We start from the raw sequence: 60948 nt of genomic DNA on the forward strand, positions 1-60948 counted from the left end.
ACTGCCCCTACTTTTTATACAGGTCAGCATACGGGAAATGTCCTAAGTGCCACAAAAAGCTGGAGTGCTTTAAAGGGAGCTGGGAAGGCTATAGTGCCAGCTGTATGGTAGGCACCGAGCCAGATGCTTTACATATTTATCTTACTTAGTCTTTATAGGAACCCTCCAAGAGGTATTTTTATTCACATTTTACGGATGAAGAAAAGGAAACCCAGATACGTTAAATGCCTGTATCACACAGTCATAGAGCCAGCATTACTGAGACTGTATTACTACTGACTTAAAGAATAGCTCTTTCTACCCTGTCAGGAATGGGGTAAGGTGAGGGTGAGAACTCACTGGGAGACTTGATGAAGACAGTGTCACAGGAACCAGCCATGGGCCAGGCTAGTTGTGCAGTGTGCTGCTAGAGTCTGGACTGCAGGGCACACTTCCTGTACGGCGTGATTGAGGGGAGTGGGAATCAGAGACAGTCAGACTTGGCACCTCTACCTTTTTGTTATACCATAAAATCCACATGTATTTTAAATTCTAAAATCAAGAGGAAAGATTATAGGGGCTTCTCTGGTGGCGCAGTGGTTGAGAGTCCGCCTGCCGATGCAGGGGACGCGGGTTCGTGCCCCGGTCCGGGAGGATCCCACATGCCGCGGAGCGGCTGGGCCCGTGAGCCATGGCCGCTGAGCCTGCGCGTCCGGAGCCTGTGCTGCGCGACGGGAGAGGCCACAACAGTGAGAGGCCCGCGTACCGCAAAAAAAAAAAAAAAAAAAAAGAGGAAAGATTATAAAGACTGATACTATGCTGTGTTGCAGAGGGTTTGGAGAAATGCATTCTTGTCTGCTATGGGGGTGGGTGTAAATTGGTACCACTTTTAAGAGATTGTTTTGTTATTATTTTTTAAAAATTAATTATTTTTGGCTGGGTTGGGTCTTCGTTGCTGTGCGCGGGCTTTCTCTAGTTGTGGCAAGGGGGGGCTACTCTTGGTTGCGTTGTGTGGGCTTCTCATTGCGGTGGCTTCTCTTGTTGTGGAGCACAGGCTCTAGGCACGCGGGCTTCAGTAGTTGTGGCACACGGGCTCAGCAGTTGTGGCTCGCGGGCTCTAGAGCGCAGGCTCAGTAGTTGTGGCACACAGGTTTAGTCCCTCTGTGGCATGTGGGATCTTCCTGGACTAGGGCTCGAACCCGTGTCCCCTGCATTGCTAGGTGGATTTTTAACCACTGCACCACCAGGGAAGTCCCTAAAAGATTGTTTTGAATATTTCTGTTACAATTTAAATATTTATAATCTTTGACTCAGCAATGCTAGTAAACATTTCTACAGGTTTGCAAACATATATAAAAGAATGTTTATCGTTGTATTAATTCATTCAGTAAATACTTAATGAGATTCCCCTGTGGGCTTGGCACCCTTCTGGGCACTAGGAACACAGCAGTGAAACAAACCAAAGTCCTTACTTTCATAAAACTTTGAGGCCTCTGGTGGAGACAGACAATATATAATTAAACAAAGGTACAAAAAATATCAAGTAGTGATAAGTGCTATAAAAGAAAAAGGGAGGTGTCAGGGATTAAGAAGTGGTAGAGGGTTGGAGGGAGGTGCTATTTTAAATAGGATGATCTAGGAAGGCCTTTCTGAGGAGGTGGCATTTGAGCAGGAATCTGAATGAAGTGAGGGAATCAGCCAAATGGAGATTTGGAGGAATTGTGTTGTAGGCATTGTTTAAAATACCAAAAATTGGAAGCCACCCGAATGTCCATTAAATAATAAGTAACCACAGTTTGCATAATAATGAGATAGAGCTATATGTACAAAATGAAAAGATATCTAAGATACGAAAAAAAGGTTGCAAAACTGTATAATGATTCAATTTTTTAAAATTAACCTAGAGTAAATATATTTACCACAGGGAAGACATTTGGAGAAATATACAAAATTATCAAAAAATCTCACTTCCAAAATGCCTAGGTACCAACTAAAGAGAGAGCCAAGAGAAAGGCCAAATCATTGCTCTAAAACAGGATGGGGAAGGTGGAATATGGCACAAGTCCTAGAGACCCATACCCTGCCTTTTCTGACACACTAGAGCTCTCCTCTCTTTCTGGTCACTGCTGCCCTATCCCTCCTTCCCTTTCCTCGCTTCCCCACCTCCCTATCTCCCTCCCCTGGCTTTGCTCTTGGGAAAGGAGCCTGTGCTTCTGTTTTCTTCGCCTGGTTACTTCATCTGGACTGGTCTTCCTGCAGGTCTGTTCTCTGGCTGCAGTCTGTGGTGAGGTGCTGATAAGGAAGGGGCTTCCAGGAGCCCTCTGATTTATTACAGTCTCACTTTTAAACACAGAATAAGAGGCTTTGTCCCTGGTTACCAGCTTCAGAATCTTAACTGAGCCAGGAGCTCAGTTTGGGACGTAGGATTGCTCACACACGCTCCTGACAATTCTGACTGGATAACCTGCCTTGCCTTCAAGGCTCTTGAAGCAGCCCAGCCTCCTGTTTGATGCCTACCCCAACTCCCACCCACCACTACCAAGCTCTGCTGATTTCCAGGGCCGTGTGTGTCTGTGTGCTTGTAAACCAGTGGTTAGAAACAACAAGAGCACAGAAAAATGGCGAGGATGAAATAAAGACACAAAACATGTTCTGCGCTCCTGGATTACTTCTAACAATTTTTCAGTTGATTATTTTGGATTTCTACGTAGGCAATCATATAATTGATAATTCTGTCCTTCTTCCTGGTATTTATGACTCTTACTTTGTTCTGTTGTCTAATTGCATTAGCTAGCACTTCCAGAACAACATTAAATAAGAGGAGAGGTGTTCAATGGCTGGTTAGCTCAGTTGGTTAGAACATGGTGCTAATTATAGGAGAGGTAGAGAGCATTCCTGTCTTGCTCCTGACTTCAATGGGGATATTAAGAATAATATTGCAGGGCTTCCCTGGTGGCGCAGTGGTTGAGAATCTGCCTGCCAGTGCAGCAGACACGGGTTCGAGCCCTGATCTGGGAAGATCCCACATGCCGCGGAGCAACTGGGCCTGTGAGCCACAACTACTGAGCCTGCGCATCTGGAGCCTGTGCTCCGCAGCAGGAGAGGCCGCGACAGTGAGAGGCCCGCGCACCGCGATGAAGAGTGGCTCCCGCTCGCCGCAACTAGAGAAAGCCCTCGCACAGAAACGAAGACCCAACGCAGCCAAATAAATAAATAAATGAAATTTATTAAAAAAACATAATAATAATATTGGAAAAAATAATATTGGTTAATAAGATGCGATTATGTGTATGTGTGCATGTGGACATGATTTATATCTGTTATATTAGGGAAGTATTTTTTTCCTTTTGTCAGAATATTTATGAGGAATGAATATTCAATTCTATCACATTTTAGCATTTCTCTTCATTATTCTGCTTTTTCCTCTTTTTAATTATTTATGTGGTGAATTAGATGATAGATTTTCCTTCTATTATGCCACTCTATTCTTCCTGAAATAAACTGTAGTTGTTTTCAGAACATACTGCAAAATTATGTTCATGTATTTCATTTAGTCATTTTGCATCTATATTTATAAATGGAACTGGTCCATAGTTTTTCTGTTGTACAATCTTTATAGGACTTTGGTTTCATGAAACACTGGAATGTTTGCTTCTTTCTCTGTGCTTTAGAGCAGCTTTAATAGTATGAGAATGATTGATTATGTGAAAGTCTGAAAGATGTTGCTCTTAATGTGTCTAGGTTCAGATTTTTTTTTTTTGAGGTATTGCTTTTGATAGCTTTTGTCCATGGTTATTTATCTGTTTAGATTTTCTACTGTCTTTGAGTCCCTGTTGGTAATTTATATTTCCTTGAGTATTACCCATTTCATTCAGATTTTAAATTGTAATAGCATAGGACTGAGCAAAGTTTTCACTTGTATTTCTCATCATTTCCTCTGTACCCATGGTTATAAGCCCTTTCTCATTGTGTATTTGTTTTGTCTTTTTTTTTTATCATGTTAGCTAGTGGTTTATCAGTTTTACTGTTTGCTTTCCTCCCACCCCAAAGAACTAGATCTTAGATTTATTAATCAGTTGTTTTTCTGATATTGAAATAATTCATTTTGCTTTTATCTCTATTAATTCCTTCCTTTTGCTTTCTTTAAATTTTGCTTTGCTGTGACTTTTTTTTCTGCTTCTAATTTCCTGCATTGTCTGCTTTGTTAATGAACTTTTATTTTTTCTTATTCAGCAGTAAAAGTGTTTAAGGTCATGAATTTTCTTGTGAATACAACTTTGGCTGCATTCCATAAGTAATGTTTCATTGACTTTTTTTTTTTTTTGCGTTACGCGGGCCTCTCACTGTTGTGGCCTCTCCTGCTGCGGAGCACAGGCTCCGGACGCTCAGGCTCAGAGGCCATGGCTCATGGGCCCAGCCGCTCCGTGGCACGTGGGATCCTCCCGGACTGGGGCACGAACCCGTGTCCCCTGCATTGGCAGGCGGACTCCCAACCACTGCGCCACCGGGGAAGCCCAATTGACTTATTTTTAAAATAATCTATAATTCAACTTTTTTAAACTTCATGTTGAGGTATATACATACAGAAGAGCAAACATATCAAAATATGTACACTTTGGTGAATATTCACAAATTCAACACTCAGACTAAGATATAGAACATTACAGCTATAGTTTACAGGGTCCAATGAGAAATGAAAATGCAATGTTCCAGTTTTATTAAGAACTTTAAGATGGTGACAGCAAAGCATTAAACCACCAGTGGGGCCTTTCTAAGTGCAGGGCCCTATGGACATGCCCATGATGCTAGTGCTTCAACTTCCCCCTGGGCTTTCTTCTCACCCCCAGCTCCCCTCCCTACCAATAGTATCCACTGTCCTGACTTCAGATAATGAGAGTAGTTTGGCCCGCACTCTTAGGTCCAGCTTCCTTTGCTGAACATTATATTTATGAGGATCATTCATACTTTTACATGCAGTTGAAGATCATACATTCTCATTGCTGTGTACTTAAAACTAGTCTATAATTTAGTTTTGGTCTGTCACCGATTGAAGAGTTGTTTAGGAAAACTTCAAATTTTTCCTAGTGATTGAGTGCATTAGACTAAGTTCTAACTTCCTAGTCTCAGAGGTGGAGCTAGAAACGGGCTCTTCTTCCTCCGAATGAGCAAGTCCTTAGTCAGAAAACATATAGTATGAATAAGGAACAGTCAGCTTCGGAATAAAAAGCTCCTCCTCGGGCTTCCCTGGTGGTGCAGTGGTTGAGAGTCCGCCTGCCGATGCAGGGGACACGGGTTCGTGCCCTGGTCTGGGAGGATCCCACATGCTGCGGAGCGGCTGGGCCCGTGAGCCATGGCCGCTGAGCCTGCGAGGCCACAACAGTGAGAGGCCCGCGTACCGCAAAAAAAAAAAAAAAGAATGGAGACTGAGACGGTGGGTGACTGAGACCTTTTCTAATGTTATCTATCTATGAAGAGCTTTGAAGGGAAAGCAGCCAATCCCCCCGCCCAACCCTGAAGGGTTTCCCATTTCAAATGACTAAATCATGACCCTTTTTAGCAAGACTTCAAAGAACCTGATCAAAGATAACATTTATATTAAATAAAACGGCACATTTTTTCCTTTTTACTGTAAGGCTTGAAATGAAAAACAGCCACGTTTCAGCTCCCTGGCAAACAAAGCATGGTGAACAACAGCAAAGAAGTGATTGTTGCAGGACAACCCTCACACACCCTCCCCCCCTTTTTTTGGACCTTGGTAGACCCCACACTGATTTTCCAACATTAGAGATGGTTTTTCAGGTGCTCAGGTCATTGGGCAATCGAGATCACCAAAGCTCATCTTGAAAATCTCTGCCACAGGTTATCATCTGAGAAGGCAGTTGTGGTGTGGTGAAAAAACACCCTGGACTTGGGAGTCAGAAAGTCTGGATTCTTAAGTCTTTGCCCTGCCTCACCACAGCTGTAAGGCCTGGGTAGACACTTAACCTCTTTGGACCTTCAGCTTCCTTATGTACAAACAGGAGTAGTAAATCCCACATATCTCACAAAATTGTTATGAGTAGATAAAAATGTATGGAAAAGTACTTATTTTGTGCTTGATACACAATATACTCTCAATATATGTGTTGTATTTTATTATGTTCGTGGTATTTTCTACAACACTTCCCCCCACCTCCATACCAATTTAATGAAACAAATATAAAGGTAACATTTAAAAAATTGCTGTATTCAAAATTAATAATAAACTTTAGGGTAAATAAGCTTTAAAACAAAAGTACATAAGCAAAAATAAATAATTTACACCAACCCACTAACCTAATTTTCAGAGTAAAGCCATTTCCAATTACAGCACTATTATCCCGGGCTCCAGCCTGTGGTCAAACTTTGATAGTTTATTATTTTTAAAAAACAGTAACAAGAAACTGAACGCTAAGGAAAATCTTTAACAAAACCAAAGTACTGGATTTAACTTTTTAATTTTAAATAACCAAACTTTGTAATTTTATATATAATCCAATGTAATGCTAATACAATTAGCACTTCAGCTTGAAGAGCTGTTAGTTAACAGGGATGGAAAACTATAATGAATAGTCTTCAAACCGTAAGATACAAATAAAAATGGACAAGTATACAGTAGAACAAAAACTGCAGACACTCTACTAGCTGAGGGAAATATGTGAAGGCTTTACATCCTTTATTATCCATGATGGCTTTTGGAATTATGATTGTTTGATGTATAGAACCTTTGACATTTTAGATACAGCCTTTAATTTTTCACAGTAAGTTAAAAATCCATCATAAGTCTCCATAAGACTTCACTGGTCTTGCATGTAGACTCTAGGATTTTGCAATCTGATAAAAGAGTAACATAAAAATTTACTGTATTACCCTAACTTCATACTTCCTTGTACACAATGAATCAGTTTGGGAAATCTTTTCCAAGGGTTATATACACAAAAGTGTCAAGAATAAATTGTTCTCCACTCTTGCATAAAAATGTGTACAGTGTTTCAGGAATGAAAAATTTCTAATTTTCCTGGGCCCGGGCTTCATGGATCTCTGCTGCCTGAAGATGAAAGGCTCCTCTTCCTTTATTGCTCCATTGTTCTGAGGATTAATCATCCAACCCTGGCGTTTCTCCTTGTTGGATCCTGGACGCTATTCTGATGGCTTCTTCCAGAGATGGCTGTTCTCCAAGCTAAAACAGGAACATACACAAAACCACAGTCAAGATGCCGAAGAAATATAACATACCAGAAGTAAAATTTCTCTCTGTAACTCTGACACCTGGGCTTGTTAAGGTACTACTGCTGATCCACAAAACATAAAAACAAATTCCTGCTGGGGATGCAGTTTCTTTATTTAGGATTTTGATAAACCTTCACGCATGCAAGGAACAAAAGATGCTCATCTTTTCCAGTGGAGATAGAGAGCTTCCTGAGTCTTTAGCTTTTATGCCCATAAACTAAATTAAAACCAATAGCTGACATTTTCCTGAGTATGTTCTAACCCTTTTCCAAGTAAATACATTTAAAAAAAAATCTTCCCAAGGAAAGGTAATCTACACCTCGCATTCCAGATTCTCTGCCTGAATGCAGTGACTTCCCAGAGAATGTGTTCTTCACAGTCTTCTGACATTTCCCACCATAAAATACAGCTGTGCAGTGATTCTCAGAGGACTAACTTGGGGTCTATGTTTACAGGAGGTTCATTTCCAAGGAATAACTCTTTAGTGCTTTATAGAATCCTGCCTAATTAGACTTTTATTCTGAGAGTAAAGATAGCTGGCCAGGTACACACAGGTATATATATATACCAGGAGCTTTATTTTTCTTGTTATAAATTCCCCTAGAATATACAAGGATGGTAGAAAACAAAGTTTTAGTCTGAGTCTACTTCAAACGCAGCAATTTCCTTAATGTGGCTAAGTAATACAGATGATTCTGTGCCCTGCCTCTGTGAAGGTTACGCATAAAGCAGAGAGTACAAGGCTGAGAGCTGAGCAGCACTGCTGTCAATGGAGGACAGTTGCCATTGTACCCACCTGAACTGCAATCTGGGTGCCGTTGGATGTTGCCACTAAGGTCAAAGGTCTGGTTTCTGTGGTTACTAAGTGATGGCTATGCTGTTGGTGCCCCATTTCTGATGATGCAGTATGGAATGCTGCCAAGTCCTGAGCCACAATTGCAACCTTAAAAAATACACAGAAAAATTAAAACTATGATTTAAATAGGTTAAAATCCATTTAACACAAGGGACTGTCTTCAAATTCAAAAGGAAAACCTCCCTTCTGACGATACACTTGTAGAAGCCTAAAGCTGGAAAAGACCTTACATATTGTCTATTCTGGACTCTTTTTTTTTTTTGGCTGTGCCATGCAGCTTGTGGGATTTTAGTTCCCTGACCGGGGATTGAACTCGGGCCCTTGGCAGTGAGAAGCAGCAGTCCTAACCACTGGACCACAAGGGAATTCCCATGGACTCCTCTTTTTTATTTGAACAAGTTGAGGCTCAGATAGACGGGACGTATCTAAGGTTATAAAGTGAGCCAATGGCAAAACAGGGTAGAGGACACTGAAAAAGTGGATTCGCTATGTCAGGCTCCATTAACCAGGAGAGACATGACTGTGCATAGATTCTATTATCCCTAAGAGGCTGCCTGGGAAGTTACACACGTGGACTAATTCACACCTCATATGTCTATTTATTCCCGAGTTTGGATCATTGATAGATATACTATTTTCTCCTGTTTATCTGTTGCATTTAAAATTAGATTTCCATAAAAAAATTAAAAATTAAAAAAATAAAAAGCAATTAAAAATTTTAAAAATAAAAAATAAGACAAAAGAATTAAAAATAAAGTTAGATTTCCATTGGGAATTCCCTGGCGGTCCAGTGGTTAGGACTCGGTGCTTTCACTGCCAAGGGCCCAGTTTCGATCCCTGGTCAGGGAACTAAGATCCCGGCAAGCTGCATGGTGCTGCCAAAAAAAACAACAAAAAAAAGATTTCCATTAACTAGGAAAACAAAGTACCAGTACCATTACTGACAAAATAGCAACTATCTTTTTTTTGGGGGGGGGGCTCACCATGGCCTGAGGGATCTTAGTTCTGACCAGGGATCGAACCCATGACCCCTGCAGTGGAAGCACAGAGTCCTAACCACTGGACCGCCAGGGAATTTGAAGCAACACATCTTGTTATACTCACTTCCTCTTTTAGATTCCATGGAATCTTTCCATCTTGTTCCTGAAGCATCTAGTCAAAGTGGTTAAAAGTGCTTTTGTGGCTCTTAAACCACAAATATAGCTTTTGCTATGTGGATAACAAAGAAAATGGCATCAATTACTTCTGTTATATATTTAAGAATTTTGTCCAGCCAAACTCAGAGAAAGAATAAGTTAAAAACTGAAACTACTATTTTACTTGGCCATTAATCCATTAAAAATGCTAGATTTTAGAGCTAATAGATATTCAGCGTGGATCAATTCCAGTAATGTTCCATAGTCCAGCAACAGATTTCAGTATGGCAGTGGGGGAATAGCTTATATTGGACTAACCCTTCCTGCAGATAACAATCATAAAGTGTGGAAAAAAATATAAAAAAGCAACCATTTGAAGGCAGTGGTGAATGATGAAAAGCAGGCAGGAAACGGAGGGGATTCTTAAAAGAAGAGAACCACACTAGGTCACATCTATGTTTAAATAGCTTTTCCACTGAGGGCACTCACCAGTCTGAGCAACACAGGGCAATTTAAGCTATCAGAGATAATGGAGTCTATGGCTGCCAGAATGGCTATGTATTGAGAGGGATATCCTAGAAAGGAGAAAACCAGAGGGAGAGGGGCTCCCAAACCTGTGTATAAACTCCCCTCAATTCTTTAAGACCTCAGAACTGCAAACATGTTGGGGGGGTTCCAATAAATCTGGTAGAAAGCAGCAGCTAGAAGGCTGAAAAGCTGAGAAGAGATTTCAGCGATACCACGGGACAGACAGGATTTAGAACTTCAATCCCACCAAGTTAGAAGGGTTTGGAAAATACCTCAGGCTTTCCATTGAAACCCTAAGAGCCACACTTTAGGAGTAAAGATTGTATCCCAGGACTGAAGATTCACCCTGAGACTAAATGGCAAAACTAAAACAGAACTACTTTAATAAAGTATAAAACCCAGCCTCTACAAGTAACTTAACTACCTGACAAAGCAAAATGAACATTCTTCAGAGAAAGATAACAAAATTAAGAATCTCTATAATGTATCATCCATAATGTCCAGAATACAATAAAAAAATTACAACACATAAGAAGAGGAAAATGTAACCCAGAGTCAAGAGAAAATGAAGGCAGTAGAAACAGACCATGAGATGACCAAAACGTTAGAATTAGTAAACAGGGACTTTAACACAGTTATTATAAATATGTTAAAAGGCTTATGGAATGCATACAAGAGGAAATCTCAGTAAATAAATGAAAACTATAAAAAAAAGTAAATTCTACAATCAAAAATGAGAATATCTAAAATTATCTGAATGGGCCTAATAGAAGATGATGATGTCAAAAGAAAAGGTCAGTGAACTCTAAGATCAATAGGAATTATCCATCTGAAGAACCAAGAAAAAAAGATTAAAAAAAAAAAAGAATGGCTCCCCAGCAACTTGTGGGACAATACCAAGTTAATATACATATAATTAGAGACCGAGAAGGAAAAGAGAAACAGAATGAGGCAGAATAAAAACTTTTGATGAAATTATGGCCAGACTTTTCCTAAATCTGGTAAAAAACAAAAACTCTACAAAATATTATATAATGTTTTATAATATTATATATATTGTCTTATAATTATATAAAAGAAACCTAGCAGATAAATACAAAGAAAATCACACCATAATCCCATTGCTAAAAAAATCTAGAAAATAGCCAGAGAAAAACTGATATATTATATACAGGGGAACAATGATATGAAGATGGCAGATTTCTCATCAGAAACAATGAAGGACAGAGACAATTTAAAGTGCTGAAAGAAAAAAATTAACTGCCAACCAAAAATTCCATATCTAGCAAAAATATCCTTCAAAACAAAAATGTTTCAAAAAGAAGGGCGAAATAATATATTTTCAAATAAACAAAAACAGAATTTGTCACTGTAGATCTGCACTACAAATAATGCTGAAGCATATCCTTCAGGCCAAAGGGATGATTCCATATGGAAACTCAAATCTACAGAAAGGAATAAAAGGCACTGGAAATGATAAATTAGTGGGTAAGTATAAAATATTATGTTTCCTGTTGTCCTATAACTTACTTAAAAGATTAACTGTTTAATGCTAAAATATAATGTTGCATTGCCGGGGTTATAACATGTAAATGTAAAATATATTACAGCAGCACAAAGAGTAGGGGCATGAATGAAAATATACTGTTGCAAGGTTCTTAGATTTTATGTAAAGTAGTACAATGTTAAGTCTAAGTAGACTTCAATACCTTAAGGATGCACATTTTAATCCCTGGAGCAACCACAAAAAAGTAACACAGAAGGGTATAATTAGGAAGTTATTTGAGGAATTAAAATGAAATATGTATGCACCTAATAACAGAGATTTAAAATACTGGAAGTAAAAAAACCCCTAACAACTAAAAGGGAAATACAAATCCACAATCATAGTTGGAGGTATTAATTCCTTTTTCTTAGTAACTAGAACAAATACAGAAATGATTAATAAGGTTATAGAATATTTGAACAACACTATCAACCACCTTAACCTAATGTGTAGTACGCTACACCCAACAAGTGCAGAACACACATTCTTTTCAAATACGTATGGAATATAATGGGAAATCAATGAAAGACACAGGGAAAACAAGTCTCAAATTTCAAAATAATGAAATCTTACAGAATATGTTCTCTGACCGTAACAGATTTAAATTAAAAATCAAGAACAACAGGTATCTTGGACTTCTCTGGTGGCACAGTGGTTAGGAATCCACCTGCCAAAGCAAGGGACATGGGTTTGAGCCCTGATCTGGGAAGATCCCACGTGCCGCAGTGCAACTAAGCCCGCTAGCCACAATTACTAAGCCTGCGTGCCACAACTACTGAAGCCTGCGTGCCTAGAGCCTGTGCTCCGCAACAAGAAAAGCCACCACAATGAGAAGCCTGCGCTCTCCACAACTAAAGAGCCCGTGTACAGCAATGAAGACCCAATGCAGCCAAAAATAAAATAAATTTATTTAAAAAAAAAAAAAACACATTTCCTTATTTAAAAAAAAAAAGAACAGGTATCTAGAGAAGTACCAGATATTAAGAAATTAAGCAACCTACATGCAAATTAAGACCACAATGATATATCATTTCACATCCACTAGAATGGCTAAAATTTTTTAAAGTAACAACACAAAATGTTGATGCTGTGAAACAAACAGAAGTCTTATACATTGCTAGTGGGAGTGTATGATGGTCAAACCACTTTGGAGGACTGTTTGGCACTTTCACGTAAAGTTAAATATACCTCTACCCCATGGCCCAGCAATTCCACTAACAGGTATTTAGCTAAGAGAATGAGACCATATGTGTACAAATATACTTGTACTAGAATTTTCACCGCCACCTTATTCACAATAATCAAAGATTGGAAGCATCCCAAATGTTCATCAAGGGGAGAATCTATCAACAAATTGTGATATTCCTACCACAGAATACTGCTCAGCAATAAAAAACAATGAACTGATGTTATAAACAAGAACATGGATAAATCTCCAAAATATTATGTTAAAAGAAAAAACCCCAAAACAGAAGAGTTCATACTCTGGCTCCACTATGCCAAGTTTAAGAACAAACAAAATAATACAATCAGAATAACTAGGTGGAGACTGACTGGAAGGGGTCTCAAGAGAACTTTCTGGGGTGATAGAAATGTTCTACATCCTGTTTGGGATGGGATGGGTGTGTATGTTTAATAACTCACTGAACTGTAAATTTAAGATCTGTGCAGGGAATTCCCTGGCAGTCCAGTGGTTAGGACTCTGTGCTTCCACTGTCAGGCGCCCGGATTTAATCCTTGGTTGGGGAACTAAGATCGCACAAACAGCATGCTGTGGCCAAAAAAACCCAACAAACAAACAAACAAACAAAAAACCTGTGCATTTCACTGTATGTAAATTTTACCTCAATGAAGAAAAAACAGATTTCAGGCTAATATGAAAAACATGTTCAACCTCACCAAACAAATGAAAGTAAAAATATAATTTATCCTTGGCTTGTGAATTATGCAAATATATAAAAAAAATCCTAATGCTAGTGAGAATACAGTGAATACAAGAACACTTTTAGATCCATGGCATGATTGCTAAAACTTTCCAGAAAATAATTTGGCAATATGTAGCAAGAAGCTTAAAATAGTTCATACCATTAATCTAATAATTCCATGTCTAGAATTTGTTTCCTATGAAAATAATCAAGGGGCTTGCAGAACAATTTATCAATGTGGAATGAGTTAATGTTATGTATATCCATTTTATGGATTATTTTGTAAATATTAAAAATCCTTTTAAAAGAATGTTTAGGGACTTCCCTGATGTCACAGTGGTTAAGACTCCAAGCTCCCAATGCAGGGGGCTCAGTAGTTGTGGCATACGGGCTCAGTAGTTGCGGCTCGTGGGCTCTAGAGCACAGGCTCAGTAGTTGTGGTGCATGGGCTTAGTTGCTCCGCGGCATGTGGGATCTTCCTGGCCCAGGGCTCGAACCTGTGTTCCCTGCATTGGCAGGCGGATTCTTAACCACTGTGCCACCAGGTAAGTCCCCTTCACTCATTTTTAAATTCGTTTGCTTGCTTTTTTCTTGTTGAGTTATAGAAATTCTTTATATAGTCTAGATATTTTCCCCCTCATAATATTATTATTTTATTTTATTATTTTAAAATATATTCTAGGGACTTCCATGGCAGTCCAGTGGTTAAGACTTCGCCTTCCAATGCAGAGGGTGAGGGTTCGATCCCTGGTCGGGGAGCTAAGAGCCCACGGTCCTCTCAGCCAAAAAACCAAAACAGAAAACAGAAGCAATATTGTAACAAGTTCAATAAAGACTTTAAAAATGGTCTACATCAAAAAAAAAAAAAAAAGGTCTACATCAAAAAAATCCTAAAAAAAAAAAAAAATATATATATATATATATATATATATATATATACTCTAGATATTAATCCCTTATTAGATGTATGATTTGCAAATATTTTCCCTCATTCTGTAGATTGTCTTTTCACTTTCTTGGTAGTGGCTTTTGATGCACAAGTGTTTTTAATTTTTTTTTTTTAGCCGTTCCCCGTGGCTTGTGGGATTTCAGTTCCCCGACCATGGATTGAACCAGGGCAACGGCAGTGAAAGCCTGGAATCCTAACCACTAGGCCACCAGGGAACTTCCAAGTGTTTTTAATTTTGAAGAAGTTCAATTAATTTTTTTCTTTCATCACTTATCATTTTGGTGTCATATGTAAGAAATAATCTCCTAATCCAATTTATCTATTTTTTCTTTCATTGCCTGTGCATTTGGTATCATACATAAGAAATAAGATCATGAAGATTTTCACCTATGTTTTATTCTAAGAGTTTCATAGTTTTAGCTCTTAAGTTTAGGTCTTTAATCCATCTTGAGCTAATTTTTATATATGGTATAAGATAAGGGTCCAACTTTATTTTTTCTCATGTGGATATACAGGTTTCCCAGCACCATTTGTTGAAAAGACAAATGAAAAGCCCTTTCCCACTGAAAGATCAAATTCTGACTGTCAAAATTTAGTTGACTATATATGTGAGGGTTTATTTCCAGATTCTCTATTTTATTCCATTGGGAATATGTATTACTTTTGTAATCTGAAATTAACTAACTAAAATAGATGGAAAGCACTGACTCTTTAGTCTATACCTGCTAACTAGGCTTCCAAAGGCACCTGGAAAAATGAGTCTCAGAAATGCAATTACCTTAACGACCAAAAAAAAAAAAAGACTTAGGGAAGGACTGACTACTTTCTTCCCATGCATGTAAAGAAATGGTTACAACCAATTTAAGTGTTACAGATAATTCATAGGTGGGGTCCAAACACCCCAGTGGATAGCCAACTTTTGCCTGATGGCCTACATGTAGTTAACAGCAGAAGGAACAGTAGCAGCAGCAGGTCCTCAAGTGAAACCCCATCCCTGTTGTGATATCCCTAGTTGCTGGAAGCTGCCTGGCTTCATTCTAGCCCTCAAAGCCTTCTCTCTTGAGAACTTTTCTAGCTCACAGGCTACAGATAAGCTACATAAGAATGTGTGCTTTAGGGTCACTATCTTTCCAGACCTGCAACTGTACAAGGTGTATTTACCCAAGCTGGGCTATAAACCCATCCAGGAATCCCAGAGCCACGGAAATGACTGCAAACTGATTAGGTGGGACCATTCCATAAGACAGCCTGAAAGCTAGTGGCTGCGTTTTTTGTTTGTTTTGGCATAAGGTAAAATTAGAAACAATAAAAATGCATGGATCTTAGGTGTTCTGTTGAGTTCTGACAGTTAGATACAACTGTGAAACCACCACTTAAAACAAGATGTAGAATAGTTCCTTCATATTTCATTCCATCAATTTCCTCCCCAGCCAAGCAGCACTTTCTGATTTCTGTCACCATGGATCGTCTAGTCTGTTCTTGGATTTCGTGTAAGTGGAATCATATGGTATATATTCTAGAAGGAATTGCTGAGTCATAGGGTAGAGGTATGTTCGACTTCATAAGAAACTGCCAAACAGTTCTTCAAAATGGTTGTAACATTCTATACTCTCACTAGTGTGTTGAATGTCCTAGTTGCTTCATTTCTTTGCCAACATTTGGTTTTGTTTGTCTTTTTTATTTTAGCCATTTCCCTGTGTCTGAAATGGTGTCTCTTTGTGATTTTAACTTGCATTTCTTTGATGATTAAAGATGTTGAGCACTTTTTCGTGTTATTGCCTTTCATGTACCTTTTTTTGTGAGGGGTCTGTTCAAATAAGCAATCAGATGATTTGATCTTTTTTTTTTTTTTTTTTTTTTGCGGTGTGCGGGCCTCTCACTGTTGTGGCCTCTCCTGTTGCGGAGCACAGGCTCCGGACGCGCAGGCTCAGCGGCCATGGCTCACGGGCCCAGCCGCTCCGCAGCATGTGGGATCTTCCCAGACTGGGGCACGAACCCATGTCCCCTGCATTGGCAGGTGGACTCTCAACCACTGCGCCACCAGGGAAGCCCCTGATCTGCTCATTTTTAACGGGTTGTTCACCTTTTTATTATTGATTTATAGAAGTTTGTCATATATTTTCAATACAAGTCCACTGTCAGATATAGTGTGAATATTTTTTTCCCAGTTTGGGGCTTATCTAATCTTTTACTACACATTGTCTTTGGTGAGCAGAACTAATTTTGAAGAAGTCCAATTTATCAGAAAAGAAAAAAATTTATTATTAGTGCATTTTGTATCCTGTCTAAGAAATTTTTACCTTAAGGTTGCAAAAACATTCACTTTTCTTCTAGAAGCTTTATGATTCTGAGTTTTCTATTTCAAGGTGTAGAAAACCTTCAATTTTGTTCCTTTTTTCAGGACTGTTTTGGCTATTTTAGGTCCTTTGTATTTTCATGTAAATTTTAGAATCGGATTATCTGTATCTTCAAAAATTCCTGCTGGAATTTTTATTGTGATGGTATTGAATCTATAACCGAATTTAGGAAGAATGACAGCTACTAACTGACAGACTTTTTCACTGAACAGGGTAAGGCAGCTGCAGTGAAACCCCGCACTGCCTTCAGCATAGCACAAGAAGGGTTTTTAAATGTTATTAACCAATATCATTTATTTTAAAAGAAATGAAAAATTAAACTACAAAGAGATACATTAGATTGGCAAAAATCCAAAGGTTTTACCACTATATTGACTGTCAGAAGGGGAGGAGGCACTCTCAAAGGCTGCAGCTAGGAATGTAGATGGGTATAACCCTAGAAAGGAAGTCTGGGAATATCTATCACAATTACCAATGCATATGTTTTTTCACCCAGCAATTCCACTCTAGGGATTTATCTAGTAGCAGATGTACTCACACACATGCAAAATCACATGTGCACAAGGTTATGTGTTGTTTGAAACAGCAAAAGACTTTAAATATATTATGGCATGTCCAATACAGTGGAATATGATATAGCTTAAAAAAAGAATGAGGAGGGAATTCCCTGGTAGTCCAGTGGTTAGGACTCGGTGCTTTCTCTGCCGGGGCCCGGGTTCAATCCCTGGTTGGAGAACTACGATAACTAAGATCCCTCAAGCCATGCTGCATGGCAGGAAAAAAAAAAAAAAAGAGGAAACTCTCTATAAAATGAAATAGAAAGATTTCCTAGATGTATTATTAAGGTTAAAAAAAAAAAAAAGGTGAAGACGAGTATAGAATTTACTATCATAAAAAGGGGGGCTTCCCTGGTGGCGCAGTGGTTGAGAGTCCGCCTGCCGATGCGGGGGACACGGGTTCGTGCCCCGGTCTGGGAAGATCCCACATGCCACGGAGCGGCTGGGCCTGTGAGCCATGGCCGCTGAGCCTGCGCGTCCGGAGCCTGTGCTCCGCAACGGGAGAGGCCACAACAGTGAGAGGCCTGTGTACCGCAAAAAAAAAAAAAAAAAAAAAAAAAAAAAGAGCAACTGCTTTAAAAAAAAAAAATTAAAAAAAATAAATAAATAAAAAATAAATAAAAAAATAAAAAAAAAAAATTTGAAAAAAAGGGAAGGAGGGGAAGATGACTTTATTTGTATTTGTTTGTATATGATTAATGAGTTGTTGGGAAAATTACGCAAGAAACTGATAAAAGTGGATTATCTCTATGGGGGCAGGGGTGGAAAGAAGACTTTTCACTGCCTATCTGTATACACTTTTTGACTTTTGAATTATGTGAATATATTACATATTCAAAAAATTAAATTTTGCAAATGAATTTTTTTTCTAAGTATCTGATGATGATAATGATGATAGGAAGAGCAACCATTAATGAACACTTAATATATACTTGGGCTGACTACTTTATATGCATTATCTTGCTTAATCCTTCTATTAACCTCATGGGGTAGATGCAATAATCACTCCTATTTTACAGATGAGGAAAAACTGAGACTCAGAGGGTTATGTAGCTAAGAAGTTGTAAAACTGGGATTCAATCTGAGGTTTGTGTGCTTAACCACTATATCACACTGTACATCTATGTAACGGTTTTGATATTGACATATGTATTGACTGATATAAAAGAAAAAAGCAATTACCTGCTGCCCTTCTGTACCCTCAGCGGTAACCATAGCAACAGAGTGTGTTCCTGCTGAGGAGATGACTGCATCATGAGCAGGTACTGTGATGGGCGTTCCGTCCTGTGTTACCATTGTGATGGTATTGCCAATGGCCTGCATGTCAGCTTGAGATATGTTCACCTGCAATACAATGCATTTTACAATCAGGCAATGTTTCTTGTTTTATCTGGCAGTCTTTATTAAGGGCTAGGCCTAATCCTTGTATAAGTCTACTCTGGGAGCAGATAAGCATTTTACAATGGAAAGAGGTCATCAGAAAAACTGCATATTGCTTTTTTTTTTTAATATCTTTATTGGAAAAACTGAATATTCCTTAAATGCATTTACTCCTCTCCATCTCTACTGCCAATTTAGACCCCTATTTTTCTCTCATCTAATTTTCTACAATACAATGTCTTTCCAAATATCTAGTCTAACCCGTCCCTAATCATCCTCTACCTTGTCACCTTTCTAAAAAACAAACAAATTTCATTATGCTCCCTGCTCAAATCCCCAGTGACTCCCCATCACTACAGTTCAGACTTCTTACATGGCACTCATGACCTTTCATCATCTGGCCTTAAACAGCTTCTCCAGACTCATCTTTCACTACTTCCAAACCAGCACACAAATCTGGCACTCCAGCCACAACAGATCATTTGCATCCCCGGGACTGTCATATTCTGTTATATTTTTGTGACTTTGCCCTTTCCTTCACTCTCTGCCTGGCTAACTCATAAAAATTCTTCAAGATCTAGCTGAATGGCCATTCTCTACAAGGGCCTCCAAGATTCCTTCAGGAAGCATCATTTACCCCTTCCTCCAGGTTGCCACAACACTTTACATACCTGTCGATTATATACCCATCATTATGAGAAATTATTTTTCATTTTAGGAACGTCCCTCTCCTACTAGACTACGATACCCCCCCTTCCAGTACCCCCCACACTAACTTTACCAAAATATCTGTCATTGGGTTCAATAAATGTTTGTTTTTTAATTGACCGAAGGAATGGAATAGAAATCCCTAAAGGAAATGGGAAGGTTATATCTAGAGAAAATACAACATTGGGATGGGGAAAATAGCTGCTTTAAAACATATGAAGAGGGATTAGACACATTCTATATGGTCAGAGAAAAGCCATGAGTGGATGACACAGTGGTAAGTTTCAGTCTGATAAACCCTCAAATTATCCAGCAATGGAACAGACCGTCTCTTCAGAGAGAAACTGCCTCATCTATATGGGGGCTGCTGTAGAGGGAATTTCTCCAGCATAGGAAGGGAAGGAAGTTAGATCAAATGACCTCCACAGAGCCTATCTGTGATGACCTAATTTTTAAAAAAGGCTTAGGGTTGATGCTGAATTAAAATTGTGTTAGTAAATATGTTAAATCTTATATGCCAATCAGTGGACAAAGAGTGTTGTGTAGAATTAGTGATGTCAAAAGTAAGGGGAAGAGGAATGAATGGGATGGTACAAGTGCTTTTTATTTTCCTATCCTGAATACGTTCTGCCTTCTAGCTAACATCAGCACATTAACAGTTATCAACACAGAGGGCAAATTAATCATGGGAGGTAAAGGTCCGAGAGAGACAGGTAAGAAGAGAGTTCTCCATGGAAGAGGTAGATATAGAAGGATAAAGAACCCCATATGTCTATTTCCACCAGTTATTAAGACAACCTTAGCTAGAGCTTAAAAATGAAATCAAGTCTGAATTATTTTAGGCTAGTGGCATCTAGAAAACAATGACAAGTTTGACTATTGAACAACAGCCATTATATTGCTTTTCCTGGGGAAATCAAGATACCTCTTCTATTAATTCTGTGAAGCTAGTTAAGTGAACTCCCATGATTCCAGGTAGGGAGAGAGTCACACTCTGGAAATTTTACAGATGTGCCCATCACTGACTTGCCAGGATCTTTTAATGATGTCCTCGTCTCCTCAGCCAAACCTCTGCTGACTTCTCAATCCTATCCCTTCTCTGAATTGGGTTTCATATGGATCTATTACTTTTCAAGCCCTCAATTTCACTGTGGTTCTGACCTTCACCACCTCACATTTGAACAATACCCATAACACCATTTGAATTCTACAGAGTCACAAACCTTCTCTCTTTACTAATCTCCCTGCAGGTAGTCGCTTTCAACAGGCTACTAGAAAGCCTCCAGGAGATCCAGCACTGCCTACAAGCTAAACTCCAAACTCTGTGCCCCAATTCAAGGCTTTCCTCAATTGGGACCCAACCTGCCTTTCAAGCCCAGGCTCAGAGAAATATTATTTAACTTGTTTGACTTTTGGTGGGTACTTACATGCTGAGTCCCGTCCTGGGATATGAGTGTAACCTGTTGACTCAACCCAGACTGGGTTACTGTGGCTACTTGTGTAGACACAACATCGTCCCCTTCTACACCTGTAACATACGTGATCTGGGACCCTTTAAGAACATCTTCACTTTGACCTGTTTAAAACAAATGAATTATTCATTTGATCAAACAACCAAGCTGTTTAGAAAACAGAGGAGATTTTAAATATTACAGAGAAAACTGTCAAAAGTTAAATGGCATGTGTATTAAATTCTAAATCATGTTTTTTTTTCTTTGGCCATGTGGCATGTGGGATCTTAGTTTCCTGACTAGGGATTGAACCCGAGGCCCTTGCATTGGAAGTGCAGTCTAAACCATTGGACCACCAGGGAAGTCCCTAAATTCTAAACCATGAAAATGGCTTCCAGCACCTCCTGCCAATCTCTCCACCTCCTCTTTTGCAAAGCCAAACCAAATCAAAGCAGACCAAACCAAACTTTTCCACATAAAGTGTAACTGTTCTAATTTTGAGAGACCTTGCTTATTCTCTTATTTGGAGTAATTATGTGATACCATGCATGTGTGCTGGGGCAGGGAGTGGGGGAACTGTACAGGGAGACTAACTGGCAAATAACCCTTCCAACATGGCAAGTATGCACTAAGTCCTTGCAGTCACTTAAGAAGCTGCTAAAAATGATAAGACAACCTTCATAAACATTAACCACAAAACCAGAATGGTATGTAAACACAATGTACTAACACTAAGTTACTTACTCTTTTAACACAAGTGACTGATTATAAGTCATGAGTACACAGTGACATCATTGTGTAAAGACAACGTAATGGCATATTATCTGGGTTAAGGTTAACCATTTAGTAAGTAACAGAACAGGAGCCCCCCTCCACTTCTTTATTTCACAAAGAACCAGCAAGTAAACAGCAATTTCAATAGTCAATTATTGCCATACTTGGCAACCAGGAACATTATTGATCCCTCTCTTCTATTGCTTTCCACCTCTCATGATGCCAGAAAAAGGGTAAATATTTTTTTTTCCTTCAAAGAAGGACTTTATATGCTAATTTATGAGTACTTCTCAAAGTTATGGTTGATGCCTACACTCATACAGCTACAGTCATCATGGTGTAATCTCTATGACACTCATTACTTCATTTCTTTTTGTTCTGTTCCATGGCTATTTATTATATTTATTATTATACCATTATTCCAATGGGTTCAAAACCTAGGGGACCATATGGGAGAAAAGGAACATAAACCCATCCTTATTCTTGGAAAAACAATCTTACTTTAATTTTTTTAACAAAATGTATATTATTATAGATTATCTTCTAGAACACAAGAAATTTTGACAATCTGAAATATCAACATTTAAGGAAGAGATTGAGGAAGCTTAAAAGAGGAACAGTCTTAAACCTAAGTTTGACATCATGAAAGTCTGCTTTCTAATTGTAACATTTAGCAGCTGTTGTGATATCTAACAATGCACACTTACACTGCTTTGGCTAGAAAACAGCATAGCATTCAAGAGTGAAGGAATTTGGGGGAATTCCCTGGTGGTCCAGTGGTTAGGCACTTTTACTACCAGGGACCTGGGTTCAATCCCTGGTCAGGAAACTAAGATCCCACAAGCCATGTGGCGTGGCCAAAAATAAAAAAACTAAAAAATAGAAGAGTGAAGGAATTGTTATTTTCTTACTATCACATGACTGATATCTGAAAAGACAAATTAGAACTCCAGGGAATTATCTGAGTAGACAGTGAATGATCTGTTCTTTTCCTTATTCTCCAACCATTTTTTTCCTACCTAAATGTTTTTCAACACTTCAATACTAGTTGTTAAGAATGGGTAAAGATGTTTTAATTTTCAAATTTACTCCATTTAGAAGGTACTCAATGAAATAGGACAACATATGTTTCTTTTTGTTTGTTTGTTTTAGAAAAACCTACTTCATTTTACCTGTTTAACTATGCTGATTTATTTAACTGAAATCATAGAATCTAATTCTCTAAAATATTTTTTCCAAGAGTTTATCCTTATTGAAATGAATGTTTTTGTCTCCAACAACACTACTGAATAGCACATGAATCAACTAAGAGTTATCTGGGAGTGCTTCACCGCTCTTATGATTAAGACCAACATCTTAATACACCCAAATAGTCTAGGCTGCCCCTGACTTGCTGTGCAGTCTCATTTCATACCACCTTCCCAAGCAGAAGTGCCATGCTGGCCAGGCTTCTTTCAGTCTCTCCGATTTACTGTGCTCTCTCCCACCTCAGGGCTTTTCGCTTGTGCCAATCCCTCTATTTGGATCGTTCTCTTGCCTTTGCTCCCTGTTTACCACCCCCCCAACCCCCCACATCCCTGACTCTACACCAAGTTAACCCTTATTCACCCTGTAGATCTCTCCAAAAATCACTTCCTCAGGGGAGCCTTCTCTGACCTACGAGACTAGACTAACTTCCCCTCTTATATCCCAGAGCATTAAGCGCCTTTCTTTGATAGCAATTATCACAGCTGTAAACGATATGTTTGTGTGACTATTTGAAAAACTTTATGATTTGAGAAAATGCTTTAAGTCATAAATTACGTTCATAACTGTTGATTTTCAAACACAGACATAGACATACTGGAAAAAACCCTTACCTGGGGGAGGCTCAAAGAAGGCTTCCTGCTCCTCCTCGATGGGCTCAGTGTCATTGTGAGCTGTCCGTTTGTGCATGGCCAGCGTGGAGATCTGCTTGTATGTCTTCCCACAGTGGTTACAGTTGTACGGTTTGGAGTGAGTGTGAACAACATGATGTTTGTACAAACTGGAATATTCTGTGAACCTTTTGTCACACCCAGGGACTGTACAAACATATGGCTTTTCCCCTAAGAACAGCACACACATACAAAAAAATCAACTTTTACCTATGAAGGCATAATCATTCCATACCTTCTGGTGGGGGGAGGGGGGAGGGGGTGGGGGAGGAGGCAGAGAGAGGGAACCTCTAGTGGCAAAAATAAATAGCTGTCAAATCCCTTTCTATCCTGCTAGGAGGCAGTGAACAAGACAAGACTCCTTAACTATGGTTTCAACTTGGATCAAAAGGTGGTCTGCACCCTGAGTCTCATCCCATGCCTGAATACTGCTTTCCCCTTAATTACAAGGGATGTGAAAAATAAGGATGGCGATGTTTATTGCCCAGTTAACTCTAAGATTTGGTGAAACTGTTATTGTTACCTATAACAAGATAATCTAGATATCATTAGTGATACTTTACTAATAATGGCAATAATAAATGCAATTATTAGTATAACTAATGTAGCTTACCCTAAGGGTTTTAAAAAATATATTTATTTATTTATTTTCTAAAAATTTTTATTTATTTATTTGGTTACACCAAGTCTTAGTTGTGGAAGGTGGGTTCCTTAGTTGGGGCTCCAAGGCTCCTTAGTTGCAGCAGGTGGGCTCCTTAGTTGTGTGGCATGAGAACTTTTAGCTGCAGCATGCATGTGGGACCTAGTTCCCTGACCAGGGATTGAACCCAGGCCCCCTGCATTGGGAGCGCAGTCTTATCCACTGCACTGCCAGGGAAGTCCCCAAATATATATATATTTATTTATTTACACTGGGTCTTAGTTGTGGCACATGGGCTCCTTAGTTGCGGCAGAAGGGCTCCTTAGTTGCGGCAGGCAGGCTCCTTAGCTGTGGCATGTGAACTCTTAGTTGTGGCATGCATGTGGGATCTAGTTCCCTGACCAGGGATTGAAACCAGGCCCCCTGCACTGGGAGCGCAGGGTCTTAACCACTGTGCCACCAGGGAAATCCCACCCTAAGGGTTTTATAAGGATAATAAACAAAGATTTTCTAAAAAGTCTATGAGACATAGTTTGGACACTTCAGTAAATCTAAAAGGACACACATTTTATATTAACTTCAGTTGACTTCTTGCATCCAATCAAAAGCTATTAAATATTCACTAAAAACAACTCAATACAAAGTAATTCTTTTTCCATGAAACAGTCTGAGAACAATGTAGGCAGTACATATATTTTTAGAACTTTTCATTATAGAAAATTTCAAACATACACAAAAGTATAGAGAAACAGTGCAATAAACCCCCATGTACCAATCATCTAGCTTCAACTATCAATTTATGGCCAATATAGTTTCATTTATTCACCACACATTTCTGCCCCCTCTTCCCACCCTGGATTATTCTGAAACAGCTCCAGATAGCATTCTATCTCATCTATAAATTTCAGATTGTATAAAAGATGGATGTTTTTAAATAACAAAATTAACAATAATTATTTAATATCATAAAATATCTAGACACTGTTAATATGTAGTGGGGGGAATCTAACACTGAGAGCAAACTGGAACAAATTAACCTAACTGTAGTTTTTTTTTCTTTTATAAATTTATTTATTTATTTATTTTTGGCTGCACTGGGTCTTCATTGCGTGCTTGGGCTTTCTCTAGCTGCAGTGAGTGGGGGCTACTCTTCGTTGTGGTGTGTGGGCTTCTCATTGCGGTGGCTTCTCTTGCTGCGCAGCACGGGCTCTAGATCCCAGGCTCAGTAGTTGTGGCGCACGGGGTTAGTTGCTCCGTGGCATGTGGCATCTTCCAGGACCAGGGTTCAAACCTGTGTCCCCTGCATTGGCAGGCAGATTCTTAACAACTGCGCCACCAACGAAGTCCCCCCAACCTTAGTTTAAATGAATACTTGTAACCACTTAGAAGGGGTATGGGAGCCAGGGCCAGGGTGGGGGGTAGCAGGGGGAGAATAAACTAATTAAAGTAACTCATACACACAGTATTTGACTAATGCTCTCAGTCTTGGACCGGGCTGGAGTGGGGAAAACTGCAAACAAATCTTCAGCTCTTCTTGGTAGGCTTGTTTATTGTAGTGCTATGGGCAAAACAACTCTGAAACTATTTTAGGTGTAATAAAGGATTAAGCAATGAATAAATGTGTCAATGTTGTTGGAAGCTAGAGCACTTACTATGGAAGAAGGGACATACAAATACGGAATGAGGGAAGAAAAGAGCTTTGTAAGATGAGCTGGAATTGGATGTACTAGTATGAACTCATATACTCTCTAAAATGTGTTTATGTGTGTATACATATGCATATCCCAGTTTGTTCTCATTTTACACCTTTCTTGGGTTAACTCCATCTTTTTCCATGGTTCTGAACCAGTAAAACCAACCACAAATATAAAATCACTAATGTAATCTGTAATATACGTCTTAGACATTAGTAATTGAAATTGCTTCTGTCCTTTGCCCAGCCTGCATTCTCAAAGCAGGGCAGGTTAAAGTTCTTATCTTGGGGAATGGTTGTGGGGGAGATATGACAAGGGCAAGGCCAGGCAGGGAAATGTCAGGCAATTCCAACTCAGAGAACCAGCCCTATTCATATTTAGGCTGGAGCAGAAACTGCCACTAGGTGGCACCAAACCACAGTCAAGATGGAAATGAATTTGTATTTTTGGTGGGAGGGGGGTTGTTTTGTGATTTTGTCTTGAAATTATACTTTTTTAAATTGAAGTATAATTGACTTACAATATTAGTTTCAGGTGTATAGCATACTGATTCAATATTTTTACACATTACAAAATGATCACCACAATAAGTCTAGCTACCATTTATCAACGTACCAAGTTATTACAATATTATTGATTATATTCCCTATGCTGTATATCCCATGACTCATTTATTTTATACCTGGAAGCTTGTACCTCTTAATCTCCCACGCCTATTTCACTCATCCCCCAACCCCCTCCCCTCTGGCAACTACCAGGTTTGTTTTCTCTATCCATGTGTCTGTTTTTGTTTTACGTTTGTCTGTTTTATTTTTAAGCTCCACATAAGTGAAATTATATGGTATTTGTCTTTCTCTGTCTGACTTATTTCACTTAGCTTAATACCCTCTAGGTATCCATGTTGTCACAAATTGCAAGATTTCATTCTTTTTTATGGCTAATATTCCATTGTATGTGTATCACATCTTTTTTTTTTAATATTTATTTATTTGGCTGCACTGGGTCTTAGTTGTGGCATGCGGGATCTTTTAGTTGCAGCATGTGGGATCTTTAGTTGCAGCATGCACGATCTTTTAGTTGTGGCATGCAGGATCTTTAATTGCGGCATGCAAACTCTTAGTTGGGGCATGTGGGATCTAGTTCCCTGACCAGGGATTGAACCCGGGCCCCCTGCATTGGGAACATGGAGTCTTAGCCACTGGACCACCAGGGAACTCCCTATGTGTATCACATCTTTATCCATTCATCTATCAATGGATACTTAGGTTGCTTCCATATCTTGGCTACTGTAAATAATGCTGCAATGAACACAGGGGTGTATATATCTTTTTGAATTAGTGTTTTTGTTTTCTTCATTAAAATACCCAGAAGTGTAATTGCTGGATTGTATGGTAGTTCTATTTTTAATTTTTTGAGGAACCTCCATACTGTTTTCCATAGTGGCTGTACCAATTTACATTCCCACCAACAGTGCAATAGGATTTTCTCTTCTCCACATCCTTCCTCATGACTAACTTGGTCACCAGGTCCTTTGCTGTTACCTCTTCAATGTCTTTCATTTTTATCCTTCTCCATCTCACTCACTTCAAATATTCGAACGGCCCTTAATCAGTCTCCTTGCTTATGGTCTCATCTCCCTTTAACTTCTTTCTATGGTATTGACAGAGTGATTTTTTTCCTAAAAAAACAAATTTTCTTTAAATCCTCTTAAGGCTTCCCCTCTGTCCATAGCAGTATTCAAAACTTGTGAATGTACCAGTTTCAAAGGAAAGGGATTGTTGTAAATGCCTGAAAACATTTCCAGAGATATCCAGGGGTCTGCAGAATGCAGACTAACTTACGCAACCAAAGTTCCATTCTTCAAAAATGTCTTTTCATTTTGAATTATCACAAGTTTACTCTTAATATCAGTAATAAAAACAATACATTAAAAATCTCGCTCTCATTCACCTTTCCACTCACATCAAAAATACAACCATCTGGGCTTCCCTGGTGGTGCAGTGGTTGACAGTCCGCCTGCCGATGCAGGGGACACAGGTTCGTGCCCTGGTCTGGGAAGATCCCACATGCTGCGGAGCGGCTAGGCCCGTGAGCCATGGTCACTGAGCCTGCGTGTCCGGAGCCTGTGCTCCGCAACGGGAGAGGCCACAAGAGTGAGGGGCCCGCATACCGCAAAAAAACAAAAAAAAAAAACAAAAAAAAAACAACCATCTGAAACTAACACAATATTATAAATCAACCATACTTCAAATAAAAAAAAATACAACCACAAAGTGGAGAATCAAAATTAAAACGTTTTAAGAGGAGGGTGGGACGAACTGGGAGACTAGGATTGATATATATACACTACCATGCGTAAAACAGATAGCTAGCAGGAACATGCTATAAAGGACAGGAAGCTCAGCTCGGTGCTCTGTGGCAACCTAGATGGGTGGGATGGGGGAGGGTGGGAGGGAGGTCCAAGAGGGAGGGGATATAGGTATACATATAGCTGATTCACTTCATTGTACAGCAGAAACTAACACAACATTGTAAAACAATTATACTCCAATTAAAAAAAAAAATTTTAAGTTTTGGGTAATTCCCCAGCAGTCCAGTGGTTAGGACTCAGTGCTTTCACTGCAGGGGGCCGGGTATGATCCCTGGTTGGGGAACTAGGAATCCTGCAAACCATGAAGCGTGGCCAAAAAAAAAAAACTAAAAACTTTTGAGCTGCAAATGACACCATCAAGAAATTGAAAAAAAAACGAAAACAAAAAACCCACAATAACAGGAAAAAATGTCTGTAAATCACATACCTAACAAGGGACTTGTATGCAGAATATAATAAAGAATTCTTATAACCCAACCAAAAAAAAGGCAACCCAATTTAAAAAATGGGCTAAGAATCTGAACAGACATTTCCCCCCAAAATACATACAAATGGCCAATAAGCACATAAAAAGATGCTCAACATCATTAGCAAACTAGGAAAATACAAATCAAAAGCACAATGAGGTAGATACCACTTCACACACACTATGATGGCTAAAATCAAAAAGAGAGATAACAACTGTTTGCTAGGATGTGGAGAAATTGGAACCCTCATACATTGCTGGTGAGAACGTAAAATGTTGCAGCCACTTTGGAAAACAATTTGGCAGTTCCTCAAAATGTTAAACAAAGTTATCATAAGATCCAACAATTCCACTCCTAGGTGTATACCCAAGAGGAATAAAAACATATATCCAAAAAAAAGAAAAAAATGGAATTCCCTGGTGGTCCAGTGGTTAGGACTCTGCATTCTCACTGCCAAGGGCCTAGGTTCAATCCCTGGCAAGGGAACCAAGATCCCAAGAACTGTGTGGTACAGCCAAAATAAAAACACCACACGTCCAGACAAAAAATTGTACATGAATACTCCAGCAGCATTATTCATAATAGCCAAAAAGTGAAAATAACTGGTAAATTGATAAATAAAATTTGATGCATTCATATAAAGGAATACTAGTCAGTAATTAAAAAGGAAAGAACTATTGATATGACATGGCTGAACCTCAGTACTATTATGCTAAGGGAAAGAAACCAGACAATAAACACCATATACTGTACATCTATATGAAATATTCAGAATGGGAAAATCCATAATTGCTTATGGCTGGGGGGTAGGGTGGGAGAAGACTGCTAACAAGTATGGAGTTTCTTTCAGGTGAGATGAAAATGTTCTAAAATTGGATTTTGGTGATGGTTGTACAACCCTGTGAATATAATAAAAAACAATGAATCATATACTTTAAATGGATGAATTGTACAGTTCGTGAATTATATCTCAATAAAGCTGTTAAAAATATATATCCATAGACACTCTGCAATAATCATGTCTACTATGCCTCCCTAAATCAACTGTCCTGGAAAATATCTTGTCTGTCTCTGTATTTCTGGTGCCTGGCAGGGGAACAAAGAGCAGATGGTCAATAACTGTTGAATAAATAAATGTAAAAATGCTAAGGTGGGGCTTCCCTGGTGGCGCAGTGGTTGAGAGTCCGCCTGCCGATGCAGGGGACACGGGTTCGTGCCCCAGTCCGGGAAGATCCCACATGCCGCGGAGCGGCTGGGCCCGTGAGGCATGGCCGCTGAGCCTGCGTGTCCGGAGCCTGTGCTCCGCGACAGGAGAGGCCACAACAGTGAGAGGCCCGCATACCGCAAAAAAAAAAAAAAAAAATGCTAAGGTGAAGTTTTTTCAAGTTGCATAATCCATTTCTACCATGCCAAGTGGCAGGAAGGAGGGAAGAGATTACTTGTAAATGGTTTATAGGAGAGGCAGGAATTCAATTGAGCCTTGAAAGACAGAAGACCAAGAACTAGAGACCGTTACCTGTGTGTATCCTCACATGGTTTTTATAATTGGTTGCACTGGCAAATGCCCTCCCACATCCTGGTTCTGTGCAGTAATAAGGTCTTTCTCCTGTGTGTGTCCTAATATGCACTTTTCTGATATTCGATGTTGTGAAAGACCGACCACAGCCTTCAAAGTGACATTTAAAGGGCCTTTCTCCTGAAAACACGAAGGGAAATACATTAAATGGTGCAAAAATACACAGAAAATTGAAATGTCTTATCCTTCAATTCTGCTTAGGATCATTCATGCTCAGACTCTAGCCTTTTTGTATTGAACTTCCCTTTGAGTTTTTTTCTCTTTTTTTCTGTCAACAGCATCATCTACTCCAAACTTAAATTTACATAGGAAAATCTGAATAGTATTCAAAACTCATCACTGATTACATGACTTTCCAAAATGGAATTACCCAGAAAGGCATATTAAAAAATGAGCTGAGAAAAGAAGACAAAGAAATACATATCATAAAGAAATACAAAAGAAAAATAGAGTTTGGAATAAGGATTAAGTTAGAACAACCCTAGAATCCCCTAAAAGCTTACCTCCTACTTTATTCTATAATACTTGAAGAAAAAGAATTTTTGGTCCTTTTAAAATCTAGTGTCTAACGCATAATATGAATCAAAAATCCTTGCTGAATATATTACTATTCTCAGGAGCTTGGAGACGCTTGCCTCTGATATAACAGATAAAACTAAGAGCACGAATGAAATAGAAGCAGGGACCTACAGCTTTGTTCCTGAACACTGTAAAGTAAAGCCGATTTGGGATCATATTTGAACTAAAAGTTAAACTTTAATGACTGGAAGAATCCTCCATGAAAATCTGCTAAACTATCTCAGAATACTTAGAAGTATTTGGGGACAAAGCGATAACACTATGTTTAAAACATCTGCAGTAAAATCTCAAACTAAAGGACCTTATGCTATACTACTTAGTCAACAGCTTATAATAGCATCTCTTATCAACAGTTTCTGAAACTCTTCCAGCTCTGAGCCAAAGCAAATAATTACCTTTATATTACCAATCTGCAAATAATCAAGTACAAGGAGGGGAGGGGAGGGGAGGGAAGATAAGAACAAAGTATCCTTTAGGAAAAGCAGAGAAGGAATTTAAGGACAGGGGAGATGATCACAAGGAAGTAACAAGCCTTTCTTTCTGTGGGGCTGTGAGGGGTTCAGACACTTTTTTTAGAAGCAGCTTAATGCAGAAGAAGCAGTACTAAACTGAGAAGGAATTGGGTGCCTTAGGTTCTGGTCTCTGTTGCGCTACTAAGTAGATGTATAATCCTAGGTAAATAAGACTGTTGCTCAGATAATTCCTGAAAACTGAGAGGGTTGGTGGTCTAGGGCCATCGTTAATCTCTTGGAACATGAACCCCTTTGAGAATCTAACAGCGTTACAGGCCCTCATCCTGGAAAGAAGCATACATGCACGAATGGCAAATTGCATGGAGTTTTGGGAGTTTAAGAGAAGCCCTTGACGTTGACTCCCTGAAACGCTTCCAGAAACTACTTCCCCAAGTTCCTTCCTGCAGATTAAGAACTCCTTGCCTAGATATGACATTTCTTCACACCAGTACCTGTATGAGTTCTGATATGTTTTTGTAGATCTCCTGAAGTTTTGAAAGATTTAGTACAATTATCTTCTGAACACCGATATGGCTTTTCTCCTGTATGAGTTCTGACATGACTTTTTAATCCATAACCTTTAAGAAAAATTTAAAAGAAATATAATTACACAAGACCCCTCTAAGTATGCCCATTGAGATTAAGTTATTGAAAAATATAGTAAACACCAAGGATATAATACTAGGCAAACACAACAGAATAACTATTAAAAAGGTACAAGAGTATGACAACTCAGGACTGTCCTGCTGAAAATTCAATAGTTTCATCTCTGTCTAGAAGAGATTGTGTGCTTCTTTTTGGGGCACTCTAGAGTGCCCCAATCTTATTAGATGTTTACAACTCATATCCCAAAATCTTGAAGTAGAATCAAGACACGATACCCGGAGAAAACCATAATTCAAAAAGATACATGCACTGCAATGTTCACTGCAGCACTATTTACAATAGCCAGGATATGGAAGCAACCTAAACGTCCATCAACAGAGGAATGGATAAAGAAGATATGTACATATATACAATGGAATATTACTCAGCCATAAAAAAGAACAAAATAATGCCATCTGCAGGAACATGGATGGACCTAGAGATTGCCATACTGAGTGAAGTAAGTCAGACACAGAAAGACAAATATCATATGATACTGCTTATATGTGGAATCTAAAAAAAAGGGTACAAATGAACTTATTTACAAAACAGAAGTAGAGTCACGATGTAGAAAACAAACTTACGGTTACCAGGGGATAAGTGGGGGGTGGGAGGGATAAATTGGGAGACTCAGAATGACATATACACACTACTATATATAAAATAATTAATAAGAACCTGTTGCATAGCATAGGGAACTCTACTCAATACTCTGTAATGGCCTATATGGGAAAAGAATCCAAAAAAAAAAAGGGGGAGAGTGGATATATGAATATGTATAACTGATTCATTTGCTGTACACCTGAAACTATCACAACACTGTAAATCAACTATACTCCAATAAAATTTTTTTTAAATAAATAAATGAATAAATGGATGAATACAGGAAAAAAACTTATAGAATGTTACAATTAATATTTGTACAGTAAACTGTATGTAAATTTTACCTCAAAAAAGAAATGTAAACAAATATTGATATGCATGCTGAACTGTTTATGGTGGTATACTCTAACAGTTTTCATTTATATAAATGTTTGTAAATTTTCGTAATAAAAAAGAAAAAATCCTGAGAAACAAAACCAAAAAGAATTGTGACATGGAAAGAGGAATAGGGTGAAGTCAGGAGGCCTGGCAACAGTTCTGGCCCTCTTGGATGTGTACCTGGGAGGGACCCGTCCCACTGCTAAGCCCCTGTTTCCCATGGTTCCCCCTAAGGTCTGTCCTAATGTTAAACTCTGTGTCAGCTTTAATGCTCGACTTTTGTTTTTCCTGCTAAAAGAAAGCAGAGTGTGGAGTGAAATAACAAACACAGTAGGCAGAAACAGGTCTGAGGAGCAAAATGAGAACACAGAGAGAGAACAGAGCAAGCAGGACAAAACGCAGTAAGGGAGAGATTGGAAAACTAGTCACTGTGTGCCCACTAATTCAGACCAAGGCAAGGGGTCAGTTCCTGCCTCTGACCCGTCTCTGCTTGACCCCCAAGTGGAACCAAGAAACAAAGAAAATTCATGTTTTTACCTGTTGCAAATGCTTTCCCACAGCCTGCATGCTCACACTGATAAGGCCGGTCTCCTGTGTGTGATCGCTCATGCACCTGTTATCAAAACACGGGCATGAGTTTATTTCCTTGAGGCACTCCACAGGTGGATGGTCTCCACAGAGACATTTTTATTTCCCCACTGCTGAATTATGTTGTTGCTTGTATGTTATTTTTGAAAAACAAAAGATAACTTCTTTTCTCAAAAACTACAGGTCAATAATTCTCAATATAGACCAAATGTTGTACATTAAGAAGTACTCATTTTAAATAAGGAACAGGGGACTTCCCTGGTGGCACAGTGGTTAAGAATCCGCCTGCCAATGCAGGGGACACGGCTTCCATCTCTGGTCCGGGAAGATCCCACACGACACAAAGCAACTAAGCCCGTGCGCCACAACTACTGAGCCTGCACTCTAGAGCCCGTGAGCCACAACTACTGAAGCCTGCGTGCCACAACTGCTGAGCCCGCGTGCTGCAACTACCGAAGCCCACGTGCCTAGAGCCCATGCTCCATAACAAGAGAAGCCACCACAATGAGAAGCCACTCGCCGCAACTAGAGAAAGCCCGTGTGCAGCAACGGAGACCCAACGCAGCCAAAAATAAAAAAAAATATATATATATATATAAATTAAAAAATAAGAGGTTCAAGTTTTTCTAGAGTGGTCAAAGGTGTTTGAATGGAACATGTACCTGGTGAGACGCAGGAGTACAAGGAGACGCTACACAACATAAGGCTAAGAGTGTGGAGGCTGCTGGCAGAGGGGCCTCAATCTGAGGCAAGGCTTCACTGCTGACTAGTGGTGTGGCCATGGCACTTGCCTTCTCTCAGCCTCAAAGTCCTCTCTGTAAAGTGGGGACATAAAAGTACCTACGATAGAGGGCTGCTGTGACAAATGAATACTCATGACAATGGCCAACATTTACTGAACCTTTACCACATGCCAGGCCATTCTCTTCAGTACTTTACATGTACAGAATTAACTAACTTAATTCTCACAACCACTCATTGAGGGAGGTACTTTTATCATCCAATATTATAGATAAGGAAAATGAGGTACTTAAGAGGTCAAGTAACATGTAAACACTGATAAGTAGTGGAGATGGGCTCTAGGGATGTTATTCCAAATATGCTAAATGCACACTTCCTGACACATTGTGAGTTATTCAATAAATGTTAGCTATTATTTTTATGGGTCATGGTATGTTGTGTTTAGCTGCAATCAAAATACTTGGCCTATGTATTTGACAGACAGGACAAATTAACACCAACTTTCACTATATTTCAGCAAATCACTGTTAACGGAATGATTACACATATATCTCCCATGTAATTACATAGATTTCACATTTGAGAAAACTGTATTCAAATATGTAGAGTACCCCTATCATGTGTCTGGACCTGAGGGAGCCAGAGATGAAAAAAGCATAGTCCAAGCCCTCAAAGAGTTCAGTTTCTAAAATCTGCATAGGCTTTTGTGTTAGTGTATTTGTATCTTGATAGGTGGGGGAGAACAATGGTGTTTGAATACTGCAAACACATTATATTGGCATTTAATGCCCTATTCTCATAACTAGACACAGCCTTTCCTTCATATATACCTTAAGATGATGAGCTGTTGTATATAATTTTCCACATCCGTCATAGCCACATCGAAAGGCCTTCTCTCCACTCTGTTGAGACTTAGCAGTTACTCTCGTTGCATGTCCTTGTAAGACAATCTAGATGAAACAAAAAGTATGATTTAAATTATTTATACAGAAATAAAGTAGATGAAATTACAATTTTCAGGATAAAAAAGATAAAACTGTAATGTGGTTTTCCAGACTCAGGTCATCATTTTATGAAGATTCTATCATGCTGAGCCAGTTAGGTTAATTCTGTTCCATGGCTGAAGTCAGCAGCTCTGGAAGAAGTCAAAAGGAGATCCACAAGGGGGCATAGTCAGCGCTCACAGGTCGATTCCCACTCTAGAAAAGTCAAGCCAGGGAGCATCCATCAATGCATTATATGCAGGTGTTCCTTGACATACTCCAGGGAATTAAGAGTGTGTGTGTGTGTGTGTGTGTGTGTGTGTGTGTGTGTGTGTGTGTGTGTGTGTGTGTGTGTGTGTGTGTGTGTGTGTGTGTGTGTGTGTATTTATAATGTATATATGTATTTTAGGACATATGTTCTAAACAATGTAAAAATCATTTTCAATTTCAAAAGCAAAGGAAAAGAGGGGGTTAGGTCATTTGAGTCGCCTGTGGGAGGCATTACAATCCATATGATCCTAGTCTATACTTACATAGTGTTAAGTAGAAGATCACTTCCCTGGAACTCAACACAAGACTTTAAACAACTGCACTGATGTTAGAGGTTTTTTAAAGATTATGACCTATTTTAGAAATTGAGGTACCATGAAAATTGAAGAATAACTTTCTACTCTGTGGGAATGTGGTGATGGTGCTGCCACATCCTATCTGTGCAGATTGCCATACTTGGCTCAAAAATGACTCTGGGACTTCCCTGGTGGCGCAGTGGTTAAAAATCCGCCTGCCAATGCAGGGGACACAGGTTCGAGCCCTGGTCCAGGAAGATCCCACATGCCGTGGAGCAACTAAGCCTGTGCACCACAACTACTGAGCCTGAGCTCTAGAGCCGTGAGCCACAACTACTGAGCCCACGCACCCACAGCCCATGCTCCGCAATAAGAGAAGCCACCACAACGAGAAGCACGTGCACTGCGACCAAGGGTAGCACCCGCTCACCACAAGTAGAGAAAGCCTGCGCAGCAACGAAGACCCAATGCAGCCAAAAATAAATAAATAAAAATAAATTGTTTTTAAAAACTGCCAAGCCAAAGGACTTTGATCTCCAATGTAAATAAAATTAGTTTTTAATGAAGTCAAAACTAATGGAAACCATGAAAAAGGACCTTGGATTCTAACAGAACATGTAAAGCATCAACAATGCTGCATGATGCTAACACATTTACAAATTACATTCTCATGTGTTACCTAAAATATTAATCAAATGAAACTCTCATTTGGTTTTCATAACCCCACGAGATGGGTAAGGCAAAGATTATTGTTCTCATTTAGCTAATAAGTCTCAGATCCAGAGAAATTAAGTAATTTGCCCACAGTCACACAGATACTACATAGCAGAATGGAAGCTCGACTGAGATGTTTTTATTACAAATTACATGTTACTTTAATAGCACGCTGTTCTGCTTAACTAAGGGTGGTGTAGCTGAAGGGCAATGACAACAGTCATAGCCTCCCTGAAACACACATATCCCATCATCCTTATGGTTCTTACAACTGAACACATGGGCAACCTTAAACAGAGTACTTCAGATGAGTGTTTTCAAATTCGGTACAACTGGGGCTTCCCTGGTGGCGCAGTGGTTGAGAGTCCACCTGCCGATGCAGGCGACACAGGTTTGTGCCCTGGTCCGGGAAGATCCCACATGCCGCGGAGCAGCTGGGCCCGTGAGCCATGGCCGCTGAGCCTGCGTGTCCGGAGCCTGTGCTCCGCAACGGGAGAGACCACAACAGTGAGAGGCCCGCGTACCACCAAAACAACAAAACAAAACAAAACAAATTCGGTACTGCTGACATTTTGAACAGAATAATCCTTTGTTGTAGTGGGGCTGTTCTATGCCTTGCAGGACATCTACCCAGAATACGTCCCCAATTGTGACAACCAAACTTGTCTTCAGACACTGCCAAATGTCCCCCAGGGGGCAAAACTGCCTTCCCACAAGCGCATTAAGTTTTAGATACTCTAGGTCTTTCTTGTTCTATGAAATCTGGTTTCAAGTAAGAGATCAGCTCAGCAGCACAACTAGTATGCTTATGTTATAGATGAAAGAAAAAGCTCTAAACTGTAAGCATCACAATGAAAAAAAATCTAAAGCTTTGAAACAAGACTGTAAAAAAAAATCTATCACATTAGGTATAGACCTCTTTACTTTAAAGTTCAGCCAGACACAGAGTTACAACTTCTTAAGCAACTCTGGCAGAAGTAGGATGAGTACTAAGAGACAAACCAAGACGTTACAGGTCCTGCTTATTTGCAGCGGTTCTTCTGGGATATTTTGACCTTTTAATACCACGTATTGGGTCCTCAACCTCAACTATGGTACTCAATTGTTTTGGAGGATAGAAGATTTAGAAACTTCTGGTCTAGCACTTAATGAAGAGAAATATGAGTCACAAATACAAGCCACATATATAATTTTTTTTTTGGCCATGGTGGGTCTTCGTTGCTGCGCACGGGCTTTCTCTAGCTGTGGCGAGCAGCGGCTACTCTTCGTTGCAGTGCGCAGCCTTCTCATTGAGGTGGTTTCTCTTGTTGTGGCTCGCGAGCTCTAGGCACGCAGGCTTTAGTAGTTGTGGTGCACGGGCTTAGCTGCTCCGCGGCATGTGGGATCTTCCCAGGGATGGAACCTGTGTCCCCTGCGCCGGCAGGCAGATTGTTAACCACTGCACCACCAGGGAAGTCCCCACATATATAATTTAAAATGTTCTAGTAACTACATTTTAAAAGGAAAAAGAAACAGGTGAAATTAATTTTAGTAATTATTTTATTTTACCTAGTATGTCCAAAATATTATCATTTAAACATGTAATCAACAGGAGACATTATTAATGAGATATTTTACATTCTTTTTTTTTTTTTTTTTTTTTGCTGTATGCGGGCCTCTCACTGTTGTGGCCTCTCCATTGCGGAGCATAGGCTCCGGACGCGCAGGCTCAGCGGCCATGCCTCACGGGCGCAGCCGCTCCGCGGCATGTGGGATCTTCCCGTACCAGGGCACGAACCCGTGTCCCCTGCATTGGCAGGTGGACTCTCAACCACTGCGCCACCAGAGAAGCCCTACATTCTTATTTTCATTGTAAGTCTTTTAACTCTGGTATGTATTTTACACTCATGGCACATGCCAATTCTGACTAGTCACATTTCAAGTGCTCAGTAGCGACAACATTTTGGACAGCATAGATCTAGTCTGTAAGGAGAGGTACAAAGGGAAAAGGAGAAAAAGCTACAGTCAGAACAAAAATCCTATTCAACTTTCTTCATTTTCTTTGTCTATTGGCACAAACACCAAATGGTTATATATCTGCAGATAAAGAGTAAGCGTGCTTTTTACAACATTCTGTTTCAGCAGTTCTGAATTCCTAGTATGTTTCTGGGTTCAGAAATTAATTATTGATCGTAATAGAATTTTATGCTAATAGTATAATGTTATACGGACCAATGGTAAATTCACTCATTTTTTGTAAGACCTATTCTAGTTTATTACAAGTGTAGTTACAACTGTCTTTCTTTAAAAATATTCTATTATTTAAAAACTTAATTGTTAGTCACTAATAAGAGACAGAACCCTATTGGGCCACTCCAAGGCATTGACCTACATCTCTTGTATATATTTACACTGTGTTTGCATTTTAGTAGAGTTTGACTTTGATAGATTTGACATACTGCAGTATAAAAAATATTAAAGTCTCATTTTATGAATTCAAAGACTTGAAAATTTTGCCAAGAATCATGTAGTTTCAAAGCTGGTGGGCTTAATGATTTACAAACTGTGTTTATATTACTGCTACTTCATGTCATCACTTCAGTGATAAATAGAAATACTGGCTATCCAGTAATGTTTAAAAGCATCAAATTTTTACCAGTGATTTCTTTTATTATTATTTTATTTATTTATTTATTTATCTTTTGCAGTACACGGGCCTCTCACTGTTGTGGGCTCTCCCGTTGTGGAGCACAGGCTACGGACACGCAGGCTCAGTGGCCATGGCTTATGGGCCTAGGCGCTCCGCGGCATGTGGGATCTTCCCGGACCGGGGCACGAACCCGCCTCCCCTGCATCAGCAGGCGGACTCTCAACCACTGTGCCACCAGGGAACCCCTCTTTTATTATTTATTATTATTATAAATATAAAATCTTCTTGATAACCCCCAACAGTACTACTCAATGGCATTAAGTAGTGATGCTAATGCTCAAGTTAAAAAGTGTTGCCTGAAGCAATAACTTTAGGAGTTAAATATGATAAAACACTAGGAAGAGTGCAAAAAACTATGAGGGAGCAGTCAGCCAAATACTAGAGATAATTGCTGAGAAAAAAAGGAGCAGCATTAAAGCAGTAATATACTACAGTGATTATATAAGCTCCAAGAACATCCACCCACGCAAACACCAACCCCTCAAACAAACACAAAAACACATAATTCATAACAGAGTCTTGAAATTTGACTTGCAGATCTCCCAGAATGCATCTGTGACTACTCTGTACTTAACTACAAACCTTGGTGAGGCTCTGCAGCTCTAGGCTGTTATTTGGGTAAGGGATAGCCAAGGACTGGACCCAAGGTGAGCATCTGAATCAAGGGCAGCCAACCAGTGGCCATCTGCAGCCCAGGAAGGAGTCTGGAAGAAGCAGTAAAAACAGCTTTGCCCAGAAGGAACAATGACAATTAGCTAGACTGGACCTTCTCTCCAGGAGTTGAAAAGGAAAGTATGGAGGGAATCAGTTGTAAACAGAAGAAACAAAAACATATAAAAAACAAAGTAGCAAGGGTTAGTCAGTCACAGTAAGGGTGAAGGCCCAGAAAAAGGATCCACAAGCTGCCGAGGGTGGGGCAGACAGAAGACCGCCTGGTCTCCAAAACTGTTTTGGACTCCAGAACACAAGCTTCATCTGGATTTCTGTGATATTTCTATTTCTTTAGTGCCACTTTCATCCATATAATGAATTCTGAGACCTGAGGAGGTAATCTGAGAAAGCTGCTGCCTAATGCATACACTGTTTTTCTGAATTGGTAAGATATTCCTAGGGAGGTACTGAGTTCTTGCTTTCATCCCTAGAAGGGCTCAGAAATGCTAAGAGAAAGAGATTCTAATATAAAAAAGTAGCCTTACATACCTGCATTTTTTTCTCTTGCTCATTTTCTCCAATCATTCCTGAACCTGTTACGCTTTCACTTCCATCAATGGACACCTACAGGAATAAAATAAAGCTTAAAAAAATTTTCACATATTGATAACTGTTTAGGCTGGGAGATAAGTACATGGGTACATTATCATTTATTTCTGTGTGCGTTTGAAAATTTCCATTATAAAAAATGGGGGAAAAACCTTTTAAATTATATAAATGATATAATTTCAATGCAGGGAAAAAAACACAGCCCTTTTGATGTAAAACTTAATTGAGGGGCTTCTCCGGTGGCGCAGTGGTTGAGAGTCCACCTGCCAATTTGAGGGGCTTCTCCGGTGGCGCAGTGGTTGAGAGTCTGCCTGCCGATGCAGGGGACACGGGTTCATGCCCCGGTCCGGGAAGATCCCACATTCCGCGGAGCGGCTGGGCCCGTGAGCCATGGCCGCTGAGCCTACGCATCCGGAGCCCGTGCTCCGCAGCAGGAGAGGCCACAACAGTGAGAGGCCCGAGTACCGCAAAAAAAAAAAAAAAAAAAAAAAAACTTAATTGAGATTTTCCTTCACCTTTCCAAACTCTAGTTTCTACTTTATAATTCATAAGCAGTTCCATCTATACCTCATTGCTTCTTTTATGGCACTCATACTTGAGTATATCTTTGTGTGAATTACCTGCCACCCATTTCTCTTCTATAAGCTTTTACTCCATTCCTTTTTTTGTCTTCAAATGTTTCTTTCTACCCTTCACTTCTTTTAAGATAAATGCTGATCTTCTCCTTTATGCTGTCTGATTTTGACTCTGAATTCCTAGTTTCTTATTTTTTTTTTTTGCTTTCTTTTCTTTTAGTGAAAGATAAAGAAGCTGTATCTGGGATGTTCTTCACATTGTAAAATGCTGTACCTTTGCTGCATACTGTTCCAAAGCACTGATGGTGTCGGGATCGATTGTGGCATCCCCAGTGTGTAGACCTGCCACTGTCCCATCAGCCTGAATTGCCAAGATGGTGTCAGACTGTGGGACTTGCACTGCATGGTGGATGTAAGCTGTGGTGCCGTCTTCCAGCTGAACTGCCTGTAATGCACTCTGGTCATAACTATCTGAGGGAGTAGAAGAGAACGGCATTAAATTAAAGGTAGTCTGATAAACAGTTACATATTTAAAGGAAGAAGGGAATGAACTTTTATCGAATATTTACTATGAGCAGGGCCCATGTGCTTTACGTATGTTATTTCATTCAATCCTCACAATGATTCTGTGAGGCAGGTATATTTACACCTTATTGTACGAATGGGAAACTGAGGCTTGAGGAAGTAAAGTCACTTTCCTTAGGACCCAGGAAATAAAAAAAACTAACAATTAACAGTCAAAAATCAGTATGCAGGGCTTCCCTGGTGGCGCAGTGGTTAAGAATCCGCCTGCAAATGCAGGGGACATGGGTTTGAGCCCTGGTCCGAGAAGATCCTACATGCCACAGAGCAACTAAGCCTGTGCGCTACAACTACTAAGCCTGCGCTCTAGAGCCCGTGAGCCACAACTACTGAGGCCCGTGTGCCACAACTACTGAAGCCTGCGCGCCTAGAGCCCGTGCTCCGCAACAAGAGAAGACACCGCAATGAGAAGCCCGTGCACTGCAATGAAGAGTACTCCCGCTCTCCAAAACTAGAGAAAGCCCACATGCAGCAACGAAGACCCAATGCAGCAATCAATCAATCAATAAATTTATTTAAATAAAAAAGGAGTACTAAAAAAAAAAGAAATCAGTATGCAGAGAAACCAGGATCTGAACTCATGTCAGTATGACTCCATGGTTTTTTCCCCCTTCTAAATAACCATACTAAGAAACATACAGCATTGTGAAATAATAAATCTAGCCAATTACAGTGAACCTGTGATCAACTCCCACTGCTAAGGAAAAAAAATTTTCAGAGTTTACTTTTCTCAACTTTAAATAAATTTATTTACAAATTCAAATATTCTATATTTTAAAAAATTTCTTCCTTTGGTTTCACAACTAAATATAGTCTTTTAAAACATTTACAGTCATTCTATAATAAAGTATTTTATAAAGTAATAACAATAGCTAATATTTATTGAGCATTTACTATGTGACAAATATTGTTCCAAGTGCTCTACATGTTTGTACATTTTGTCTTCACAACTACCCTATGATGTGGATACTTATCATAATCCTCATTTCAGGTGATGAAATTGAAGCACAAAAAGGTTAAATAATTTACTCGGGGGCACACAGCTAAAAGACAGCAGACCCAGATTTGAACCCAGATAGTCTGGCTACAGAGCTGTGCTCATTGCTCCTATGCATTCCACCTCAAACCCCTGGTCCTCCCTACACAAAGGTAATAAACATGAACATTTTGCCATATTTGCTTCAGATAGTTTTAAAATTTTTATTTAGTTTTAAAGACCAACACAAGGGGCAAAGGACCTTGCTAAAGACATTATATTTAAAAGGAAGAAAAAAATCAACAATTTAACTTTCAAGTGTTTAATTTCATATTTTAAAGGCAGCCTCTAGTTGAAGTCTTTCAGAGACCAGGGATTTGCTATTTCAACCTGTTACTGGACAACTCAAATTATTAGAAAGTTTCCCCTTAGACTGTGCCAAAATCTACCATCTTATAGTTGAGAGAACAAGCATAATCCTTCTTTTACATGACAACAGCATTTCTGCAACTAAAGGCAGGTCTTATTTTTCCCACACCCTACCTCCCCCTTATTTTATTCAAATGTTCAAAGCTAATTTACCTTTGGAGGTATGGTGAATAAATGCTGTAGTTCCATCTTCTAACTGCACTGCTTGCCCATCCTCTAAACGCAAACTGTCCCCTGCTCAAGAACAATGTTTACATTTAGATCCCATATCTTCCAAGCATATTCTGATAACTCAACAACAACAGAGTCAATAAACCATTAAACACATCATACAAACCTACACTTCCTTTATGGATCCTTCGACATTTAAATAATTTCAGTAAAGCTGCTCTGAATAAGTGTTTAAAGGTAAAAAGATATTTGAATACCTGTTTTAGGAATATTTACCAGGGGATAGGAGAATTGAAAGAAGGAAAAAAAAGAAAATGAGAAGGCGTGTAGGATTTATCTCAAATAATAGAAATATTCACTTAGAACTGTTGCCCATTTATCTCCAGAGTAAAGTCTAGTAATTTCTTTTCCATTAACTTCGAGAGAAAATCTCAATTAAGTTAAAATGGTCTTTAGATCCTCTCTTTGACATCTACCTATCTCCCCTTTCAGAAGGAGACCTAGAGATCAGGACTAAGTTTAAGTAGTAAGAGGCAGTTGGAGGCAGCAAATACTGAAGTATGAGAATCAGAAGGGTAAGTAAATATCAAATACTTACTACTTTTAGGTATGGGTACATGTTGAACATAGGCAGCAGAACCATCCTCCAACTGAATGACCTGACCATCTATGAGTTTCCCATCTAGAACAAACAATTTAAGCCAATAAATTAGCACAAGCAAAAATTTTAAACTTTATACAATTTCAAAATGATATCAACTATAAAAACATACACTACTTAAGATCATGTTCATCTTGATTCTTCCCTCAATGTTCTGAGGCAATTCAATAACACATCCAGTGATCCTACAGAAAGCAGAAAATCCTCCCTCAGCCATCCTTTCTCCCCTCCGATTTTCAATTAGACAAGTTCAAGAGGAAGAGTGGCTCATCTGAGCAAGCTACATGAGTCAAACCTCTATATACCTTTCAGAGCCACTTAGGAATCGTGACCCTGACCCCAGCGAAGCTGAAACTGGGAAGATAGAAAGATGTATCAGTACACATGAGGCCAGCTGTCATTCTCATCCCTGGGGGCTACAAGTCCCTTGACTATGTATACATATGCTCAGTAGCTTTCCAAAAAAACAAGGAATTTGAGAACTAGGCTATTTCTTGGAGCAAAGTAAACACTGATTTAGAAACAATGTTATAAAAGCAAAACCAAATGTCTACTTTTACGCATATTTTGTAAAAACATTAAATAATAATTTAAAGGGAAAAAGTGAGAAAGGTCTTACTAAAAATAGGTCAGGGACACTACCCCCTCCCCTCTTCCTCACTAATTCTGATACCCCAGAGTATCTTCCAAATATCTCAAAACGTGTCCTCAAATTATCAAAACAAAATTTAAGTTAAACTGAAATTACTACCATATGTAGTACAGTGTCTGTAAGAGGGATTGGAAAGTGGTATAACTGCTAGGTGTTCCAACTCTGAGGTTATGAATTGCTGGTAATAACCAATGGGCTGTATATGAGGCACATACCTTTAGAATTGTGTTGTATATAAGCAGTAGAACCATCTGCAAGTGTTACTGCTTGCAGGCTTACACCTTCCATATTTTCTAAATTGTCACCATCTATTATAAAAAAAAAAGTTATTTTCTTTAGGTAACTATCATATGTGTGTGCTGTTTAATTTTTTAAAAAATAAAGATTAGTCAAAAGGCAGATTGCTTAACTTAGACTCAAATGGGATTTCATATAGCATTTACAAAAAATATTTCTACACCCTACTATACCAGCATCCATACCAGGGTAAAAATGCTCATAAAAAGGCTTAGCTTTGTGTTGCCTTTAGCTAAAGGAGGAGGAACAAAGTAAACAGTATTGTAAGTTTTCATTTTCCCTTAAGATAAATATTTCCAAACCCACATGATCCCTTCAAATAAGATTGCTCACCTGCCACAGTTACTGCCTCTGTCAGGCACAAGGTAACATGCTGAGCCTCCATTCCTCCTCCAGGAAACTCTGTCATTCCCTGAGAATCTCGATTTATCTGGGCTAACAACATTTTCTACCTTGAAAAAAACGTAGGCATTGAGAACAAAGAATGATGTATATGAAATAAAATCTACAAACAATATTTATGAACCATAAAAAATTGCTACGGAAGTGAACAGTGTTTGAAATAAGCTGAAATTTCACTTAATATGCAGGGTAAAAGTATTTGCCCAAAGTCCAGAGCATGCTTTTAATAATTCATCAGTAAACTATTGAGCACACCCAAGTCTTGCCCATCAGTTCTGTACCATGTCTAAAATTCCCATAATTAGTGTTCTTTGGGTTTAACATGGTTGAAGATTCCCACTTAGAATCCATGAATGGATTGAGTTAATCCTGTTGACTCAATCTTCAGAAATCTATGCTGAACCTGGCCACTTCTCACAAGCTTCGCCATTACCTCCCTGATCCAAGCCACTACCATCTCTCACCCTGAGATGTTACTGCAATAGCATCCTAACTGGTCTCCTTGCTGCTACTGTGACTTCCCTCATCTCCTCTCAACACAACAGTCAGATTGTCCTTTTGAATGAAAAAGTTAGATCACATCTCTCTTCTGCTCAAAACCCTTTGATGATTTCTCATCAGAGTAAAGCCAAAAGTCCTTACACTAGCCTATGAGGCCAATGATCTTGTCCCCATTTCTACTACTCTCTGTCTCATTCGTTCCATTTCAGCCACACTGGTGCCCTTGCTTTCCCTCAAACATACTGGATGTTCTGCTGCCTCAGGACCTTTACATTTGATGTTCCTTCTGCTTAAAACATTCTTCCTGGTATCTTCATTATTACTCCCTCATCTTCTTCCAGTCTTTGTTCAATGGCACCTCAACGAGAGCTTCCTTATTCACCTCATTGCAAACTGTACCTCCAACCCCACAATGATGATATACTCCAGCCCTCTTCCCTCCTTTATATTTCGGCATAGTACTAATAAATTGACATATTACATGTATTTACTTATTTGGTTTTTTTCTTATCTATTTCTCCCTCAAATAGAATGGACAGGTGTTTTTATGTTTGCTCATTGCTGACTAAAGTGACTAAAAAGTACTTGGCACACAACAGACACACAATTGGTGCAGAATAAATGGATGAATGGCTCTTTTACCAATCATCACCACAACCCCCTTCCTCCCTTTTCCTATCTCTGGGTCCCATTACCTCTGTAGGCCTTGAGTTGTCTCAAACATGAGTTGGGATAATTTAGCTGCCTTGAGCCAGGGAACTGGATACCAGAGCATCTCTTGAGGACCTTTCCAGGTCTAAAGATCTGATTTCAGTGTCAATATTTAAAAGAGCAATATGCAGATAGTAGTAATAATTTGCAATTATATTTATGTTAGGACTACTTGAAGATTTTTGTTTTATAAACACTATAAACTATACCCTCTTTGGATTAAAGCCAGGGACTATGGTTTAGACTCTGAAAGGTATCAGTGCTGTGATAAAAGTCAATCACGGGCTGACTTTTCAGGGATTCCTGAAATATTTCTAATCTATAACTGTTCATAAAGCAGACTGAAACTTCAATACTTCCTTGCTTCATCTAAGGGCTAACAGAGAAGCCTCAAAGTAAAACTGGTACTCTGCTGTTAAGCCCCCTGATGAGTACAGGATTGGGACAGGCTAATTTTCAGAACAAGTACTGCCACTATATAACAGAAATAAGACAAGGAAATGGAAGGGAAAACACCTATAAAAATGTAGAAAGCACTCTATAATTTTTACAGCATTCGTCTAGAAGACGAATTTTGAAAAAGGCAGATTACAAGTTAATTTGGGTCATGATGTTAAGAAATGCCTATGGTTTGACCATAATTCAAGCATTTGTCCTTTTCATTGAATTATCTATAAATCTCCAAATAACTACATCAACAGGTAACTGATATATCTGCAATAAATAAAAGTTATTTCTTGTCTAAAAGCTGGTCAAGTGTTAACTTTCTTTAGGAAGGCTTCAGGACCTATAGTATCTATCCTAAGGGAAAAAAATCTACACTAACTGAAACATCTTGAAGAGACAGCTGATTCCTGGACACAAACTGCTGGCAAATACATGGGGTGGTGAAGGAATCAGAAGAGATCATATGGGCACTACAATTACCAGAGATAATAAGTGATGGCAGGTACACAGCCCATCTTATTCTCAAAAAGGCTCTGTGATACAATTAATGCCCTTTGTTAGAAAATGATCAACTAGGGAAAATATGATAATGAATAGATGAAATAAATAAGCTAGAGATCAAACACTCTATAGTTGCTCATACCATATCCACCATCATGTCTTGATTATTTCTGGCACCAACATTTTCAGGTTGTGTGAAAATAAGTATGTAAGATACACATGACACCTTTAGAAAGGGCCACCTTGCAAAAGGTAGTCAGCTTCCTGTGCTTTAATAATGAATCATGGGCCAAAATCAGACACAGAGGAGGCTGTCATGGGGGCACAACAGGAATCTCAAATGAAGACATCTGTGTAATAAATAAAGTTCCTGCCTTTCTGGAAGATGATGATGGATATTAGCATAAGAGAAAAAAACACACTTACGAAATTTAGCAAATGTTATATCCAGAATATATAAAGAAATTCTACAACACAACATCAAAAAACTAATAACCCAATTAAAAATTGGACAAAGGACTTGAATAGAAATTTCTCCAAGGAAGATAAACAAATGCCAAACAAACATATGAAAATATGCTCAATATAACTAACTGTCAAGGAAATGCAAATCAAAACCATAATGAGATATCACCTCACACCTGTTAGAATGCCCACTATTGGGACTTCCCTGGCTAAGTGGTTAAGACTCTGCACTTCTACTGCAGGGGGCCCAGGTTTGATCCCTGGTTCGGGAACTAAGATTCTGCAAGCTGCGTGGCACGGCCAAATAAATAAATAAAAATAAAACAAAAACAGTATGGAGATTCCTCAAAAAATTACAAATAGAATTACCATATGATCTAGCAATTCCACTTCTGGGTACATATCCAAAAGGATTAAAAACAGAATCTCAAAGAGAGATTTGCACACTTCTTCACTGCAGCATTATTCACAATAGCCAAGAGGTGGAAGCAACCTAAATGTCCATCAACGGATGAATGGATAAAGAAAATGAAATTTATATATACACAATGGAATATTAGTCTTAAAAAAGAAGGAAATACTGTCATATGTTACAACATGGATGAACTCTGAGGACATTATTCTAAGTGAAATAAGCCAGTCAAAAAAAGACAAATACTGCATGATTCCACTTATATGAGCTATCTAAAGTAGTCAAACTCTTAGAATTAGAAAGTAGAATGGTAGTTACAAGTACTAGGGGAGTTGTTTGATGAGTATAGTTTCAGTTTTGCAAAATGAAAAAGTTCTAGAGATCTATCACACAACAATGTCCACATAGTTAACACTACTGTACCCTACACTTAAAAATGGTTACGACTGTAAATTTTATGTTGTGGGTTTTTTTGTTTGTTTGTTTGTTTTGTTTTGTTTTTTGTGGTACGCGGGCCTCTCACTGTTGTGGCCTCAGCAGCCATGGCTCACGGGCCCAGCCGCTCCGCGGCATGTGGGATCTTCCTGGACCAGGGCGCAAACCCGTGTCCCCTGCATCGGCAGGCAGACTCTCAACCACTGCGCCACCAGGGAAGCCCCTATGTTGTGGGTTTTTAACCATAATTCTTAGAAAAAGGTCTGAACACATATGGAAAAATGTTAGGATCTGTTAAAAACCAAGTGGATACATAAGCTTTTATTCAATTACTTATACAGGTACTCCTCCTTATATTTGATAGATTTCATAATTTTAAAAGTGAAAAATATCCAAAATTATTGGCAGGAAGAAAAAAATGTCTGAAAATTGATGGTTAAAATTAGTAACTAAATACTAGCTGACTTCATCCCTTAAAAAAAAGAATCAGTGTTTCCTCAGTGGTATGAATCTACATCAGACGAATATTTTAAAATGTGAAGCCCTTAGATATTTCAAGTTTGGTCTAATTTGTTAGATACAATTATTACCACAAATTATTATGAAAATATAAATCTAACGGTCCAGGTATAAAGAACTCTAACTACAAGTAACCTTTATTGTGGTAAGAAATGATACAAAAAGAAATCTAGATTAACAAATCTTAGAGGTCTTTTTGCATGAAGCCACAGAAGCCAGGCCTTCAGAAATTGTCAAGCTCAGATCCTAACCTCAGGCTGGTTTCACCTCAACACTTAACAGAGAAGCTATGCCATTCTATTACCTGGTCTCAATTCCAAATTTTCCTCATAAATTTACTACTATACAAAGTGCTTCTCCATTTAAGCATGGTCATTTGTGCTGCATTTTATGACATCTCCTAACCTGGAATGAGGAAGTTCCTTAGTACAGCAACATAAAAATAGCAGGCTAGGGGCTTCCCTGGTGGCGCAGTGGTTGAGAGTCCGCCTGCCGATGCAGGGGACGTGGATTCGTGCCCAGGTCCGGGAAGATCCGTGAGCCATGGCCGCTGAGACTGCACGTCCGGAGCCTGTGCTCCGCAACGGGGAGAGGCCACATCAGTGAGAGGCTCGCGTACCGCAAAAAAAAAAAAAAAAAAAATAGCAGGCTATCCTGTACCTTTGCAGTATGCTGATCCAGTAACACTGCTTTGATTAACATTTGTGGAAAACTATCTTTAAATCCCTTCAATTTTATTTAAATACACCCAGGGAATAAGCATGTTCCACTGATGAAATGTAATTCAGTTAAGTACAGAGTAGTTAGAATGTGCTGGTGAATGATGTAGAGTTTTCATAGGCTCTACAGAATGCTAAAGGGTAAAACTGAGGGATAGAGTTTATACTACCTATTTTAAAGAAGTAGAATATTCTATCAGATGGGTGAAATGTTGGAAATTGAAGGCTTTCAAACTTTTTGCCAAGTTCCAGGACCATTCAGAAATAGAATATTTGAAACTGACTGGCAGGTACTTGAGATGAGGCCTAGGAGACCTGAAACTAAAATACCTGTGAGAAAAAGAGGTGAGAAGAGACAAGAATTGAGAAATGGACACCTAGGTCTAGTCATCAGGAATGTCAATTTTGGTGATGGTTTGTTCTTAACTGAACCACTGATGTGAAAAAGTACCAAAACAAATCTCTCTCAAACCTCAACAGTGTAGCATTAAAAACAGAGCTTGAGGGCTTCCCTGGTGGCGCGGCGGTTGAGAGTCCGCCTGCCGATGCAGGGGACACGGGTTCATGCCCCAGTCCGGGAAGATCCCACATGCCGCGGAGCGGCTGGGCCCGTGAGCCACGCTGAGCCTGCACATCCGCAGCCTGTGCTCCACGCAGGAGAGGCCACAACGGTGAGAGGCTCACATACCGTAAAAAAAAAAAAAAAAAAAAAAAACAGGGCTTGATAAGGGCACACCTGCATAGCTCAGTTTGCTAAGCATGCCCTGGCTTGCTTTCACTGAGACTAGGGAGTCTGAGGAAGCATCAGGAGAAAGAGAAAGGTTCTGATATATTCAAACTCAACTTCTGACATTGTTCTGTTAAAAAAAGCATAAAGTCGTTTCAAAACTATGATGCCACAAAAAAAAAAAAAACTATGATGCTAGATTGTACTTTATTTCCCTCAAGATAAACACTGTGTATGTTAATATTTTATTACCCAAATTGCTCATCTTGTCATAGGTAAGGGAAGCAAAGCATTGTGAGACAATTATGAAAATGAGAGAGGGCACTCCTGAAACACAACACTATAACAAAATAGATCCTTTGTCCAAAAAAGTATATTGAATAGGACACTAAACATGGATAGTTAAAACATATACCTCTAGTCAGAAAAAACTGTTTGTACAGGTCTTATTTACGAAGCATTTTTCAGATCTAATAACTTATTTGATGGAATAGTCCTGAAGGGCCATAAAAGTTCTTGGGCTCTTCCAACCTCTTCTGAACCCCCAAAGCAGTCCAGCAAACTTACATGTCTTTATTTCTTCATGATGACTATTTAAAATATTTTCCATTTACCTCAAACCTTCTACCCCCACTCCCTCTCCTGCTATCCTCCCACCCTGTCTCCTTCACCACTTCATTTTCAGCAAATTAATCAGCTCCCAACTTCACGGAAAATATAGAAGACAGCAGAGGAATTCTCTGCCAACAAACCTCACTTCACTGCATTTCCACAAATTTCTTCCTTCTCTCCTACAATATTACCTTCCTACAAGGTAAGACTAATCCTTCCAACCTGTACTCTGCATTTCATCTGTCTTTCCTCCTTAGGGATCTCAGGGATCTCTCCTGTAAAAAATTTCCCTCTCTCTGCCAGTTCCTTCCCATCAATAACTTAAAAAAACACAAAAACAGGGACTTCCCTGGTGGTCCAGTGGTTAAGACTCCATGCTCCCGATGCAAGGGGTCAGGGAACTAGATCCCTCATGTTGCAACTAAGAGCCCGCGTGCTGCAACTAAAAGATCCTGCATGCCGCAATGAAGATCCCTCACATGGCAACTAAGACCCGGTGCAGCCAAATAAAAATAATAAATATTTTAAAAAACAAAAACAAAATCGATAAAACAAAATCTTGCCTCTGACTCAGCTACTAGTCTCTCTTTCCTCCTTATCACAGCTAGATTTCTCTAACAGTTGTTACTAAGACTATTTCCTGATTTCCCACTGCTATCCATCTGGTTTCTGTCCCTAAGTATTGAAACTGCTTTGGCTGGTCACTAATCTCCACTTTAACATGAAGTTCGATGGCCATTCCTATGAATGAGAGATGAAAATATTCATCCACAAAAAGACTTACACAAGAATGGCCATAGCAACTTTATCCATAATAGTTCCAAATTGGAATGAACTCAAATGTCCATCATAAAACAGATTAAAAAGCTGTGATGGGGCTTCCCTGGTGGTGCAGTGGTTGAGAATCCGCCTGCCAATGCAGGGGACATGGGATCGAGCCCTGGTCTGGGAAGATCCCACATGCCGCAGAGCGCCACAACTACTGAAACCTGTTCATCCTAGAGCCTTCGCACTACAAATATTGAAGCACACACACTCTAGGGCCCGCGTGCTGCAACTACTGAGCCCACCTGCTGCAACTAGTGAAGCCCGCGCACCAAGAGCCGGTGCTCCGCAACAAGAGAAGCCACTGCAATGAGAAGCCCGCTCACCGCAATGAAGAGTAGCCCCCGCTCGCCACAACTACAGAAAGACCTCGCACAGCAACGAAGACCCAACGCAGCTAAAGAAAAAAAAAAATGTGATGGATACTTTTCTGTCTTATATTGGGTTTGATATCATTGACCTTTATCTCCTTCTTAGAACATTCTCTTACCTTGGCTTCTGTGACTTCCACACGCTCCTGGTTTTTTCCAACTTCCTAGCTAATCCTTTTCCGTTTCTCCTATGGGTTCCTAAATACTGAGAACCCACAAGTTTCCATCCTAGTTTGTTTTTTCATTTTATGCACTTTTCCTCTTGGAATATCATATCCATTCCATTGGCTTCAAAGATCTCTGGAATTTATAAGCTCTTTAAAATCTCTCTAGTCCTTTCTCTTAAGGGCTCCTGATCTATATATCTAGCTGCTTACTGGCCTTGGTGACCTTCATGGTCCACAGTCACCTCCATCTCAAAACAATTTGCCACAAAATTCTACTTTAGTATTTTCTCCCTCCGTGATAAACGCAGTCACCTACCCAGTAGTCAAATCCCCCTTATTCTCCAACCGATCACTAAGAACTATCACTCTACCTCCTAAATATCTGTCAAATTCATTTGCTTCTCTTATTAGGTTGTCTTAATTCAGGGTACCATCACCGCTTGGGTTACTACATCGGCCTCCTAAAATCCACTCCTACCCTCCTCCAATCTAATCAGTCCAAGTGCTTTCAAATCCAATCAGAGCATTTCTCTGTCTCAAAACCTTCAAAACTTTCCCATTTCCCCATATAGTCCAAATATCATGATCTGGATTCTACTAACTTCTCCAATAAGACGAACAATCATCTTGCGTTGCCCAAGACTGAGAAGCTTCCTGGCTCATGGGACTCTCAGTTCTTTTTTTTTTTTTTTTTTTGGTGGTGGGGGACACTTTCTTTTAAAACTGGGATAGTCTTGGGCAAATCAAGACAAGTTGGTCACTCTATCTTCCAGTCTTGTTCTAGCACAACCTCACATTCTACACTCCAGCAATACTGTTTAAAATTCTAGTAGTTAATGATACTGGTATCATTTAATAATAATATTAATTAAAATGTTAATAATACTAATAAATAAAAATGACTATAATGATAACTAACTCTTCCAAAATACTATATGCCAGGCATTACTACTAATTCATTTAATCCTTCTAGCAATCCTATGAATTAAGTACCATTTTATCACAATTTTGCAGACCAAGAAAGTGAAGCCCACAAAGGTTAAATGATGTCCTTAACTTCACAACATAAGTGGCAAAGTCAACCTTCTAATCATCTGGCTCAACAACTTATACATGAGCTGCTGGATTATTTGCCACTCCCAGAACAGCCCAAGGTGTCTCCTGCATCTCGGCTCTGAACACTGCTATTCATACCCTCTAGAATACTCTTCCTCCTCTCTTTACTTGGCTAAATTCTTCAGATTCCACCAGAAAGTTTTATCTGAACTCCCCAAATTGGGTCAGAATGCTTTAGATGTATTTCCCAAGATACTCTGTCCATACTCTTATAATAACACTTAGCACAGTATACTTTAATTACCTGTTTTTCTCCAGACTGGAAGCAGTATATTTACAGTAACCAGCTACTAAAACATATCTAAGGAGGATTCCCCTATAGATAGATTGGAAAGTATGGGTTATACTTAGGAAGGAATGTTTATGAGCGGTAGTATAACACTATACTTAAGAATAAGGACTCTGGAGCAAAACAGCCTGCTTCAAAATCTCATTTTACCACATATTATCTATGTGACCTTGGGCAAGTTACTTAACCATGCTGTGCCACAGTTTCCCTATCTGTAAAAGGAGGGTACTTCACAGAGGGTATTGTGAGGTATCTGTGTTAAATACAAAGCACTTGTAACAGCACATGGTATTATATATATGTTTGCTATTAATGCTTATCAGTAGTTTAAAGCTAAATGAGAAGAGACTGTACAGCTCTATCTCTTGTCTTATTCACTATTTTCTCCTACTACTGTAAAAGGGTATTGCCAGAGGAGAAAGAAGACAAAAAAGAAAGTTTCAGAGATGTGTTATTCAAGAGGAACTTTCCTCTTGTTCATGCTTTTCCTTTTTGAAAATACCTTTACTGAGATGTAATTCACATATCATAAAATGTACCCATTTAAGGTGTACAATTCAATGACTTTAGTATATTCAGAGTTGTACAAACATCACCACAACCTGAATTCACAATATTTTTTATCACCCTTCAAAAGAAAACCCTACCTTCCCCTTTCCAAAGCCCTAGGCAACCACTAATCTACTTTCTATTTCTATAGATTTGCTTATTCTGGACACTTCATGTAAATGGAATCATAGTATGTGGTCTTTTGTGACTGCCTTCTTTCACTTATACATAATGTTTTCAAGGTTTCTCCATAAAAGAATAAAAACTAAAAAAAAAATTTCAATCCATAAAAATAATGAATCACTATGTTGTACACCTTAAAAGAATAATAATGTAAATCAACTATACTTCAATTGGAAAAAGGTAAAAAAAAAAAAATCTCCTTTTCCTTCTGAAAGTCTTTTTCCCCTAAAAAGGAAGACAAAAAATAATTTCTAAAGGTGATTTTAGGGACTTCCCTGGTGGCACAGTGGTTAAGAATCTGCCTGCCAATGCAGGGGACACGGGTTCGAGCTCTGGTCCGGGAAGATCCCACATGCCGCGGAGCAACTAAGCCCACATGCCACAACTAAGCCCACGTGTCACAACTACTGAGCCCTCATGCCACAACTACTGAAGGGTGCATGCCTAGAGCCCATGCTCTGAAACAAGAGAAGCTACCACAATGAGAAACCCACGTACTACAACGAAGAGTAGCCCCGGCTCACCACAACTAGAGAAAGCCGGCACGCAACAACAAAGACCCAACACAGCCAAAAATAAACAAATAAATTTATGTTTAAAATAAGATAAAATAAAGGTGATTTTAAGTAATTGACTTTTTAAAAAAATTTTATTTATTTATTTTTGGCCATGCTGCCACATGTGGGATCTTAGCTCCCTGACCAGGGATCGAACCCGTGCCCCCTACAGTAGAAGCTCAGAGTCCTAGCCACTTCACCACCAGGGAATTCCCTGAATAACTGACTTTTAATAACAGACATTTATCTCCTAGTATATTTTCCTTAAATATTATCTTCTCAACAATAAGCATGTCCACTGACAAAAAGCTCCCCAGTTGAATCTAACATGCACTCCTCATTTAAAAACACAGATCTATAATCCATCAACTAAAAACATTTACATACATTCCTAGGTCTCAAATCAAACTGCCCCATCCAAAAGTCTGCCAGTGATTCTTTTTCCTCTCAGCACTTCTGTTTGAAAGGACAAATGCCAGAGGAAAGGGAAGACACTAACCAATAGGTAGGTGGGGAGGTCTCCTAGGAATGTACCACGTTGTCATTCTTTTTTTTTTTTTAATTTTTATTTATTTATTTATTTTTAGCTTTGTTGGGTCTTCTTTGCTGCACGCAGGCTTTCTCTAGTTGGGGCGAGCGGGGGCTACTCTTCACCGCAGTGCGCGTACTTCTCATTGCGGTGGCTTCTCTTGTTGCGGAGCATGGGCTCTAGGTGTGCAAGCCTCAGTAGTTGTGACACATGGGCTCAGCAGTTGTGGCTCACAGGCTCTAGAGCATAAGCTCAGCAGTTTTGGCACATGGGCCTAGTTGCTCCGCGGCATGTGGGATTTTCCCAGACCAGGGCTCGAACCCATGTCCCCTGCATTGGCAGGCGGATTCCTAACCACTGTGCCACCAGGGAAGTCCCTGTCATTCATTTTATATCAAAATACATCTTGTTTTCTGTCTGAATTAAACACAACACATTCCATATACACCATTAAGGTTTGCCAATTCATCTTTCCACTCTAATCAATTTGCCATATGGACTTGGCTATTTCCACCATACCCAGACAACAGATTAAAATGATCAAAAGTCATCCTTGACTAAACCCTCATTCTTTTTTTTGCAGTACGCGGGCCTCTCACTATTGTGGCCTCTCCCGTTGCGGAGCACAGGCTCCAGACACGCAGGCCTGCGGCCATTGCTCACAGGCCTACCCTCTCCGTGGCATGTAGGATCTTCCCGGACCAGGGCACGAACCCGTGTCCCCTGCATCAGCAGGCGGACGCTCAACCACTGCGCCACCAGAGAAGCCCACCCTCATTCTTAAATTCACAACAGGGCAATTGTCAACTCCATGATTTTTTTTTTAAATGGAACCATATATATGGGAACTTGGTATGACAGAGAACATTTCATCTTTTTAATTTTTTTTGGCCACACTGCCCAGCTTGTGGGATCTTAGTTCCCGGACCAGGGACTGAACCCAGACCCTCAGCAATGAGAGTGTGGAGTCTTACCCACTGGACCACCAGGGCATTCCCTTCAACTCCATGATTTTTATCCTTCAAAATCTTTCTTTTCCAACTCCTCACATATTAATAACTACTGCAATAACTTCTTTACTGCTTTCTTTACTCCAGTCTCTCATCCTTCCATTCCAATAACACTGCCAACTATCTTATTTTGTCTTGTACAACAGTAGAATTTTCATTGCATACAATATTGTAAGAAAAATTTGTTAATAAGATTAATTCCCACTAGCTTAATAAATCAAATCTTTTCGTTTCCTGGTTTTCTTCTTTAACTCTTGCTATCCACACACATAATTTTTTACAGCATTACCTCCCAGAAATGGGACTAGGAGATGAGGGTGGACTGGGGACGGGCCTTTTAATTTCTACCGTATACATTCCATAAGTTAAAAAGAAATTTACCATGTATTATTTTCATGGTTTTAAAACTAGTTACTTAAAAAAAAAGTTACTATAAACAGAAGCATTAATAAAGTAAGGAGCACCTAACTCTGCCTCAGGTATGCAAAGATGATTACATGTGAATATGGGCATAAGAAAGATAAGTAAACATTTCCTAGGGGTAGGAAGAGTAGAGAAGGCAGTCCAGACACAGGGAACAGCCTTTGTCACTGTCCAGTCTAAATCCATCTTTGAAACAAAATCACTTTGATTTTGACAGTACGGTAAAGTTTAAAACACTGTCTCAGGGACTTCCCTGGTGGCGCAGGGTTGGGAGTCCGCCTGCCAATGCAGGGGACACGGGTTCAAGCCCTGGTCTGGGAAGATCCCACATGCTGCGGAGCAACTAAGGCCGTGTGCTGCAACTACTGAGCCTTCACTCTAGAGCCCAAGAACCACAACTACTGAAGCCCACGCGCCTAGAGCCTATGCTCTGCAACAAGAGAAGCCACCAAACTGAGAAGCCTACGCACCACAATGAAGAGTAGCCCCCACTTGCTGCAACTAGAGAAAGCCCGCGCGAAGCAACAAAGACCCAATGCAGCCAAAAATAAATAAATTAAAAACCAAAAAACACTGTCTCACAAAAGCCATCCCTTAAAATGCAAATTAAGCAAAGAGCAACGACTCAAGCAACCCAACTCTTTAAAAAATCACTACGTCCTGGGCTTCCCTGGTGGCGCAGTGGTTGAGAGTCCGCCTGCCAGTGCAAGGGACACGGGTTCGTGCCCCGGTCCGGGAAGATACCACATGCCGCAGAGCGGCTAGGCCCGTGAGCCATGGCCGCTGAGCCTGCGCGTCTGGAGCCTGTGCTCCGCAACGGGAGAGGCCACAACAGTGAGAGGCCCGCATACCGCAAAAAAAAAAAAAAAAAAAATCACTATGTCCTGAAATAAAGCCAGGAGCAAAAAGACTCAGAACTGGGTAAAACCTCAGATTAAAAACCAAAAACAAAAACTAGATAAAAACTTCAAAATTAAGTAATGATGAGAACATCAGGACTCAGAAAGTTCTCCTCCCATGATCATAAACTGTACCTACATTATAAATATTTAATAACAGCTAAAGTAATAGTAGAGGCACAATTCCCCAAAACAGCTAGGTCATCTTTCCATGAAGAATATGATGAATCCTTACTTCACAGCAATATCTCAACCTGCAGCAAAGGGCAATGGACATTTTGCAAATCATATATCTGATAAAGGACCTTTATATACGAAACTCTTAGAACTCAATAACAGATAAACAATCCAATTTTAAAATGGGGGAAAGACCCAAATAGACATTTCCAAAAAGAAAATATACAAATGGCCAATAAGCACATGAAAAAATGCTCAGCACAATTAGCCATTGGAAAATGCAAATCAAAATCACAAGAGAGGGCTTCCCTGGTGGTGCAGTGGTTGAGAGTCCGCCTGCTGATGCACGGGACGCAGGTTCGTGCCCCGGTCTGGGAGGATCCCACATGCCGCGGAGCGGCTAGGCCTGTGAGCCATGGCCACTGAGCCTGCGCGTCCGGAGCCTGTGCTCAGCAGCAATGGGAGAGGCCACAGCAGTGAGAGGCCCGCGTACCGCAAAAAAAAAAAAAAAAAAATCACAAGAGATACCACTTCACACCCACTAGGATGGCTACCATCAAAAAGACTGATAACAACAAGTGCTGGCAAGGATATGGAGAATGGGAGCTCTCATACACTGCTGGTAGGAATGTAAAATGGTACACCCACTTTGGAAAAGTTTGCCAGTTCCTCAAAAGATTGAACACAGAGTTACCGTATGACCAAATGACCAAGAAATTCTACTCCTAGGTATATATATACACACAAGAGAAATAAAAACAAATGTCCACATAAAAACTTGTTCCGTAACTGTTCATGGCAGCATTATGCATCATAGACAAAAAAGTGGAAGCAACCTAAATGTCCATCAACAGATGAATGGATAAATAAAAGGTGTTACGTCCATACAGCGAAATATTTGGCAATAAAAAGAAATGAACTACTCATATATGCTATAACATGCATGAACCTTGCAAATATCATGCTAAATGAAAGAAGCCAGTCACAGAAGTCCACATACTGTGTGATTCCATTTTTATGAAATGTTGGTAATAGACAAATCTGTAGATTAGTGGTTGGGGAAGAAGGAGTGTTATGGGGAAATGGGGAGTAACTTAAGTGGGTACAGAGTTTCTTGGGGGGTGATGAACATGTTTTAAAATTTTGGTGATGGTGGCACAACTCTGTGAATACATTAAACCTACCTAATTATTATAATACTTTAAATGGGTGAATTGTAAAGGTATATAAATTATATCAATAAAGCCATTATTTTTAAAAAATAAAAGACAGCTATGGAAAAAATAGGCACTCAAGTATTTGTACACTAAATAATTTCCAAAGTAATCAAAATACACCTGGATAAATTAGTTACCTGTCTTACCTGAGCTTTTGTATGATCTCACTACCTATTCTCTTACTAAACACTTAACAATGAACTGAAACTAAGCACTTAGCAAGAGAATATATTAAATACTGTACAGATTTTTGTCAACTACAGCAAAACACAAGTATCTTCTAGTAAGGTTCGCGACAAAGCCGACCACAACTTCGAACCTACAATTTTTCACATCCCCACTAGGTTATACCAGCTGATTAGACACTTCCAAAGGCTTAAACTGATCTTAAACAAATAATCAGTTTAGCAATTGTATTCTTATCTACTCTTTACTTAACTTCCTTAATGCGTAAACTTAAATGTTAAAAAAAGCAAAAGGGGAGAGAAGAAAAATTGATTTACGTTCCACAATAAAATGTTACAAAGCAACCAAAGCATTCGTATACTCTTTGGCCAAAACCGAGAAAAAAGGAGAACGATAAAAATGACAATTTCTAATATTCGCTGTTAGGCCTCAATGACCATAAAAATTTTTTTTTTTTTTTTTTTTTTTTAGTGAGGGAAACAAGAAATCTGTGCACGATCAGAGTGGGAGGAAATTCTGGGTGCGATCTACAGGCGGGATGCCGACCGGGCCCTCAGCCAGTTCTGCCGCCGGCGCCCCAGCTAGGGCCTGGTGCCGACCGGGATCCAGCGTCTCAGCCGGAGGAGCTTCGCCTCGGCGGCGCCAGGGGACTCGCTCCGCGCGGAGGTCAAGCCGAGAAGCGCCGCCGGGCTCCCAAGGGCTCCACCCTCCCCTCCTTCACTCCCTCCCCTCGGCAGTCCCCTGAGGGGAACAGGCGGGGCGCAGTGCGCAGAGACAAGGGCGGGGGGGGGGGGGGTGCGTCCTCAGTGAGAAAAGCTCCGCCGCCCGAGTGGCGGCCGCGGGTTATTAATAAACTCCGCTTCTGCCCAGGCGTCTCTACCGCGGCCGGCCGTAGGATCTGCAAGGCCTGCGGCGGAGGCTGAGGAGCCAGAGTCCGAGCCCGGGCCCTACCGGGCCCGCGCCGCCACGCTGAGGGCGGCGGCCGGGCGGAGAATAATGCACACTGGGTAAAAACACATTTATATACGAACCTCCGAGAAAATTTTCCAACAATTCCTTCGTCCGACCACCATGCACCAGGACAGGAAACAGCCGCCCGGCCCCTCAGCCCCGCAACCAGCATAGTGGGTCTGAAGCCCGCCCCCAGCCTCCATTGGGCTTTCATTACGTCACTCACTGGACGCTTCCTGCTTGCCATTGGCTCAAATTTAGGCGACGCGAAAGGAGACCGCCTTATCCACGCCCCTTTTCCTGACGTCAGCCTCGCCTGGCCTTACAGCCAGCGCCTGAGTGGCTTACCCAAAGTGCGGAACAAAGTTTTCTGCTTCTGACTGGTTGGC

General features: G+C 39.7%; 1 protein-coding gene across 6 annotated transcripts; it reads right to left on the reverse strand.

The window, feature by feature from the left end:
• Positions 1-6138: 6138 nt before the first annotated feature.
• Positions 6139-60730, reverse strand: ZNF143 (zinc finger protein 143). Of its 6 annotated transcripts, none has more exons than XM_079930306.1 (16): positions 60640-60730; positions 44993-45107; positions 44578-44670; positions 43648-43731; positions 43032-43115; positions 41166-41362; positions 40257-40331; positions 34935-35054; positions 33313-33388; positions 31602-31727; positions 29999-30178; positions 23254-23481; positions 20597-20745; positions 18264-18425; positions 8024-8170; positions 6142-7177 (listed from the first exon to the last, which is right to left on the reverse strand). In XM_079930306.1, the coding sequence occupies exons 1-16, from the start codon at positions 60679-60681 to the stop codon at positions 7094-7096; spliced, it is 1962 nt and encodes a 653-aa protein (XP_079786432.1). In that variant the 5' UTR covers positions 60682-60730; the 3' UTR covers positions 6142-7093. The 6 variants fall into 6 exon arrangements, with proteins under 6 accessions (XP_079786437.1, XP_079786432.1, XP_079786434.1 ...); XM_079930308.1 differs by having other exon boundaries at positions 44993-45111; positions 60640-60721; XM_079930307.1 differs by having other exon boundaries at positions 43032-43112; positions 60640-60712.
• Positions 60731-60948: the final 218 nt, after the last annotated feature.

The sequence above is a fragment of the Stenella coeruleoalba genome, assembly GCF_951394435.1.
Source record: "Stenella coeruleoalba genome assembly, chromosome: 8".
NCBI classification, from domain to species: Eukaryota; Metazoa; Chordata; class Mammalia; order Artiodactyla; family Delphinidae; genus Stenella; species Stenella coeruleoalba.

Coding starts and splice junctions, on each gene's coding strand:
- ZNF143 (XM_079930306.1), bottom strand. CDS start 60,681: ATGGTGGTCGGACGAAGGAATTGTTGGAAAATTTTCTCGGAG. Junction 35,055..40,256: donor AGCAAGAGAAAAAAATGCAG/GTATGTAAGGCT, acceptor TGTTTCATCTAG/ATTGTCTTACAAGGACATGC. Junction 33,389..34,934: donor CAACAGCTCATCATCTTAAG/GTATATATGAAG, acceptor TTTTGATAACAG/GTGCATGAGCGATCACACAC.